The sequence below is a fragment of the Oncorhynchus mykiss genome, chromosome 7, assembly GCF_013265735.2.
Source record: "Oncorhynchus mykiss isolate Arlee chromosome 7, USDA_OmykA_1.1, whole genome shotgun sequence".
NCBI lineage: Eukaryota > Metazoa > Chordata > Actinopteri > Salmoniformes > Salmonidae > Oncorhynchus > Oncorhynchus mykiss.
The window spans coordinates 89,119,758-89,191,846 of NC_048571.1; positions in this window are offsets into that span (position 1 = coordinate 89,119,758).

Consider the following 72,089-nt stretch of genomic DNA (forward strand, 5'->3'; position numbering starts at 1 on the left):
TTACATTACCACATACACACAGCTACATTAATACATACACACAGCTACATTACTACATACACACAGCTACATTACTAGATTCACACAGCTACATTACATTACTACATACACACAGCTACATTACTAGATTCACACAGCTACATTACATTACCACATACACGCAGCTACATTACATTACCACATATGAACAGCTACATTACTACATACACACAGCTACATTACTACATACACACAGCTACATTACTACATACACACAGCTACATTACATTACTACATACACACAGATACATTACTACATACACACAGCTACATTACTACATACACACAGCTACATTACTACATACACACAGCTACATTACATTACTACATACACACAGCTACATTACTACATACACACAGCTACATTACTACATACACACAGCTACATTACTACATACACACAGCTACATTACTACATACACACAGCTACATTACATTACTACATACACACAGCTACATTACTACATACACACAGCTACATTACTACATACACACAGCTACATTACTACATACACACAGCTACATTACATTACTACATACACACAGATACATTACTACATACACACAGCTACATTACTACATACACACAGCTACATTACTACATACACACAGCTACATTACTACATACACACAGCTACATTACTACATACACACAGCTACATTACATTACTACATACACACAGCTACATTACTACATACACACAGCTACATTACTACATACACACAGCTACATTACTACATACACACAGCTACATTACTACATACACACAGCTACATTACTACATACACACAGCTACATTACTACATACACACAGCTAACTTATTATGATTGTGTTCAAGACAAGAGAGGACGCTTTGAGAAGAAAAAAAACCCCACAAAAATATTAAAAAACTAAGTTTCAAGGACCAATCTCTTGTTTTATGTTCTAATACCGGTTCCAGACGGTTCCAGATTATTTTAGTAGCACCTTGTGAAGGGTTCTCCGTGTCCGTAATGTAATTTATTCATTTTGTTCGCTATTTTATACTTGTACAATTCATAAGAGTTTTGTTTTTTGATATTTTGTCAGCCTGTGAATTAAATACCCCCTACTTAGCAAGTTAGTTCCACTGCGTTGTTTATGTCGTCACTGAGTTTTCAGGCACTGTGCCTTCAGTTAAATTGTGTTTTGTTTGTTTGTTTCATATTGTTTTCACAACTCACTCTGTCATCACGGTCGTCATCAGTCAAGACGTCACATATATGATTATAATTATTATGAATTATCATCCATGTTGAAAAACCATCATGCAATCGATTTGATATTGATATAAAACGTCATTATTAAAAACATTTTTCCGTAAGGTTTGTTCATGTACTGTTTAATAGCAGTGTATCAATGAGAACAACGGAACTCTTTCAGGTTTTATTTGTACATGAATACAGTACATGTATTGCTTTGTCGTGGTTTATTTTTGTATGTCCAACCTATTAAATGGATACACTGGTATACCTGTTGTACTGTCTGTCTACCCTCACAGAGTACATATTACACAATACACTACATACTGTAGTAATGTATCCTGTTGGGATGGTTCACCTCTATAGAACATACTGTAGTAATGTAGTAATGTATCCTGTTGGGGTGGTTCACCTCTATAGAACATACTGTAGTAATGTATCCTGTTGGGATGGTACACCTCTATAGAACATACTGTAGTAATGTAGTAATGTATCCTGTTGGGATGGTTCACCTCTATAGAACATATTGTAGTAATGTATCCTGTTGGGATGGTTCACCTCTATAGAACATACTGTAGTAATGTATCCTGTTGGGATGGTTCACCTCTATAGAACATACTGTAGTAATGTATCCTGTTGGGATGGTTCACCTCTATAGAACATACTGTAGTAATGTAGTAATGTATCCTGTTGGGATGGTTCACCTCTATAGAACATACTGTAGTAATGTAGTAATGTATCCTGTTGGGGTGGTTCACCTCTATAGAACATACTGTAGTAATGTATCCTGTTGGGATGGTACACCTCTATAGAACATACTGTAGTAATGTATCCTGTTGGGATGGAACACCTCTATAGAACATACTGTAGTAATGTAGTAATGTATCCTGTTGGGATGGTTCACCTCTATAGAACATATTGTAGTAATGTATCCTGTTGGGATGGTTCACCTCTATAGAACATACTGTAGTAATGTAGTAATGTATCCTGTTGGGATGGTTCACCTCTATAGAACATACTGTAGTAATGTATCCTGTTGGGATGGTACACCTCTATAGAACATACTGTAGTAATGTAGTAATGTATCCTGTTGGGATGGTTCACCTCTATAGAACATACTGTAGTAATGTAGTAATGTATCCTGTTGGGATGGTACACCTCTATAGAACATACTGTAGTAATGTATCCTGTTGGGATGGTTCACCTCTATAGAACATACTGTAGTAATGTATCCTGTTGGGATGGTACACCTCTATAGAACATACTGTAGTAATGTATCCTGTTGAGATGGTTCACCTCCATAGAACATACTGTAGTAATGTATCCTGTTGGGATGGTACACCTCTATAGAACATACTGTAGTAATTTATCCTGTTGGGATGGTTCACCTCTATAGAACATACTGTAGTAATGTAGTAATGTATCCTGTTGGGATGGTACACCTCTATAGAACATACTGTAGTAATGTATCCTGTTGGGATGGTTCACCTCTATAGAACATACTGTAGTAATGTAGTAATGTATCCTGTTGGGATGGTTCACCTCTATAGAACATACTGTAGTAATGTATCCTGTTGGGATGGTACACCTCTATAGAACATACTGTAGTAATGTATCCTGTTGGGATGGTTCACCTCTATAGAACATACTGTAGTAATGTAGTAATGTATCCTGTTGGGATGGTTCACCTCTATAGAACATACTGTAGTAATGTATCCTGTTGGGATGGTTCACCTCTATAGAACATACTGTAGTAATGTATCCTGTTGGGATGGTTCACCTCTATAGAACATACTGTAGTAATATATCCTGTTGGGATGGTTCACCTCTATAGAACATACTGTAGTAATGTATCCTGTTGGGATGGTTCACCTCTATAGAACATACTGTAGTAATGTAGTAATGTATCCTGTTGGGATGGTTCACCTCTATAGAACATACTGTAGTAATGTAGTAATGTATCCTGTTGGGGTGGTTCACCTCTATAGAACATACTGTAGTAATGTATCCTGTTGGGATGGTACACCTCTATAGAACATACTGTAGTAATGTATCCTGTTGGGATGGAACACCTCTATAGAACATACTGTAGTAATGTAGTAATGTATCCTGTTGGGATGGTTCACCTCTATAGAACATATTGTAGTAATGTATCCTGTTGGGATGGTTCACCTCTATAGAACATACTGTAGTAATGTAGTAATGTATCCTGTTGGGATGGTTCACCTCTATAGAACATACTGTAGTAATGTATCCTGTTGGGATGGTACACCTCTATAGAACATACTGTAGTAATGTAGTAATGTATCCTGTTGGGATGGTTCACCTCTATAGAACATACTGTAGTAATGTAGTAATGTATCCTGTTGGGATGGTACACCTCTATAGAACATACTGTAGTAATGTATCCTGTTGGGATGGTTCACCTCTATAGAACATACTGTAGTAATGTATCCTGTTGGGATGGTACACCTCTATAGAACATACTGTAGTAATGTATCCTGTTGAGATGGTTCACCTCCATAGAACATACTGTAGTAATGTATCCTGTTGGGATGGTACACCTCTATAGAACATACTGTAGTAATTTATCCTGTTGGGATGGTTCACCTCTATAGAACATACTGTAGTAATGTAGTAATGTATCCTGTTGGGATGGTACACCTCTATAGAACATACTGTAGTAATGTATCCTGTTGGGATGGTTCACCTCTATAGAACATACTGTAGTAATGTAGTAATGTATCCTGTTGGGATGGTTCACCTCTATAGAACATACTGTAGTAATGTAGTAATGTATCCTGTTGGGATGGTTCACCTCTATAGAACATACTGTAGTAATGTATCCTGTTGGGATGGTACACCTCTATAGAACATACTGTAGTAATGTATCCTGTTGGGATGGTTCACCTCTATAGAACATACTGTAGTAATGTAGTAATGTATCCTGTTGGGATGGTTCACCTCTATAGAACATACTGTAGTAATGTATCCTGTTGGGATGGTTCACCTCTATAGAACATACTGTAGTAATGTATCCTGTTGGGATGGTTCACCTCTATAGAACATACTGTAGTAATATATCCTGTTGGGATGGTTCACCTCTATAGAACATACTGTAGTAATGTATCCTGTTGGGATGGTTCACCTCTATAGAACATACTGTAGTAATGTAGTAATGTATCCTGTTGGGATGGTTCACCTCTATAGAACATACTGTAGTAATGTAGTAATGTATCCTGTTGGGGTGGTTCACCTCTATAGAACATACTGTAGTAATGTATCCTGTTGGGATGGTACACCTCTATAGAACATACTGTAGTAATGTATCCTGTTGAGATGGTTCACCTCTATAGAACATATTGTAGTAATGTATCCTGTTGGGATGGTTCACCTCTATAGAACATACTGTAGTAATGTAGTAATGTATCCTGTTGGGATGGTTCACCTCTATAGAACATACTGTAGTAATGTATCCTGTTGGGATGGTACACCTCTATAGAACATACTGTAGTAATGTAGTAATGTATCCTGTTGGGATGGTTCACCTCTATAGAACATACTGTAGTAATGTAGTAATGTATCCTGTTGGGATGGTACACCTCTATAGAACATACTGTAGTAATGTATCCTGTTGGGATGGTTCGCCTCTATAGAACATACTGTAGTAATGTATCCTGTTGGGATGGTACACCTCTATAGAACATACTGTAGTAATGTATCCTGTTGAGATGGTTCACCTCCATAGAACATACTGTAGTAATGTATCCTGTTGGGATGGTACACCTCTATAGAACATACTGTAGTAATTTATCCTGTTGGGATGGTTCACCTCTATAGAACATACTGTAGTAATGTATCCTGTTGGGATGGTTCACCTCTATAGAACATACTGTAGTAATGTAGTAATGTATCCTGTTGGGATGGTTCACCTCTATAGAACATACTGTAGTAATGTATCCTGTTGGGATGGTTCACCTCTATAGAACATACTGTAGTAATATATCCTGTTGGGATGGTTCACCTCTATAGAACATACTGTAGTAATGTATCCTGTTGGGATGGTTCACCTCTATAGAACATACTGTAGTAATGTAGTAATGTATCCTGTTGGGATGGTTCACCTCTATAGAACATACTGTAGTAATGTATCCTGTTGGGATGGTACACCTCTATAGAACATACTGTAGTAATTTATCCTGTTGGGATGGTTCACCTCTATAGAACATACTGTAGTAATGTAGTAATGTATCCTGTTGGGATGGTTCACCTCTATAGAACATACTGTAGTAATGTAGTAATGTATCCTGTTGGGATGGTTCACCTCTATAGAACATACTGTAGTAATATATCCTGTTGGGATGGTTCACCTCTATAGAACATACTGTAGTAATGTAGTAATGTATCCTGTTGGGATGGTTCACCTATATAGAACATACTGTAGTAATATATCCTGTTGGGATGGTTCACCTCTATAGAACATACTGTAGTAATGTAGTAATGTATCCTGTTGGGATGGTTCACCTCTATAGAACATACTGTAGTAATGTATCCTGTTGGGATGGTTCACCTCTATAGAACATACTGTAGTAATGTAGTAATGTATCCTGTTGGGATGGTTCACCTCTATAGAACATACTGTAGTAATGTATCCTGTTGGGATGGTACACCTCTATCGAACATACTGTAGTAATGTAATACTTTAGTCCCTTGTTGCAAACAGGATGCATGTTTTGGAATATGTCATGGTTCCTCCTGGAAGGGGGGGGTACTGTCATGGTTCCTCCTGGAAGGGGTGTACTGTCATGGTTCCTCCTGGAGGGGGGGTACTGTCATGGTTCCTCCTGGAGGGGGGGTACTGTCATGGTTCCTCCTGGAGGGGGGGTACTGTCATGGTTCCTCCTGGAAGGGGGGTACTGTCATGGTTCCTCCTGGAAGGGGGGGTACTGTCATGGTTCCTCCTGGAAGGGGGGGTACTGTCATGGTTCCTCCTGGAAGGGGGGGTACTGTCATGGTTCCTCCTGGAAGGGGGGGGTACTGTCATGGTTCCTCCTGGAAGGGGGGGGTACTGTCATGGTTCCTCCTGGAAGGGTACTGTCATGGTTCCTCCTGGAAGGGGGGGGTACTGTCATGGTTCCTCCTGGAAGGGGGGGGTACTGTCATGGTTCCTCCTGGAAGGGTACTGTCATGGTTCCTCCTGGAAGGGGGGGGTACTGTCATGGTTCCTCCTGAAAGGGGGGGTACTGTCATGGTTCCTCCTGGAAGGGGGGGGGTACTGTCATGGTTCCTCCTGGAAGGGTACTGTCATGGTTCCTCCTGGAAGGGGGGGGTACTGTCATGGTTCCTCCTGGAAGGGGGGGTACTTTCATGGTTTCTTCACCAGAGGGCGGCAGAGACTTTTATTGGGCCTGATTATTTCCGCTCACCTTCCTGAATTCTTCAACCTCCAGGGGGCCTTCACCCTTCCTCCTCATCGTCCTTATGACTGTGCCATAGAACTCCCTGGTGTCACACTTCCCCAGGGTCATCTGTACTCCCTCTCGACCCCTGAAGCAGCATTCATGGACAATTACATCCGGGAGTCGCTGGAGACGTGCTTCATTCACCCCTCTACATCCCCTGCTGGTGAAGGCTGGTTCTTCGTGGGTAAGAAGGATGGAGGCCTGCATCGACTACAGAGGGCTGAACCAGATTACAATCAAGAATAATTTCCCCCCTACCCCTGATGCCCTCTGAATTTCACCAAACTGGACCTCCACAATGCTTAAAATCTGGTGAGAATCGAGAGAGGGAGATGAGTGGAATACTGCCTTTAACACCCCTAGTGGCCATTATGAGTATTTAGTCATGCCTTACGGATTATCGAACTCACTGGCAGTCTTTCAAGCACTGGTCATTGACACTGAGGGAGATGTTGAATCGGTTCGTCTTTGTTACCTTGCTGACATCTTGGATCTTCCTGAACACATACGGCACATCCGCCAAGTGTGAGTTCCATGTATCCCAGGTCTCCTTCCTGGGTCACATTATCTATACCAAAGTGCATTCAAATGGACCACGTAAAGATTGAGGCGGTTGCCGACTGGCCCAGTCCCACCTCACTCAAGCATATCCAGCGGATCCTCATGTTTGTCCATTTTTACAGCCGTTTTATACGCTACTTGGGTGCGGTGGGTGCGGTGGCAGCGCCTCTCACTAACCCTCAAGTCCCAGACCTGTTTTTGTTGGACCCCGAGGCTGACAGGGCATTCATGGAGCCCATGGGACGTTTCACCTCTGGAACCATCTTCTTTCATCCTGATCCGACTTGTCCCTTTGTGGTGGAGGTGGACGCCTCGGACATTGGAGCAGGGGTGGTCCTTTCACAGCAGGACGAGGAGGACAAGAAACTGCACCCATGTGCCTTTCTCTCCAAGCGGTTCTTGACAGCGGAACACAACTGTGATGTAAGCAACCGGGAGCTCTTGGCAGTTAAGTGGGCCCTTGAGGGGTGTAGACACTGGTTGGAGGGGGCACCTCATCCTTTCGTGATCTGGATGGACCATAAGAACTTGGTCTCCATTCAAGAAGCCAAGAGGTTGAACGCTCGCCAGGCTCTGTTTTTTAACAGGATTGATTTCACAATTAGTCTATTGCCCGGGATCCAAGAATCAGAAAGCAGACGCCCTGTCTCGCCAACACGATGTCTCTAACGAGGAGAGGGACTCCGAGCCCATCATCCCCAGCTCACGCATTGTGGCCCCTTTGATATGGAGTATTGAAACCGCAGTCCGACAAGCTCAGACACAAGAACCTGACCCTGGAGGGGGACCCACTAACAGACTTTATGTTCTGCGATCAGCCCGGCCCCGAGGTCTTACAATGGGGACACTCCTCTAAATGAACTGGGCATCCAGGGGTTAATCGGACACTGGAGTTCCTGAGACGGAAATTCTGGTGGCCCAACATGATGGAGGATGTGAGATCCTTTTTTTGCGGCCTGTTCCATCTGTGCCCAAAGCAGGTCTTCGCGTCAGCGACTGGCCGGGTTGCTCCAACCTCTGCCCATCCCCAGCTGGCCTTGGTCTCATCTGTCTGTAGACTTTATCAAAGGGTTACATCCATCCCAAGGGCTTACCATTGTCCTGGTGGTCGTCGATCGGTTCTCCAAGGCAGCAAATTTCATTGCATTAACCAAGTTGCCTTCAGCGAAGGAGACCGCTAATCTCATGATTATCCATGTATTTCGACTACACAGACCTCCCAGGACATTGTCACAGATCATGGGCCCCAGTTCGTTGCACGGCATTGGAAGGCCTTCTGTTCCCTGTTGGGGGCATCGGTGAGTCTCCTTGGGGTTCCACCCTCAGTCAAATGGGCAAACTGAGCGGGTCAAGCAGGAGCTGGAGAAGTTCGTCATCTGGGCGGAGTATGGTCATAACACACTGCTAAACTTGTCCACTGGACTGTCACCGTTTGGGTGTCAGTTCGGGTTCGCCATCAGAGGCAGAACAAGAGGCAGAAGCAGCTGAGACGTTCATTCGATGATGTTGCCGCACCTGGATCAGAGCGTGATCCTCTTTGCTCCGCTCCTCTGCCCGACACCAACATCAGGCAAACCGGCACAGAAGACCTCTTCGGGTCTGCCGACCAGGTCAACGGTTGTGGCTGTCCACCCGTGATCTTCCCTGAAAGGTGGACTCGCGGAAGCTCGCTCCTTGCTACATAGGACCATTCAAGATCCTGAGTCGCATCAACCCGGTCACCTATCATCTCCAGCTACCCAGGTCCATGAGGGTCTGTCTGTCCTTTCATGTCTCCTGTCTCAAGCTGATAAGGACCAGTCCATTCCCTCCCCCCACACCTGCTCCTCCGCTCCCTCGACTTGTGGATGGCCACCCGGCCTACACGATCCGGCGTCTGTTGGAGTCTTGTAGGGTCCGAGGGACCCTGCAGTACCTGGTGGACTGGGAGGGCTACAGTCCCGAGTAGCATGTGTGGGTGCCTGCCCAGTACATCCTGGATTAGGGTCTTGTTATAGACTTCAAACAACTACGTGGTGGTCGTCATGGCTTCGCGGCTGGAGCCACTCCTGGAAGGGGGGGGGTTACTGTCATGGTTCCTCCTGGCACCAGAGGGCGGCAGAGACCGCCCTAGAGACTTTTATTGGACTCAGGTGCGTCTTATTATTTCATGATTGTGTCCCTGTTAAAAGAGGTGTGTTTTCTGTGGTCCTTTGCAGAAGCTTGAATTGTTAACCATGTGCGGTCGTTTCCTGAGTGAGTTTTCGAGACTTAGTGTTTGTTGTTTTTTCAAGTGTACTGTGATCCTGCGTTTCTCAGTTATATATTATGTTTATCCTAACCACTGATTCTTCCTCCGGTCTCTTCTCTACACTTGGGTCCAACCTTACCACATCACAGTGTGTGTGTGACCCGGGGCCAGAAGACATGGGAGGGACGTGACTACTGAAACAACCATTTTTAAAGAAAACAAGACAAATGTTGGACAAATGCATTCCCAAATTGTTCTGTTTGTTCTGGTTCTTTTTCGTTTCATCTTCCTGTTGGAAGATACTGTATACCGATTACTACAGTGGGGAGAACAAGTATTTGATACACTGCTGATTTTGCAGGTTTTCCTACTTACAAAGCATGTAGAGGTCTGTAATTTTTTATCATAGGTACACTTCAACTGTGAGAGATGGAATCTAAAACAAAAATCCAGAGAGAAAGAGTGGGTGTCCTTAATGTTTTGTACACCGTGTGTACTATGTCACAATGATTTTTATGCACCACTTTTGCCATATCTCTCATGCAGACTTCAACCTATAAACGGAATAGGATAAGGGCTAGAGGCATCACTACAGACCCTGGTTCGATCCCGGGCTGTATCACAACCGGCCATGATCGGAAGTCCTATAGGGCGGGTTAGGGCAAGGTTTGGCCTGGGTAGGCCGTCATTGTAAAATATGATTTTGTTCTTAACTGACTTGCCTAGTTAATAAAGGTTAAATCAAAAATACAATATAAAATATGTTGGAGACCTGATGTGCAGTAGCATGGGTCCACCACTAGGTGGTGATAACACCAGAGCCAGAGTCTCACCACAGTGTAGTGAGTGCTTTCAGAAAGTATTCATACTCGTTGACTTTTTCCCAATTTTGTGTCGCTGGCCTACACATAATAACCCATAATGTCAAAGTGGAATGATGTTTGTAGAAATGTTTACAAATGAATTAAAAATGAAAAGCTGAAATGTCTTGAGTCAATAAGTATTCAACCCCTTTGTTATGGCACGCCTGAATAAGTTCAGGAGTAAAAATGTGCTTAACAAGTCACTTAAAACTTGTTGACGCCAGGGGTCCTCGGGGAACGCCACCCCCCCCCCCCCCCCCCCCCCCCCCTTCAGCTCAAACCGTGGCGCATGGAACGCAAAAATATTCTTAGAAATATTTAACCTCCACACATTAACAAGTCCAATAGCTCAAATGAAAGATAAACACCTTGTTCATCTACCCAGCATGTCAGATTTTTTAAATGTTTTACGGCGAAAACACACCACATATTTATATTAGACCACCACCGAAACCAAGACAAGAGGCCGCCATTTTGTCCCAGAAAATATAAAATTATAAAAGCAGGATTAAAAAATAAATCATTCACTAACCTTTTGAAAATCTTCATCAGATGACAGTAATAGGACATGTTACACAGTACATTTTTTTTTTCAATAATATGCCATTTATATCCATAAATGTCCATTTACATTGAATTCATGTTCAGAAAATACTCAAAAATGTCCGCAGAAAATGTAGGTAGCACCGCAAGATAACGTAAATAGACATCATAAACTTTGGCTAAATATACATGTTCTACATATAGTTAGAAAGATACACTGCTTCTTTATGCAATCGCTGTGTTACATTTATTTTTAACGTTACAGAAATCGCACACTATTCAATATTCTGAGACGGCGCTCAGATATAAGCTACATTTCTCCGTAATGTTGGAGTCAACAGAAACACAGATTTCAGCATAAATATTCCCTTACCTTCGATGGTCTTTGTTCAGAATGTTCTGGAAAGGTTCATACTTACCCAATACATCGTTTGGTTTCAAGTCTTGTGTCTTTGTATTAGCTACTGCTAATAACATCAAGGAACAAGGAATGGCTGGGACCAATTTGCGCCCTAACGCACAGGTTTCTTCTCGCGGCACTTACTCAATTCACTCCCATAGGGCCAATTCTCGCGGGATTTGAACGATTAAACGCTCTACAGAATGAGGACATCTAGTGGAAGACATAGAAAGTGTCCCCAGATCCATAACTGGTTGGGAAGGGTGGGGGCGATGAAGTTGCTCCAACTTTCATGACCACAAAACTAGTTTGGAAGAATGCCTGCCCTGTGAGTTCTGCTATACTTACATACATAATTCCAACGGTTTTAGAAGCTTTAGAGTGTTTTCTATCCAATAATAATTATTATATGCATATATTAGCAATTTTTGGCAACATTTTTTTCAGTTTACTATGGGCACGCAATTGCTCCAAAGGGGGCAGTAGTCAGCCATATCTTTAACAGGATAAGTTGTATGGACTCACTCTGTGTGCAATAATAGTGTTTAACAGGATTTTTTTTTATGACTACCTCATCTCTGTACCCCACAATTATCTGTAAGGTCCCCCAGTCGAGAAGTGGATTTAAAACACAGATTCAACCACAAAGACCAGGGAGGTTTTTTCAATGCCTCTTAACTGTAAACAAAAAAAGAGGAGTTAATTATCCCTTTGAGCATGGTGCAGTTATTAATTACACTTTGGATGGTGTATCAATACACCCAGTCGCTACAAAGATAAGATTTCTCTCAGTTGCTGGAGAGGAAGGAAACCGCTCAGGGATTTCGCCATGAGCCCAATGGTGACTTTAAAACAGTTGCAGGGTTTAATGGAGAGCTGAGGATGGATCAAGTTATTGTAGCTGTATTATCATTATCATTATCATTATTATTATTATTATTATCATTATTATCATTATTATTATTATCATTATTATTATTATTATTATTATTATTATTATTATTATTATTATTGTGCTCCACAATACTAACATAAACAACAGAGTGAAAAGAAGGAAGCTTTTACAGAATAATAATAATAATAATAATATTGTTTACAATAAAAAGCACTAAAGTAAAACTGCTACAATTGTGGCAAAGAAACAAACTTCATGTCCTGAATACAAAGCGTTATGTTTGGGCCAATTCCTACACAACACATCCCTGAGTACCAGTCTTCAAATTGTCAAGCGTGGTGGTGGCTGCATCATGTTAAGGGTATGCTTGGAATCGTTAAGGACTGGGGAGTTTTTCAGGATAAAAAGAAACGGAATAGAGCTAAGCACAGGCAAAATCCTGGTTCAGTCTTTTTTCCAACAGACACTGGGAGACAAATCCACCTTTCAGCAGGACAATAACCTAAAACACAAGGCCAAATATACACTGGAGTTGCTTACCAAGACAATGTTGAATGTTCCTATTATCATTACTATTACCATTATAATTATTATTGTTATTAGTATTATCAGCATTAGTATCAGCATTATCATTATCGTCATTATTGTTATCATTATTATTATCATTATAGTCATTGTTATTGTTATCATCATCATTATTATTATAATTATTGTCATTATTATTATACTTATAGAAATTATTATTATTTTTCCTGATCCCTGAAATACAAATAAGATTGAAAATCATTAAATAAGTATTTGTTGAAATGGATGGTTTAATCCAAAGAATGTACACATTGGATTTCATAGTTGCTGTTCCAGTTAAAACACTATGATACCAAAAACAGATGAATAATAAGTTTAAAAAAAAGACAAACATGAGAACCTTATGACTGTAAGAATGGAATACATTAGGTCGGCCATTTCTGTTAATTTTTTTCTGATTCCACCGTTGTTCTGTGACTTGATCCCCATTTGACCAGATAATGAACATCCCAAATAATTTCACATTTAACAACAATATATCTGTATAAAACTGTATTTTTTTTGTGAAGAATCAACAACAAGTGGGACACAATCATGAAGTGGAACGACATTTATTGGATATTTCAAACTTTTTTAACAAATCAAAAACTGAAAAATTGGGCGTGCAAAATTATTCAGCCCCCTTAAGTTAATACTTTGTAGCGCCACCTTTTGCTGCGATTACAGCTGTAAGTCGCTTGGGGTATGTCTCTATCAGTTTTGCACATCGAGAGACTGACATTTTTTCCCATTCCTCCTTGCAAAACAGCTCGAGCTCAGTGAGGTTGGATGGAGAGCATTTGTGAACAGCAGTTTTCAGTTCTTTCCACATATTCTCGATTGGATTCAGGTCTGGACTTTGACTTGGCCATTCTAACACCTGGATATGTTTATTTTTGAACCATTTCATTGTAGATTTTGCTTTATGTTTTGGATCATTGTCTTGTTGGAAGACAAATCTCCGTCCCAGTCTCAGGTCTTTTGCAGACTCCATCAGGTTTTCTTCCAGAATGGTCCTGTATTTGGCTCCATCCATCTTCCCATCAATTTTAACCATCTTCCCTGTCCCTGCTGAAGAAAAGCAGGCCCAAACCATGATGCTGCCACCACCATGTTTTACAGTGGGGATGGTGTGTTCAGGGTGTTGCTTTTACGCCAAACATAACGTTTTGCGTTGTTGCCAAAAAGTTCAATTTTGGTTTCATCTGACCAGAGCACCTTCTTCCACATGTTTGGTGTGTCTCCCAGGTGGCTTGTGGCAAACTTTAAACAACACTTTTTATGGATATCTTTAAGAAATGGCTTTCTTCTTGCCACTCTTCCATAAAGGCCAGATTTGTGCAATATACGACTGATTGTTGTCCTATGGACAGAGTCTCCCACCTCAGCTGTAGATCTCTACAGTTCATGCAGAGTGATCATGGGCCTCTTGGCTGCATCTCTGATCAGTCTTCTCCTTGTATGAGCTGAAAGTTTAGAGGGACGGCCAGGTCTTGGTAGATTTGCAGTGGTCTGATACTCCTTCCATTTCAATATTATCGCTTGCACAGTGCTCCTTGGGATGTTTAAAGCTTGGGAAATCTTTTTGTATCCAAATCCGGCTTTAAACTTCTTCACAACAGTATCTCGGACCTGCCTGGTGTGTTCCTTGTTATTCATGAGGCTCTCTGCGCTTTTAACGGACCTCTGAGACTATCACAGTGCAGGTGCATTTATACGGAGACTTGATTACACACAGGTGGATTGTATTTATCATCATTAGTCATTTAGGTCAACATTGGATCATTCAGAGATCCTCACTGAACTTCTGGAGAGAGTTTGCTGCACTGAAAGTAAAGGGGCTGAATAATTTTGCACGCCCAATTTTTCAGTTTTTGATTTGTTAAAAAAGTTTGAAATATCCAATAAATGTCGTTCCACTTCATGATTGTGTCCCACTTGTTGTTGATTCTTCACAAAAAAATAAAGTTTTATATCTTTATGTTTGAAGCCTGAAATGTGGCAAAAGGTCGCAAAGTTCAAAGGGGCCGACTACTTTCGCAAGGCACTGTATTAACTATAGCTGTCTTTTACTATGTTCTTTACCTCATCCTCTCTTGCTCATGTGGAAAGCTACTGTACTTCCTGATATTTGATCGATGGAACAATCAAGCCAATGGTTTGGCGGCTGTGGTTTTGGTAGAGGGAGCTGATTGGTCAGGAGTAAAAGGTCCTGCCCCCCAGAGCGCAAATCAAGATTTTACTTGCAAATCTCTTCCTACAAATGTAGGAAGTGACAGAACTCAGAGCCAGCGCATATTCAAAATCTGTAAGTGTTTTTGATTCACAGCAGAATATTCATACTCGTAAATAGACTCTTAAAATCAATTAAGCTTGCAAATCTTATTGAATGTATTCAAATGTCAAGTTACAAGTTTGCGACTGTTGTTAAATCTTTCACACGTCACGATAAAGGCTTGCGAAATGAAATTACACATTTTGCGAATCGTCCTTGCAACTACGAATCTGAATGTGCGACCACGACATTCTAAATGCAAATTGACGTAGTTCTGTCATCATTATAATCCAATCAGAAGTACTTAGCTGTTTATTACTGATGTTTATCAGTGAGGCTTTTCCCCGAGAGGGATTTCACAAGAAGCCTATAGATCAGATGGGAGTTGTTTTAGCATGGCTCGTTTGCCTCCGCAGAACACTGTTTAATAAACATTGTTTTAGCACTTAGTTAAATGTCACAAATTATCCTCTGTTTTACTTAGGAAAATTGAGAATGATGGATCTGGAGGAGAAACAGGAAGCCTTCGGAGTGAGTAGGCATGGGAATGTATTGTGTTCTGTTGATCAGGTTTTGTGTTTCTTAATCAAGAGTGTATTATATATTTTTACTCAGTGGTTGTAAAAGCCGGTTTCCCTAAGAATGGAATAACACCAGCTCTAAGAGATCAAAACACCAGCTATAAGAGTTGAATAACACCAGCCCTAAGAGTTGAATAATAACACCAGCCCTAAGAGTTGAATAATAACACCAGCCCTAAGAGTTGAATAATAACACCAGCCCTAAGAGTTGAATAATAACACCAGCCCTAAGGAATAATAACACCAACCCTAAGAATGGAATAACACCAGCCCTAAGAGTTGAATAATAACACCAGCCCTAAGAGTTGAATAACACCAGCCCTAAGAGTTGAATAACACCAGCCCTAAGAGTTGAATAATAAGAACAGCCCTAAGGAATAATAAGACCAGCCCTAAGAGTTTAATAACACCAGCTCTAAGAGTTGAATAACACCAGCTCTAAGAGTTGAATAACACCAGCCCTAAGGAATAATAAGACCAGCCCTAAGGAATAATAAGACCAGCCCTAAGGAATAATAAGACCAGCCCTAAGAGTTGATTAACACCAGCCCTAAGAGTTGAATAACACCAGCTCTAAGAGTTGAATAACACCAGCCCTAAGAGTTGAATAATAACACCAGCCCTAAGGAATAATAACACCAGCCCTAAGAGTTGAATAATAACACCAGCCCTAAAAGTTGAATAATAACACGAGCTCTAAGGAATAATAACACCAACCCTAAGGAATAATAAGACCAGCCCTAAGGAATAATAAGACCAGCCCTAAGGAATAATAAGACCAGCCCTAAGGAATAATAACACCAGCCCTAAGGAATAATAAGACCAGCCCTAAGGAATAATAAGACCAGCCCTAAGAGTTGAATAACACCAGCTCTAAGAGTTGAATAACACCAGCCCTAAGAGTTGAATAATAACACCAGCCCTAAGGAATAATAACACCAGCCCTAAGAGTTGAATAATAACACCAGCCCTAAAAGTTGAATAATAACACGAGCTCTAAGGAATAATAACACCAACCCTAAGGAATAATAAGACCAGCCCTAAGGAATAATAAGACCAGCCCTAAGGAATAATAAGACCAGCCCTAAGGAATAATAACACTAGCCCTAAGGAATAATAAGACCAGCCCTAAGGAATAATAAGACCAGCCCTAAGAGTTGAATAACACCAGCTCTAAGAGTTGAATAACACCAGCCCTAAGAGTTGAATAATAACACCAGCCCTAAGGAATAATAACACCAGCCCTAAGAGTTGAATAATAACACCAGCCCTAAAAGTTGAATAATAACACGAGCTCTAAGGAATAATAACACCAACCCTAAGGAATAATAAGACCAGCCCTAAGGAATAATAAGACCAGCCCTAAGGAATAATAAGACCAGCCCTAAGGAATAATAACACCAGCCCTAAGGAATAATAAGACCAGCCCTAAGGAATAATAAGACCAGCCCTAAGAGTTGAATAACACCAGCTCTAAGAGTTGAATAACACCAGCCCTAAGAGTTGAATAATAACACCAGCCCTAAGGAATAATAACACCAGCCCCAAGGAATAATAACACCAGCCCTAAGAGTTGAATAATAACACCAGCCCTAAAAGTTGAATAATAACACCAGCTCTAAGGAATAATAACACCAACCCTAAGAATGGAATAACACCAGCCCTAAGAGTTGAATAATAACACCAGCCCTAAGGAATAATAACACCAGCCCAAAGGAATAATAACACCAGCCCTAAGGAATAATAAGACCAGCCCTAAGGAATAATAAGACCAGCCCTAAGGAATAATAAGACCAGCCCTAAGAGTTGAATAAGACCAGCCCTAAGAGTTGAATAACACCAGCCCTAAGAGTTGAATAACACCAGCTCTAAGAGTTGAATAACACCAGCCCTAAGAGTTGAATAATAACACCAGCCCTAAGGCTTGAATAACATCAGCTCTAAGGGTTGAATAACACCAGCTCTAAGGTTGAATAATACCAGCTCTAAGAGTTGAATAACACCAGCCCCAAGGTTGAATAATAACAGCTCTAAGAGTTGAATAATAACACCAGCCCCAAGGAATAATAACACCAGCTCTAAGGGTTGAATAACACCAGCCCTAAGAGTTGAATAACACCAGCCCTAAGAGTTGAATAACACCAGCCCTAAGGAATAATAACACCAGCCCTAAGGAATAATAACACCAGCCCTAAGAGTTGAATAACACCAGCCCTAAGAGTTGAATAACACCAGCCCTAAGGAATAATAACACCAGCCCTAAGGAATAATAACACCAGCTCTAAGAGTTGAATAACACCAGCCCTAAGGAATAATAACACCAGCCCTAAGAGTTGAATAACACCAGCCCTAAGGAATAATAACACCAGCCCTAAGAGTTGAATAACACCAGCCCTAAGGAATAATAACATCAGCCCTAAGAGTTGAATAACACCAGCCCTAAGGAATAATAACGCCAGCCCTAAGAGTTGAATAACACCAGCCCTAAGGAATAATAACATCAGCCCTAAGAGTTGAATAACACCAGCCCTAAGAGTTGAAAATCACCAACACTAAGATAATGCACTGACTATAACTGGTCCACCTAGCTATCTGAAGATGAATGTACTGACTATGACTGGTCCACCTAGCTATCTGAAGATGAATGTACTGACTATGACTGGTCCACCTAGCTATCTGGAGATGAATGTACTGACTATGACTGGTCCACCTAGCTATCTGAAGATGAATGTACTGACTGTGACTGGTCCACCTAGCTATCTGAAGATGAATGTACTGACTATGACTGAGATGTGTGATTGTCCCACCTAGCTATCTGAAGATGAATGTACTGACTATGACTGGTCCACCTAGCTATCTGAAGATGAATGTACTGACTGTGACTGGTCCACCTAGCTATCTGAAGATGAATGTACTGACTATGACTGAGATGTGTGATTGTCCCACCAAGCTATCTGAAGATGAATGTACTGACTATGAGTGGTCCACCTAGCTATCTGAAGATGAATGCACTGACTATGACTGGTCCACCTAGCTATCTGAAGATGAATGTACTGACTGTGACTGGTCCACCTAGCTATCTGAAGATGAATGTACTGACTGTGACTGGTCCACCTAGCTATCTGAAGATGAATGTAGTGACTGTGACTGGTCCACCTAGCTATCTGAAGATGAATGTACTGACTATGACTGAGATGTGTGATTGTCCCACCTAGCTATCTGAAGATGAATGTCCTGACTATGAATGGGCCACCTAGCTATCTGGAGATGAATGTACTGACTATGACTGGTCCACCTAGCTATCTGAAGATGAATGTACTGACTATGACTGGTGCACCTAGCTATCTGAAGATGAATGCACTGACTATGACTGGTCCACCTAGCTATCTGAAGATGAATGTACTGACTATGACTGGTCCACCTAGCTATCTGAAGATGAATGTACTGACTATGCCTGTGATATGTGGTTGTCCCACCTAGCTATCTGGAGATGAATGTACTGACTATGACAGGTCCACCTAGCTATCTGATGATGAATGTCCTGAATATGACAGGTCCACCTAGCTATCTGGAGATGTATGTACTGACTATGACTGGTCCACCTAGCTATCTGAAGATGAATGTACTGACTATAACTGGTCCATCTAGCTATCTGAAGATGAATGTCCTGACTATGACTGGGCCACCTAGCTATCTGGAGATGAATGTACTGACTATGACTGGTCCACCTAGCTATCTGAAGATGAATGTACTGACTATGACTGGTGCACCTAGCTATCTGAAGATGAATGCACTGACTATGACTGGTCCACCTAGCTATCTGAAGATGAATGTACTGACTATGACTGGTCCACCTAGCTATCTGAAGATGAATGTCCTGACTATGACTGGTCCACCTAGCTATCTGAAGATGAATGCACTGACTATGACTGGTCCACCTAGCTATCTGAAGATGAATGTACTGACTATGACTGGTCCACCTAGCTATCTGAAGATGAATGTCCTGACCATGACTGGTCCACCTAGCTATCTGAAGATGAATGTCCTGACTATGACTGGTCCACCTAGCTATCTGAATATGAATGTACTGACTATGCCTGTGATATGTGGTTGTCCCACCTAGCTATCTGGAGATGAATGTACTGACTATGACTGGTCCACCTAGCTATCTGAAGATGAATGTACTGACTATGACAGGTCCACCTAGCTATCTGAAGATGAATGTACTGACTATGACTGTGATATGTGGTTGTCCCACCTAGATATCAGGAGATGAATGTCCTGAGTATGACAGGTCCACCTAGCTATCTGATGATGAATGTCCTGACTATGACTGGTCCACCTAGCTATCAGAAGATGAATGTACTGACTATGACTGGTCCACCTAGCTATCTGAAGATGAATGTACTGACTATGACTGGTCCACCTAGCTATCTGGAGATGAATGCACTGACTGGAAGTAGCTCTGGATAAGAACGTGTGCTAAATTACTAAAATATAAAAGGGCAAATTTACAAGCTTAGTTCAGTAATGTTAACCAAATGTCATATTGTCAAAAATACATAATATAATATATTGGTATTGAGATGTATTGTCATTACGGTCTCCTCACTACCGTATCATCATTACAGTATCCTCATTACGGCATCCTCATTACAGGATACAGCCAGCTGGTTTCTTCACGCATCGCGCCAACAGAAACAAGCATCTTTCTGTTAAGAAGAGGGGCGGGGGTGTATGCCTTATGATTAACGAGACGTGGTGTGTTCACAACAACATACAGGAACTCAAGTCCTTCTGTTCACATGACTTAGAATTCCTCACAATCAAATGTCGACCGCATTATCTACCAAGAGAATTCTCTTCGATTATAATCACATCCGCATATATTCCACCCCAAGCAGACACATCGATGGCCCTGACTAACTTTATTTGACTCTATGTAAACTGGAAACCACATATCCCGAGGCTGCATTCATTGTAGTGGGGATTTTAACAAGGCTAATCTGAAAACAAGACTCCCTAAATTCTGTCAGCATATCGATTGTCCTACCAGGGCTGGTAAATCCCTGGATCATTGTTATTCTAACTTCTGCGATGCATATAAGCTGACACGGCCCGCTACAAAAACCTGCGGACTCTCCTTCACTGCAGCTGACGTGAGTAAAACATTTAAACGTGTTAACCCTCGCAAGGCTGCAGGCCCAGACGGCATCCCCAGCCACGTCCTCAGAGCATGCGCAGACCAGCTGGCTGGTGTGTTTACGGACATATTCAATCAATCCCTATCCCAGTCTGCTGTTCCCACATGCTTCAAGAGGGCCACCATTGTTCCTGTTGCCAAGAAAGCTAAGGTAACTGAGGTACCGCCCCGTAGCACTCACTTCCGTCATCATGAAGTGCTTTGAGAGACTAGTCAAGGACCATATCACCTCCACCCTACCTGACACCCTAGACCCGCTCCAATAGGTCCACAGACGACGCAATCTCAACCACACTGCACACTGCCCTAACCCATCTGGACAAGAGGAATACCTATTTGAGAATGCTGTTCATCGACTACAGCTCAGCATTTAACACCATTGTACCCTCCAAACTCGTCATCAAGCTCGAGACCCTGGGTCTCGACCCCGCCCTGTGCAACTAGGTACAGGACGTCCTGACGGGCCGCCCCCAGGTGGTGAGGGTAGGTAACAACATATCCACCCCGCTGGTCCTCAACACTGGGGCCCCACAAGGGTGCATTCTGAGCCCTCTCCTGTTCTCCCTGTTCACCCATGACTGCGTGGCCATGCACGCCTCCAACTCAATCATCAGGTTTGCAGATGACAATACAGTGGTAGGCTTGATTACCAGCAATGACGAGACGGCCCTCGGAGTGTGGTGTCAGAAAAATAACCTCACACTCAATGTCAACAAAACTAAGGAGAAGATTGTGGACTTCAGGAAACAGCAGAGGGAGCACCCCCCTGTCCACATCGATAGGACAGTAGTGGAGAGGGTAGTAAGTTTTAAGTTTCTCGGCGTACACATCACAGACAAACTGAATTGGTCCACTCACACAGACAGCATCGTGAAGAAGGCGCAGCAGCGCCTCTTCAACCTCAGGAGGCTGAAGAAATTTGGCTTGTCACCAAAAGCACTCACAAACTTCTACAGATGCACAATCGAGAGCATCCTGTCGGGCTGTATCACCGCCTGGTACGGCAACTGCTCCGCCCACAACCGTAAGGCTCTCCAGGGGGTAGTGAGGTCTGCACAACGCATCACCGGGGGCAAACTACCTGCCCTCCAGGACACCTACACCACCCGATGTCACAGGAAGGCCATAAAGATCATCAAGGACAACAACCACCCGAGCCACTGCCTGTTCACCCCGCTATCATCCAGAAGGCGAGGTCAGTACAGGTGCATCAAAGCAGGGACAGAGAGACTGAAAAACAGCTTCTATCTCAAGGCCATCAGACTGTTAAACAGCCACCACTAACATTGAGTGGCTGCTGCCAACACACTGACACAACTCCAGACACTTTAATAATGGGAATTGATGGGAAATGATGTAAATATATCACTAGCCACTTTAAACAATGCTACCTTATATAATGTTACTTACCCTACATGATTCATCTCATATGTATATGTATATACTGTACTCTATATCATCTACTGCATCTTTATGTAATACATGTATCACTAGCCACTTTAACTATGCCACTTTGTTTACATACTCACCTCATGTATATACTGTACTCGATACCATCTACTGTATCCTGCCTATGCTGCTCTGTACCATCACTCATTCATATATCCTTATGTACATATTCTTTATCCCCTTACACTGTGTATAAGACAGTAGTTTTGGAATTGTTAGTTAGATTACTTGTTGGTTATTACTGCATTGTCGGAACTAGAAGCACAAGCATTAACATCTGCTAACCATGTGTATGTGACAAATAAAATTTGATTTGATTTGGTTTGTGGTGGTAAGTAGACAGCTGAGGTATTCTAACTCGAGACTTCCTTGATATTAGAGATCATTCACCAACTGTTGTTGACAAAGAGATACTCCTCCCCCTACAGCCGACGCTGCTAGATGTATTTTATCCATGTCCTTGTCTAGTGAAACACAGGATATTACCGTTCTTTGGGTCCTGTTGATAGGATAGTCTCGAACGGAGCTCGTCCAGTTTATTCTCCAGTGACTGTATGTTTGCCAATAGAAAGGCAGAGGCGGTTTATGTACTTGCCGACGTAGTTTCGTCAGGATGCCCTCACGTCGGCCTCTCGCTTACATTGCCTTTTTCGGGTCTCTGGGATTAGGGCCTTGTCCAAGGTAAGCAGTACGTCCTGCGCCTCCGTCTCGTTGAAGTAGAAATCTTCATCCAAATGGAGGTTAGTGATCGCTGTTCGGAAGCTCTTTTCGTTCAAAGAAAATGATGGCGTAAACATTATGTACAAAACAAGTTACGATCTGCACAAAAAATAATAATATTAGAATTGGTCAGGAGCCTGTAAAACAGCTGCTATGTAATGCATCGTAATTTTCTGTTTTCATCCTAATGTTAGATTAAAACCCTAACTAGAACTTAATGTGAATAGTAGCTAACGTTCTGAGAATTTTACAATTTTGCTGACTGATTATTTTCTGTGATTAACAATCCCCATTTAAAAACCAGAAGATGATTCCTTTTTAGTGCCGTCATTTAGTTTGTTTCCTCAGCTCTATAATGTCTCCATTTCTCTTCTCTGTCAGTTGTTGTGGCTCCAAATATTGGTTCCCTTGAAAGGGCAAGTGGGATCACAATTTAACCATCACTGTTCTGAACACTGTGTCTGCTGAGTGTTAGACTTAAACGGCATTCATGGTCATTGTGTGTTGAATAGTGATTCCAGATGTGAGTGGCCAACAGCAGGCCTCTATGGCCGTGGCCCAAATGGAACACTATTCCCTACATAGTGCACTACTATTGACCTGAGCCCGCTGGGCACTGAATACTACCCTGTAGGGCCCCGGTCAAAAGTAGTGCACTACATAGGGAATGGCGTTGAATTTGGGAGGCGGTCCCTCGCAGTGATCTGTTGGCCCGCTGGTGCTCCTGGCTGGTCTCTGATCTGGAGGAGAGATATCTGACCTGTGTGGTTGACCTGCTCTGTGTGTGTGTGTGTGTGTGTGTGTGTGTGTGTGTGTGTGTGTGTGTGTGTGTGTGTGTGTGTGTGTGTGTGTGTGTGCTCTGACCTGCACTGCCTGTTATTTCTTCCATTCTACAGGTTCAAGGCTGATAGTACCGTCTGATTCCACTGAAGAGTGATTGGTAAAGAGTTAGTCCATTCACTTTTTAGTTACCCGTTTCTTTTGGTGACGAAAACATTCCCACTCAGTCTTGTGTTCCTACAGAGGATCAGGGCTTTTCTACTCTTTTCTCTTCTTTAAACTCTACCCCCTCTTTCCTTTCTTCCCTCTTTTTCTCCTCGGTCTCTTCCGCACAGATTAGGAACCCTGTCAGCCCGAATGAATTCAGTCAGCAGTAAGGAACCCTGTCAGCCCTAAGGAACCCTGTCAGCCCGAAGGAATCCAGTCAGCATTAAGGAACCCTGTCAGCCCGAAGGAACCCTGTCAGCCCGAAGGAACCCTGTCAGCCCGAAGGAACCCTGTCAGCCTGAAGGAAACTGTCAGCCCGAAGGAATCCAGTCAGCTTGAAGAACATGGTCAGCAAAATGGTAAAATTCTCAGAACGTTAGCTACTATTCACATTAAGTTCTAGTTAGGGTTTTAATCTAACATTAGGATGAAAACAGAAAATTACGATGCATTACATAGCAGCTGTTTTACAGGCTCCTGACCAATTCTAATATTATTATTTTTTGTGCAGATCGTAACTTGTTTTGTACATAATGTTTACGCCATCATTTTCTTTGAACGAAAAGAGCTTCCGAACAGCGATCACTAACCTCCATTTGGATGAAGATTTCTACTTCAACGAGACGAGACGGAGGCGCAGGACGTACTGCTTACCTTGGACAAGGCCCTAATCCCAGAGACCCGAAAAAGGCAATGTAAGCGAGAGGCCGACGTGAGGGCATCCTGACGAAACTACGTCGGCAAGTACATAAACCGCCTCTGCCGTTCTATTGGCAAACATACAATCACTGGAGAATAAACTGGACGAGCTCCGTTCGAGACTATCCTATCAACAGGACCCAAAGAACGGTAATATCCTGTGTTTCACTAGACAAGGACATGGATAAAATACATCTAGCAGCGTGGCTGTAGGGGGAGGAGTATCTCTTTGTCAACAACAGTTGGTGAATGATCTCTAATATTAAGGAAGTCTCGAGTTAGAATACCTCAGCTGTCTACTTACCACCCCAAACCAAATCAAATCAAATTTTATTTGTCACATACACATGGTTAGCAGATGTTAATGCTTGTGCTTCTAGTTCCGACAATGCAGTAATAACCAACAAGTAATCTAACTAACAATTCCAAAACTACTGTCTTATACACAGTGTAAGGGGATAAAGAATATGTACATAAGGATATATGAATGAGTGATGGTACAGAGCAGCATAGGCAGGATACAGTAGATGGTATCGAGTACAGTATATACATGAGGTGAGTATGTAAACAAAGTGGCATAGTTAAAGTGGCTAGTGATACATGTATTACATAAGGATACAGTCGATGATATAGAGTACAGTATATACGTATGCATATGAGATGAATAATGTAGGGTAAGTAACATTATATAAGGTAGCATTGTTTAAAGTGGCTAGTGATATATTTACATCAATTCCCATTATTAAAGTGTCTGGAGTTGAGTCAGTGTCAGTGTGTTGGCAGCAGCCACTCAATGTTAGTGGTGGCTGTTTAACAGTCTGATGGCCTTGAGATAGAAGCTGTTTTTCAGTCTCTCGGCCCCAGCTTTGATGCACCTGTACTGACCTCGCCTTCTGGATGATAGCGGGGTGAACAGGCAGTGGCTCGGGTGGTTGATGTCCTTGATGATCTTTATGGCCTTCCTGTAACATCGGGTGGTGTAGGTGTCCTGGAGGGCAGGTAGTTTGCCCCCGGTGATGCGTTGTGCAGACCTCACTACCCTCTGGAGAGCCTTACGGTTGTGGGCGGAGCAGTTGCCGTACCAGGCGTTGATACAGCCCGCCAGGATGCTCTCGATTGTGCATCTGTAGAAGTTTGTGAGTGCTTTTGGTGACAAACCGAATTTCTTCAGCCTCCTGAGGTTGAAGAGGCGCTGCTGCGCCTTCTTCACGATGCTGTCTGTGTGAGTGGACCAATTCAGTTTGTCTGTGATGTGTATGCCGAGGAACTTAAAACTTGCTACCCTCTCCACTACTGTTCCATCGATGTGGATAGGGGGGTGTTCCCTCTGCTATTTCCTGAAGTCCACAATCATCTCCTTAGTTTTGTTGACGTTGAGTGTGGGGTTATTTTCCTGACACCACACTCCGCGGGCCCTCACCTCCTCCCTGTAGGCCGTCTCGTCATTGTTGGTAATCAAGCCTACCACTGTTGTGTCGTCCGCAAACTTGATGATTGAGTTGGAGGCGTGCGTGGCCACGCAGTCGTGGGTGAACAGGGAGTACATGAGAGGGCTCAGAACGCACCCTTGTGGGGCCCCAGTTTTGAGGATCAGCGGGGTGGAGATGTTGTTGCCTACCCTCACCACCTGGGGGCGGCCCGTCAGGAAGTCCAGTACCCAGTTGCACAGGGCGGGGTCGAGACCCAGGGTCTCGAGCTTGATGACGAGCTTCGAGGGTACTATGGTGTTGAATGCCGAGCTGTAGTCGATGAACAGCATTCTCACATAGGTATTCCTCTTGTCCAGATGGGTTAGGGCAGTGTGCAGTGTGGTTGAGATTGCATCGTCTGTGGACCTATTTGGGCGGTAAGCAAATTGGAGTGGGTCTAGGGTGTCGGGTAGGGTGGAGGTGATATGGTCCTTGACTAGTCTCTCAAAGCACTTCATGATGACGGAAGTGAGTGCTACGGGGCCGTAGTCGTTTAGCTCAGTTACCTTAGCTTTCTTGGGAACAGGAACAATGGTGGCCCTCTTGAAGCATGTGGGAACAGCAGACTGGTATAGGGATTGATTGAATATGTCCGTAAACACACCGGCCAGCTGGTCTGCGCATGCTCTGAGGGCACGGCTGGGGATGCTGGCATTAAGACAGCACTCAACAAGCTGTATAAGACCACTCAACCAGCTGTACAAGGCCACTCAACCAGCTGTATAAGGCCACTCAACCAGCAGTATTCCGCTATAAGCAAACAGGAACATGCTCACCCAGAAGCGGTGCTCCTAGTGGCCGGGGGCTTTAATGCAGGGAAACTTAAATACATTTTCCCTCAGAGGAAAACAAACTCTAGACCACCTTTACTCCACACACAGAGATGCATACAAAGCTCACCCTCCAATTGGCAAATCTGACCATAATTCTAACCCCTGATTCCTGCTTACAAGCAAAACCTAAAGCAGGAAGTACCATACATTCGCTCAATACGGAAGTGGTCAGATGAAGCAGATGCTACACTACAGGACTGTTTTTCTAGCACAGACTGGAATGTGTTCCGGGATTCATTCAATGGCATTGAGGAGTATACCACCTCAGTCATCGGCTTCATCAATAAGTGCATTGACGACGTCGTCCCCACAGTGACTGTATGTACATATCCTAACCAGAAGCCATGGATTACAGGCAACATCTGCATCAAGCTAAAGGTTAGAGCTGCCGTTCAAGGAGCAGGACACTAATCAGGATGCTTATAAGAAATCCTGCTATGCCCTCAGAAGAACCATCAAACAGGCAAAGCATCAATACAGGACTAAGATTGAATCCTACTACACTGGCTCCGGCGCTCGTCGGATGTAGCAGGTCTTAAAAACTATTACGGACTACAAAGGGAAACCCACCAGCCAGTGACGCCTACCGGACGGGCTAAATACCTTTAGGTATATATATTGAAGCATGCATGAGATGACCAGTTGTTCCGGACGACTGTGCTCTCGGTAGCCGATGTGAGCAAGACCTTTAAACAGGTCAACATTCACAAAGCCGCGGGGGCCAGATGGATTACCAGGACGTGTACTCAAAGCATGCGCGGACCAACTGGCAAGTGTATTCACTGACATTTTCAACCTTTCTCTGGTCGAGTCTGTAATACCTACATGTTTCAAACAGACCACCATAGACCCTGTGCCCAAGGAAGCAAAGGTAACCTGCCTAAATGACTACCGACCTGTAGCACTCACGTTGGTAGCCATGAAGTGCTTTGAAAGGCTGGTCATGTGTCACATCCATCAACACCTTATTCCCAGAAACACTAGAATAACTTCAATGTGCATACCGCCCAAACAGATGATGCAATCTCAATCACACTCCACACTGCCCTTTCCCACCTGGACAAAAGGAACACCTATATGAGAATGCTGTTCATTGCCTGCAGCTCAGCGTTCAACACCATAGTGCCCTCAAAGCTCATCACTAAGCTAAGGACCCTGGGACTAAACACCTCCGTCTGCAACTGGATCCTGGACTTCCTGATGGGCTGCCCCCAGGTGGTGAAGGTAGGCAACAACACATCTGCCATGCTGATCATTACATCAGTCACCTGCTTCAGGGGTGCGTGCTCAGTCTCCTCCAGCACTCCCTGTTCACCCACGACTGAGGGGCCAAACACGACTCCAACACCATCATTAAGTTTGCTGACGACACAACAGTGGGAGGTTTGGTTACCGACAACAATGAAACAACCTTTAGGGAGGAGGTCAGAGACCTAGCCGTGTTGTGCCAGGTCAACAACCTCTCCCTCAATGCGAGCAAGACAAAGTAGCTGATTTGTGGACTACAGGAAAAGGCGGGCCGAACAGGCCCCCATCAACATCGACGGGGCTGTAGTGGAGCAGGTCAAGAGCTTCAAGTTCCTTGGTGTCCACATCCCCAACAAACTATCATGGTCCAAACACACCAAGACAGTTGTGAAGAGGGACAACACCTTTTCCCACCCAGAAAGATTTGGCATGGGTCCCCAGATCCCCCAAAAATGTCTACAGCTGCACCATCGAGAGCATCCTGACTGGTTGCATCACCGCCTGGTATGGCAACTGCTCGGGCATCTGACCGCAAGGCACTACAGAGGGTAGTGTGTACGGCCCAGTACATCACTGGGGCCAAGCTTCCTGCCATCCAGGACCTATTTACTAGGCGGTGTCAGAGGAAGGACCAAAAAAATGGTCAAAGACTCCAGTCACCCATTATCATAGACTGTTCTCTCTGCTACCCCACGGCAAACGGTACCGGAGCACCAAGTCTAGGACCAAAAGGCTCATTAACAGCTTCTACCCCCAAGCCATAAGACGGATAAATAACTAATCAAATGGCCACCCGGACTGTTTACATTGACCCCCCCCCCCTCCCTTTTTGTTTTTACACCTCTGCTACACACTGTCTACTATCTATGCACAGTCACTTTACCCCTACCTACATGTAGAAATGACCTTGACTAACCTGTACCCTCCACATTGACTCAGTACCAGTACCCCCTGTATATAGCCTCCACATTGACTCAGTACCAGTACCCCCTGTATATAGCCTCCACATTGACTCTGTACCAGTACCCCCTGTATATAGTCTCCACATTGACTCTGTACCGGTACCCCCTGTATATAGCCTCCACATTGACTCTGTACCAGTACCCCTGTACCCCTGTATATAGTCTCCACATTGACTCTGTACCGGTACCCCCTGTATATAGCCTCCACATTGACTCTGTACCGGTACCCCCTGTATATAGCCTCCACATTGACTCTGTACCGGTACCCCCTGTATATAGCCTCCATATTGACTCTGTACCGGTACCCCCTGTATATAGCCTCCACATTGACTCTGTACCGGTACCCCCTGTATATAGTCTCCACATTGACTCTGTACCGGTACCCCCTGTATATAGTCTCCACATTGACTCTGTACCCCTGTAGCCTCGTTGTTGTTATTTTGTGTTGTTTTATAATTTTTTTATTTTATTTAATAAATATTTTCTTATCTCTTTTTTGAACTGCATTGTTGTTCTAAGTGCTTCTAAGTAATGTACAGTACATCAATTGAATTTACTTCTGTTGAAACGGGACAAACAGGCAAAGTCTACAAAACATTTCTATAAACGCAACAGATGTTATATACTGTTAGATACTGATACCTGACAGATTGCAAGCTGAACTGGCTGTGGTAGCTATTAACTAACTAGCTAGTTCAATCACTGTAGACAGAACATCAGACTAGAGGGGATGAAACATGTAATGCATTAGCTAATGTTCCATGTCAGTTACACTACTAACTGAGCACTGGGAATAAAACCTTTTTTCTGTTAAGTCAAACAGCAGCTACCTTGTCAGACAAATAAAGATAAAAAAGTACAACACACAGACAACAGCTGCCTCTGTTTGCACTCTTTGTGGTGTTAAATACAGATGGTTTACCTCCAAACAGCCTTCCGCTCTGAGGCATCCACATGGTCCTAAAGCACACCAATACGGCTTTTTTTATCACAGTGCAATGCTAAAACTGGGGGGGGGCAAAAAAAAATGCAATTTCAGAATGCTGGTGTGTTATGTCTCACCCGTGCCCAGTGAAAGTTGAGCCCCTGACCACGAGTAACCACGGCAGCCCAGGTGCTCCTTATCCGGCGTCTTCACCTGCAGGATCATCTGAGACCCGCCACCCAGACAGCCGATGAAAATGTGGGTTTGCACAACCGAAGACTTTCTGCTCAAACTGTCAGAAACCGTCTCAGGGAAGCTCATCACCAGGGTCTTGACCTGACTGCAATTCGGGGTTGTAACCAACTTCAGTGGGCAAATTCTCACCTTCAATGGTCACTGGCATGCTGGAGAAGTGTGCTCTTCGCTAATGAATCCCGGTTTCCACCGCATATGACAGACAGCTTTTATGGCGTCGTGTGGGTGAGTGGTTTGCTGATGTCTACATTGTGAACCGAGTGCCCCATGGTGGGGTTATGGTATGGGCAGGCATAAGCTACGGACAACGAACACAATTGCATTTTATCGATGGCAATTTGAATGCATAGAGATACCATGACGAGATCCTGAGGCCCATTGTTGTGCCATTCATCCACCACCATAAAGTAATGTTTCAGCATGACAATACACGGCCCCATGTCGTAAGGATCTGTACACAATTCCTAGAAGCTGAAAATGTCCCAGTTCTTCCATGGCCTGCATACTCACCAGACATGTCACCCATTGAGCATGTTTGGGATGCTCTGGATCGACGTGTACGACAGTATGTTCCAGTTCCCGCCAATATCCAGCAACTTTGCACAGCTATTGAAGAGCACTGGGACAACATTCAACAGGCCACAATCAACGGCCTGATTAACTCTATGCGAAGGACATTTGTCACGCTGCATGAGACATGGTGGTCACATCAGATACTGGCTGGTTTTCTGATCCACACTAGATACTGGCTGGTTTTCTGATCCATACCAGATACTGGCTGGTTTTCTGATCCACACCAGATACTGGCTGGTTTTCTGATCCATACCAGATACTGGCTGGTTTTCTGATCCACACCAGATACTGACTGGTGTTCTGATCCACACCAGATACTGGCTGGTTTTCTGATCCACACCAGATACTGGCTGGTTTTCTGATCCACACCAGATACTGGCTGGTTTTCTGATCCACGCTCCTACATTTTTATAACTGTGACCATCAGATGCATATCTGTATTCCCAGTCATGTGAAATCAATAGATTAGGGCCTAAATAATGTATTTAAATTGACTGATTTCCTTATATGAAGAGTAAACATTTGAAATTCTTTCATATTGCGTTTATATTTTTTGTTCAGTGTATGAATGAATGAATGAAACGTTATTTTCATGTCAAATCGCCAATTGGCAACCCATCCCTTGGATTAATTGACACATAAACAAACATTACAATAATTCACTCTGGTAATTAAATGATAATTCTTCTTCCGGCGTTCTCTGCATTGCGCTTCACATAAAGAGTGAAAAATAATAATAAATAGCTAACACAATGTGCCATTGAAACACAGGAGTGATGATTGCTGATAATGGGCCTCTGTACTCCTATGTAGATATTCCATAAAATATCTGCCATTTCCAGCTACAATAGTCATTTACAACATTAACAATGTCTACACTGTATTCCTGATCAATTTTATGTTATTTTAATAGACAAAAAATTAGCTTTTTGTTCAAAAACAAGGACATTTCTAAGTGACCCCAAACTTTAAAACGGTAGTGTACATACATACATACTGTATATATACACATACATACATACTGTATATATACACATACATACATACTGTATATATACACATACATACACACTGTATATATACACACACATACATACACACTGCATATAAACACATACATACATACTGTATATATACACATACATACACACTGCATATATACACATACATACATACTGTATATATACACATACATGCATACTGTATATATACACATACATGCATACTGTATATATACACACACATACATACATACATACTGCATATAAACACATACTTACATACTGCATATAAACACATACATACACACTGCATATAAACACATACATACATACTGTATATATACACATACATACATACTGTATATATACACACACATACATACATACTGTATATATACACATACATACATACACACATACTGCATATAAACACATACATACATACTGTATATATACACATACATACACACTGCATATATACACATACATACATACTGTATATATACACATACATACATACTGCATATAAACACATACATACACACTGTATATATACACATACATACATACTGTATATATACACATACATACATACATACATACTGTATATATACACATACATACATACATACATACTGTATATATACACATACATACATACATACTACATATAAACACATACATACATACTGTATATATACACATACATACATACTGTATATATACTCATACATACATACATAGATACTGCATATAAACACATACATACTGTATATATACACATACAAACATGCATACATACTGTATATATACACATACATACATACACACCACATATAAACACATACATACATACATACATACTGCATATAAACACATACATACATACTGTATATATACACATACATACATACTGCATATATACACATACATACATACTGTATATATACACATACATACGTACATTCATACTGCATATAAACACATACATACGTACATACATACATATACATACATATACATATACATACACACTGCATATAAACACATACACACATACATACATACATACAGTGGGGCAAAAAAGTATTTAGTCAGCCACCAATTGTGCAAGTTCTCCCACTTACAAAGATGAGAGAGGCCTGTAATTTTCATCATAGGTACACTTCAACTATGAATTCCAGAAAATCACATTGTAGGATTTTTTATGATTTATTTGCAAATTATGGTGGAAAATAAGTATTTGGTCAATAACAAAAGTTTATCACAATACTTTGTTATATACCCTTTGTTGGCAATGACAGAGGTTTTCACACACTGTTGCTGGTATTTTGGCCCATTCCTCCATGCAGATCTCCTCTAGCAGTGATGTTTTGGGGCTGTTGCTGGGCAACACGGACTTTCAACTCCCTCCAAAGATGTTCTATGGGGTTGAGATCTGGAGACTGGCTAGGCCACTCCAGGACCTTGAAATGCTTCTTACGAAGCCACTCCTTCGTTGCCCGGGCGGTGTGTTTGGGATCATTGTCATGCTGAAAGACCCAGCCACGTTTCATCTTCAATGCCCTTGCTGATGGAAGGAGGTTTTCACTCAAAATCTCATGATACATGGCCCCATTCTTTCTTTCCTTTACATGGATCAGTCGTCCTGGTCCCTTTGCAGAAAAACAGCCCCAAAGCATGATGTTTCCACCCCCATGCTTCACAGGTATGCAAGAAAATGCAAATGAATTACTTATAAATCTTACAATGTGATTTTCTAGATTTTTGTTTAATATTCCGTCTCTCACAGTTGAAGTGTACCTATGATAAAAATTACAAACCTCTACATGCTTTGTAAGTAGGAAATCCTGCAAAATCGGCAGTGTATCAAATACTTGTTTTCCCCACTGTATATAGATATATAAATACAGATATATATAGATATGGCGCCAACAGAGATGGTTGCCTCACTTCACGTCCTTAGGAAACTGTAGCAGTAATTTGTTTTTTCAAACGTATTATTTCTTACATTGTTACCCCAGGAAATCTGAAGTCTTACTACATACGGCCGGGAAGAACTATTGAATATAAGAACGACGTCCACTTACCAACATTACGACCAGGAATAGGTCTTTCCCGTAGTGAACCCTTTGTTTGGACCTCCACCCTGGACATTGGTTCTAATCCCAGAGGCCGACCCAAAACAACACGGTCGCTGCAGGGAGAGGCAGACGGAGCAGCCTACTGGTCAGTTTTAGAAGGCGAGCACACCATACACCGCTTCCAAGCATATTACTTACCAATGTCCAATCTCTAGACAATAAGGTGGATGAAATCAGGGCACGGGTTGCCTTCCAGAGAGAGACATCAGAGATTGTAACATTCTCTGTTTCACGGAAACATGGCTCACTCTGGATATGTTGTCAGAGTCGGAACAGCCACCGGGTTTCTTCATGCATGGTAAAAAGAAGGTCGGGGGTGTATGCCTCATGATTAACAACTCATGGTGTAATCATAACAATATACAGGAACTCCTTTTGTTCACCTGACCTAGAATTCTTTACAATCAAATGGCAACCTCATTATCTTCCAAGAGAATATTCTTTGATCATAATCACAGCCGTGTATTTCCCCCCAAGCAGACACATTGACGGCCCTGAAAGAACTTAATTGGACTCTATGTAAACTGGAAACCACATATTGTGAGGCAGCATTTATTGTAGCTGGGGATTTTAACAAAGCTAATTTAAGAACAAGGCTACCTAAATTCTACCAGCACATTGATGGTTGTACTTGCTCGAGCAAAACACTGGACCACTGCTACTCTAACTTCCGCGATGCATACAAGGCCCTCCCCCGCCCTCCCTTTGGCAAATCTGACCATGACTCCATCTTGTTGCTCCCCTCATATAGGCAGAAACTGAAACAGATCACCCCTGTGCATAGGTCTATCCAACGCTGGTCTGACCAATCGGATTCCACGCTTCAAAATTGCTTCGATCACGTGCACTGGGATATGTTCCGGGTAGCCTCAGACAATAACATTGATGTATACACTGATCTGTTAGTGAGTTTATTAGGATGTGCATGGAGATGTTGTATCCGCAGCATTCATGCAAAAATGAAAGTGTGAACCACCGCATTTAATCATGGCAAGGCGACTGTAAACATGACCGAATACAAACAGTGCAGCTATTCCCTCCAGAAGGCAATCAAACAAGCAAAGCGTCAGTATAGAGGCAAAGTAGAGTCGCAATTCAACGGCTCAAACATCAGACGTATGTGGCAAGGCCTACAGACAATTTTGTTTATTTATTTTTATTTCACCTTTATTTAACCAGGTAGGCAAGTTGAGAACAAGTTCTCATTTTCAATTGCGACCTGGCCAAGACAAAGCAAAGAAGTTCGACACATACAACAACACAGAGTGGAGTAAAACAAACATACAGGTGAGACAAGGGAGGTAAAGGCAAAAAAGGCCATGGTGGCGAAGTAAATACAATATAGCAAGTAAAACACTGGAATGGTAGATTTGCAGTGGAAGAATGTGCAAAGTAGAGATAGAAATAATGGGGTGCAAAGGAGCAAAATAAATAAATACAGTAGGGGGAGAGGTAGTTGTTTGGGCTAAATTATAGATGGGCTATGTACAGGTGCAGTAATCTGTGAGCTGCTCTGACAGCTGGTGCTTAAAGCTAGTGAGGGAAAAAAGTGTTTCCAGTTTGAGATTTTTGTAGTTCGTTCCAGTCATTGGCAGCAGAGAACTGGAAGGAGAGGCGGCCAAAGGAAGAATTGGTTTTGGGGGTGACCAGAGAGATATACCTGCTGGAGCGCCTGCCACAGGTGGGTGCTGCTATGGTGACCACTGAGCTTAGATAAGGGGGGACTTTACCTACCAGGGCCATGTAGATGACCTGGAGCCAGTGGGTTTGGCGACAGGTATGAAGCGAGGGCCAGCCAACGAAAGCGTTCAGGTCGCAGTGATAGGTAGTATATGGGGCTTTGGTGACAAAACGGATGGCACTGTGATAGACTGCATCCAATTTATTGAGTAGGGTATTGGAGGCTATTTTGTAAATGACATCGCCAGCAGGTATATCAGTTTTACAAGGGTATGTTTGGCAATATGAGTGAAGGATGCTTTGTTGCGAAATAGGATGCCAATTCTAGATTTAACTTTGGATTGGAGATGTTTGAGGTGAGTCTGGAAGGAGAGTTTACAGTCTAACCAGACACCTAGGTATTTGTAGTTGTCCACATATTCTCAGAACCGTCCAGAGTTGTGATGTTGGACGGGGGGCGGGCAGGCAGGTGCAGGCAGCGATCGGTTGAAGAGCATGCATTTAGTTTTACTTGTCATGAAGAGCAATTGGAGGCCACGGAAGGAGAGTTGTATAGCATTGAAGCTTGTCTGGAGGGTTGTTAACACAGTGTCCAAAGAAGGGCCAGAAGTATACAGAATGGTGTCGTCTGCGTAGAGGTGGATCAGCGACTCACCAGCAGCAAGACCGACATCGTTGATGTTTACAGAGAAGAGAGTTGGTCCAAGACTTGAACCCTGAGGCACCCTCATAGAGACTGCCAGAGGCCCGGACAACAGGCCCTCCGATTTGACAGACTGAACTCTATCAGAGAAGTAGTTGGTGAACCAGGCGAGGCAATCATTTGAGAAAATAAGGGTATTGAGTCTGCCGATGAGGATGTGGTGATGACAGAGTCGAAAGCCTTGGCCAGGTTGATGAATACGGCTGCACAGTATTGTTTCTTATCGATGGTGGTTAAGATATCGTTTAGGACCTTGAGCGTGGCTGAGGTGCACCCATGACCAGCTCTGAAACCAGATTGCATAGCGGAGAATGTACGGTGGGATTCGAAATGGTCGGTAATCTGTTTGTTGACTTGGCTTTCGAAGACCTTAGAAAGGCAGGGTAGGATAGATATAGGCCTGTAGCAGTTTGGGTCAAGAGTGTCCCCCCCTTTGAAGAGGGGGATGACCGCAGCTGCTTTCCAATCTTTGGGAATCTCAGACGACACGAAAGAGAGGTTGAACAGGCTAGTAATAGGGGTTGCAACAATTTCGGCAGATCATTTTAGAAAGAAAGGGTCCAGATTGTCTAGCCCGGCTGATTTGTAGGGGTCCAGATTTTGCAGCTCTTTCAGAACATCAGCTGACTGGATTTGGGAGAAGGAGAAATGGGGAAGGCTTGGGCGAGTTGCTGTGGGGGGTGCAGTGCTGTTGACCGGGGTAGGGGTAGCCAGGTGGAAAGCATGGTCAGCCGTAGTGAAATGCTTATTGAAATTCTCAATTATAGGGGATTTATCGGTGGTGACAGTGTTTCCTATCCTCAGTGCAGCGGGCAGCTGGGAAGAGGTGTTCTTATTCTCCATGGACTTTACAGTGTCCCAGAACTTTTTTAAGTGTTTGTGTTGCAGGAAGCAAATTTCTGCTTGAAAAAGCTAGCCTTGGCTTTTCTAACTGCCTGTGTATATTGGTTCCTAGCTTCCCTGAAAAGTTGCATATCACGGGGGCTGTTCGATGCTAATGCATAATGCCATAGGATGTTTTTGTGTTGGTTAAGGGCAGTCAGGTCTGGAGAGAACCAATGGCTAGATTGCAACACCGCCCCTTTTGGCAGTTTTATCTTGTCGGAAGATTTTATAGTTAGGGATGGTATTTTCAGGGTTTTTGGGGGTCTTCCTGAGCCAGGATTCAGACACGGCTAGGACATCCGGGTTGGCAGAGTGTGCTAGGCCAGTGAATAAAACACATTTAGGGAGGAGGCTTCTAATGTTGACATAGCTGAAAACAAGGCTTTTATGGTTACAGAAGTCAGCAAATGATAGCCCCTGGGGAATGGGTGTGGAGCTAGGCACTGCAGTGCCTGGATTAACATCTACATCACCATAGGAACAGAGGAGGAGTAGGATAAGGGTACGGCTAAAGCTATGAGAATTGGTCAATCAAGGATTACAAAAAGAAAACCAGTCCCGTCGCGGACATCGATGTCTCACTCCCAGGCAAATTAAACAACTTCTTTGCGTGTTTTAAAGACAATACAGTGCCACCGACATGGCCCGTTACCAAAGACTGTGGGCTCTCCTTCAACGTGGCCGATGTGAGTAAAACATTTAAAGGTGTTAACCCTCGCAAGGCTGCTTGCCCTAGCCACGTCCTCAGAGAATGCACAGACCAGCGGGAGAGGCTGCTGCCAACATACAGAATCAAATCACTTTAATAAATGGATTTAATAATGGCGTCACTAGTCACTTTAAATAAAGCCACTTTACTAATGTTTGCATATCCTACCTCAAATGTATATAATGTATTTTATACCATCCATTGCATCGTGCCTATGCCGCACGGCAATCGCGTATCCATATATTTATATGTATATATTCTTAATCCATCCCCTTACATTGTGTGTATTAGGTAGTTGTTATTGAATTGTTAGATTACTTGTTAGATATTATTATATAAATTGTTAGGTAGGATATTACTGCACGGTCGGAACTAGAAGAACAAGCATTTTGCTACACTCGCAATAACATCTGCTAACCATGTGTATGTGACCAATACAATTGGATTTGATTTACACTGTAGAATAATAGTGAAGACATCAAAACGATGAAATAACGTATATGGAATCATGTAGCAACCAAAAAAGTGTTAAACAAATACATTTTGTATTTGACATTTTTCAAAGAAGCTACCCTTTGCCTTGATGACAGCTTTGCACATTCTTGGCATTCTCTCAACCAGCTTCATGAGGAATGCTTTTCCAACAATATTGAAGGAGTTCCCACATATAATAAGCACTTTCTGCCTGATTTTCCTTCACTCTGCATTCTAACTCATCCCAAAACATCTCAATTGGGTTGAGGTCGGATAATTGTGGGGGCCAGGTCATCTGATGCAGCACTCTCCTTCTTGGTCAAATAGGCCTTACACAGCCTGAAGGTGTGTTGGGTCATTGTCCTGTTGAAAAACAATTGATAGTCCCACTAAGTGCAAACCAGATGGGATGGCGTATCACTGCAGAATACTGTGGTAGCCATGCTGGTCAAGTGTGCCTTGAATTCTAAATAGATCAGTGTCACCAGCAAAGCACTCCCACACCATCACACATCCTCCTCCATGCTTCACGGTGGGAACCAGACTTGCGGAGATCATTCGTTCACCAAAAATCTCAAATTTGGACTCATCAGACCAAAGGACAGATTACCACTGGTCTAATGTCCATTGCTTGTGTTTCTTGGCTGAAGCAAGTCTCTTCTTCTTATTGGTGTCCTTTAGTAGTGGTTTCTTTACAGCAACTCGAACATGAAGGCCTGATTCATGCAGTCTCCTCTGAAAAGTTGATGTTGAGATGTGTCTGTTACGTGAAGCATTTATTTGGGAGAGCCAGTTTCATCATAGCGCTTGATGATTTTTGCAACTGAAATGTTTCGGAATGACTGACCGTCATGTCTTAAAGTAATGATGGACTGTTGTTTCTCTTTGCTTATTTGAGCAGTTCTTGACATAATGTGGACTTGGTATTTTGCCAAATAGGGCTGTCTTCTGTATGCCACCCCTACCTTGTCACAACACAACTGATTGGCTAAAAATGCATTAAGAAGAAAATAAATTCCAGAAATGTACTTTTAACAAGGCACACCTGTTAATTGAAATGCATTCCAGGTGACTACCTCATGAAGCTGGTTGAGAGAATGCCAAGAATGTGCAAAGCTGTCATCAAGGCAAAGTTGGCTACTTTGAAGAATCTCAAATATATTTGATTTGCTTTACAATTTTTTGGTTACTACATGATTCCATATGTGTTACTTCATAGTGTTGATGTCTTCACTATTATTCTACAATGTAGAAAATAGCAAAAATAAAGAAAACCCTTTGAATGAGTAGGTGTGTCCAAACTTTTGACTGGTACTGTACATGTGAGGTGTATAATTGTGTTCAGCTGGAGCTGGGAGTCTCCCAAGGACAATTACTCTGTTTACATGCTGTAGGAGGGGAGGGAGGTTGCTTTTGAAAGCTCTCTTTAAAGTCAGTGCTTTGTTTCCCAGTGTAAGCCCAATGTTTACCGGAGCATTTAAGGGAAATTCTACACCACACCATGCATCAACAAGTGTCTTAAACGGTGGGACAAAGGGATCATTTCTTATAAAACCAAAAGACCTGGAAAGAGAGACACACACTCGCTCTGTGTGCACGCACATACACCGTCCTCCAGACAGAATGAAGGATTTCAACTAGGTGAAGAACTTAAACACCAAATAAATATGAAAACAACCATCTGGACTAGATTATCTTTAAGATATTTAAGGCTCCCGAGTGGTGCGGTGGTCTAAGGCACCGCATCTCCATGTTAGAGGAGTCACTACAGACCCTGGTTCAGAGGTCTAAGGCACCGCATCTCCATGCTAGAGGAGTCACTACAGACCCTGGTTCAGAGGTCTAAGGCACCGCATCTCCATGCTAGAGGAGTCACTACAGACCCTGGTTCAGAGGTCTAAGGCACCGCATCTCCATGCTAGAGGAGTCACTACAGACCCTGGTTCAGAGGTCTAAGGCACCGCATCTCCATGCTAGAGGAGTCACTACAGACCCTGGTTCAGAGGTCTAAGGCACCGCATCTCCATGCTAGAGGAGTCACTACAGACCCTGGTTCAGAGGTCTAAGGCACCGCATCTCCATGCTAGAGGAGTCACTACAGACCCTGGTTCAGAGGTCTAAGGCACCGCATCTCCATGCTAGAGGAGTCACTACAGACCCTGGTTCAGTGGTCTAAGGCACCGCATCTCAGTGTTAGAGGAGTCACTACAGACCCTGGTTCAGAGGTCTCAGGCACCGCATCCCCATGCTAGAGGAGTCACTACAGACCCTGGTTCAGTGGTCTAAGGCACCGCATCTCAGTGTTAGAGGAGTCACTACAGACCCTGGTTAAGTGGTCTAAGGCACCACATCTCAGTGCTAGAGGAGTCACTACAGACCCTGGTTCAGAGGTCTAAGGCACCGCATCTCCATGCTAGAGGAGTCACTACAGACCCTGGTTCACAGGTCTAAGGCACCGCATCTCAGTGCTAGAGGAGTCACTACAGACCCTGGTTCAGAGGTCTAAGGCACCGCATCTCAGTGCTAGAGGAGTCACTACAGACCCTGGTTCAGAGGTCTAAGGCACCGCATCTCCATGCTAGAGGAGTCACTACAGACCCTGGTTCCATTCCAGGCTGTATCACAACCGGCTGTGATTGGGAGTCCCATAGGGCGGCGCACAATTGGCAGAGCGTCGTTAGGGTTTGGCTGGAGTAGGCGGTCATTATAAATAAGAATTTCTAGGTCTAGCATTGTCTTGCATTAGGAGGAACCCAGGGCCAACCGCACCAGCATATGGTCTCACAAGGGGTCTGAGGATCTCATCTCGGTACCTAATGGCAGTCAGGCTACCTCTGGCGAGCGCATGGAGGGCTGTGCGGCCCCCCAAAGAAATGCCACCCCACGCCATGACTGACCCACCTCCAAACCGGTCATGCTGGAGGATGTTGCAGGCAGCAGAACGTTCTCCATAGCCTCTCCAGACTCTGTCACGTCTGTCACATGTGCTCAGTGTGAACCTGCTTTCATCTGTGAAGAGCACAGGGCTCCAGTGGCGAATTTGCCAATCTTGGTGTTCTCTGGCAAATGCCAAACGTCCTGCACGGTGTTGGGCTGTAAGCACAATCCCTAGCTGTGGACGTCGGGCCCTGATACCACCCTCATGGAGTCTGTTTCTGACCGTATGAGCAGACGCATGCACATTTGTGGCCTGCTGGAGGTCATTTTGCAGGGCTCTGGCAGTGCTCCTCCTGCTCCTCTTTGCACAAAGGCGGAGGTAGTGGTCCTGCTGCTGGGTTGTTGCCCTCCTACGGCCTCCTCCACATCTCCTAATGTACTGGCCTGTCTCCTGGTAGCGCCTCCATGCTCTGGACACTACTCTGGACACCACCTGCAGAACCACTCCTTTGTTAGAGGTGTCTTGCTAATTGCCTATAATTTGACCTGTTGTCTATTCCATTTGCACAACAGCATGTGAAATGTATTGTCAATCAGTGTTGCTTCCTAAGTGAACAGTTTGATTTCACAGAAGTGTGATTGACTTGGAGTTACATTGTGTTGTTTAAGTTTTCCCTTTATTTTTTTGAGCAGTGTATATAAGATATGTATTTAGTGGACTACACTACAAAGACCTAGGTGTCTGGTTAGACTGTAAACTCTCCTTCCAGACTCACATTAAACATCTCCAATACGCTTTATCTTGGCCAGGTTGCAGTTGTAAATGAGTACTTGTTCTCAACTAGTCTACTTGGTTAAATAAAGGTTAAAAAAATACTAATTCTGCACAAAATGGATGAATTGAAAGTGTGGGTTCACAGCTCCAATCCAGATGTGTTGGTCATTACTGAGACGTGGTTAAGAAAGAATGTTGGGAACACTGATATGAACCTTTCTGGGAATAACCTTTTTTAGCTAGACAGATCTTCCAAAGGTGGTGGAGTGGCACTTTCAGTGCTTGTTTGTCTCCACCAAATCGGACCTCAAACAATTTGATTTGCTGGTTTTAAGCATTAAACTTTCAAATAGCTCTTTGTTGACTGTTGCTGGGTCCACTCTTATGGTCAGTCTAGCTGTATGGAAAGGTACTGCTCTGTTTCAGCTGGTATGGTCAGTCTAGCTGTATGGAGAAGGTACTGTTTCAGCTGTTATGGTCAGTCTAGCTGTATGGAGAAGGTACTGCTCTGTTTCAGCTGTTATGGTCAGTCTAGCAGTATAGATAAGGTACTGTTTCAGCTGTTATTGTCAGTCTAGCTGTATAGAGAATGTACTGCTCTGTTTCAGCTGTTATGGTCAGTCTAGCTGTATGGAGAATGTACTGTTTCAGCTGGTATGGTCAGTCTAGCTGTATGGAGAAGGTACTGCTCTGTTTCAGCTGTTATGGTCAGTCTAGCTGTATGGAGAATGTACTGTTTCAGCTGGTATGGTCAGTCTAGCTGTATAGAGAATGTACTGCTCTGTTTCAGCTGTTATGGTCAGTCTAGCTGTATGGAGAATGTACTGTTTCAGCTGGTATGGTCAGTCTAGCTGTATGGAGGAGGTACTGCTCTGTTTCAGCTGGTATGGTCAGTCTAGCTGTATGGAGGAGAAGGTACTGCTCTGTTTCAGCTGGTATGGTCAGTCTAGCTGTATGGAGGAGAAGGTACTGCTCTGTTTCAGCTGTTATGGTCAGTCTAGCTGTATGGAGGAGAAGGTACTGCTCTGTTTCAGCTGGTATGGTCAGTCTAGCTGTATGGAGGAGAAGGTACTGCTCTGTTTCAGCTGGTATGGTCAGTCTAGCTGTATGGAGGAGAAGGTACTGCTCTGTTTCAGCTGGTATGGTCAGTCTAGCTGTATGGAGAAGGTACTGCTCTGTTTCAGCTGTTATGGTCAGTCTAGCTGTATGGAGGAGGTACTGCTCTGTTTCAGCTGGTATGGTCAGTCTAGCTGTATGGAGGAGGTACTGCTCTGTTTCAGCTGGTATGGTCAGTCTAGCTGTATGGAGGAGAAGGTACTGCTCTGTTTCAGCTGTTATGGTCAGTCTAGCTGTATGGAGGAGGTACTGCTCTGTTTCAGCTGTTATGGTCAGTCTAGCTGTATGGAGGAGGTACTGCTCTGTTTCAGCTGGTACGGTCAGTCTAGCTGTATGGAGAAGGTACTGCTCTGTTTCAGCTGGTATGGTCAGTCTAGCTGTATGGAGGAGAAGGTACTTTTTGTTCTGTAAAGTGTTCTTATACCAATGACATTTGAAATGTTTGAGTCCGGTGTGTGTGTGTGTGTGTGTGTGTGTGTCCATTCTTACGTGCATTCCTGTGTGTACCAGCTGCCAGCTAAATCATTAGACCTCATTTAGGTCCATGTGGCAGCCCAGGCCTTAGCTCGCTGTGACCTCTAGGGTCACCAGGCAAAGCGCTCCTGACCTTCAGTACTTCCTGTCAGTATTCAGGGTGGTTATGTGGTCAAGGGCCTGGTATAGAGCATCGATTCATTTAGATAACAGCCAATCAGGAGGAGGACTGGAGCGATCACATCCTGATGGCTTACTGAGAGGGCAATGAACCACACAATGACAGTTTCCACAGGAAGGCTTCTGGTGGTAATGATGTGGTCTGCCTGCCTTTCTCTAACCATCCTGAGCTGCCTCCTTCTTTACAGGGCTCTGCGGCCTCAATGGCATCCTGTAAGCTCTGCAGTGCACTACTTTACCAGGGCCCGTAGGGAATAGGGTGCTATTTGACCAGGGCCCATAGGGAATAGGGTGCTATTTGACCAGGGCCCATAGGGAATAGGGTGCTATTTGACCAGGGCCCATAGGGAATAGGGTGCTATTTGACCTGGGCCCATAGGGAATAGGGTGCTATTTGACCAGGGCCCATAGGGAATAGGGTGCTATTTGACCAGGGCCCATAGGGAATAGGGTGCTATTTGGGACAGAACAATAGACATATTCTACCAGTCTGTTATAGAGATGAAAGGAATTAATTTTCATAAAGAATCTGCTTTGATGCAACACAGAGCAGGGTTATTCTGACCCCAGAGCAGGGTTATTTTGACCCCAGAGCAGGGTTATTCTGATCCCAGAGCAGGGTTATTCTGACCCCAGAGCAGGGTTATTCTGACCCTAATTTGTGTCAGTTAGAAGGAGAATATTTAAATGAGCCGTTGAATTCTGTTGCTGTTCCATTCCAAACCCGTGTCACTTCTCTTTCACACACACACACGCACACGCACGCACGCACACACTAACACACGCACACACACACACACACACACACACACACACACACACACACACACACACACACACACACACACACACACACACACACAGATCATCAATCTGGAGAAGATTACTGCTCATTTGTCTTGGTCTTGTTTTATAAAATGTTACTACTTGCATGAAATAATGAATAAATGTTATATTTTCTTTAAGGGTAGAACTTTTTTAGCCCCCAATCTTTGGTAGAAGACATAGCTGAGGAGGGGGAGGAGAGGGGAGAGAAGAGGGGGAGGAGAGACGAGGAGAGGGGGAGATGGGGAGGACAGAGGGGGGAGAAGTGGGGAAAGACCGCTTTAATCAAGGGTAGGAGAAGAGGGGAGAAGGGTAAGGAAAGACCGCTTTAGGCCGGGGTAGGAGAAGAGGGGAGAAGGGTAAGGAAAGACCACTTTAGGCCAGGGTAGGAGAAGGAGGTAGAAGGGTAAGGAAAGACCGCTTTAGGCCGGGGTAGGAGAAGAGGGGAGAAGGGTAAGGAAAGACCGCTTTAGGCCGGGGTAGGAGAAGGAGGTAGAAGGGGAAGGACCATCATCACCCATCGTGATATAATGGGTCAAATGCTTTGTGTGTACTGGTGCAGAACCTTTGTGTGTGATCATTTAGATGTTATCTCCAGAGAGGCCAGCATCTGAGAGATGAAACACCGATGATCCGTTCTGGTGGCCTGGAGTGGACAATCACTTGTTGGCAGAGCACATCCTACAGACTAGACACTTTCTGAGCCTCACTGTGCTGGTTATGGGAAAGATACTGCGACTTCACAAGGTGGTACTGACACTCCGTCATAGTGTTTCTGTCTTCTAGTGGAGTTGAGTTGACTCTCCTTCATAGTGTTTCTGTCTTCTAGTGGAGTTGAGTTGACTCTCCTTCATAGTGTTTCTGTCTTCTAGTGGAGTTGACTCTCCTTCATAGTGTTTCTGTCTTCTAGTGGAGTTGACTCTCCTTCATAGTGTTTCTGTCTTCTAGTGGAGTTGAGTTGACTCTCCTTCATAGTGTTTCTGTCTTCTAGTGGAGTTGACTCTCCTTCATAGTGTTTCTGTCTTCTAGTGGAGTTGACTCTCCTTCATAGTGTTTCTGTCTTCTAGTGGAGTTGACTCTCCTTCATAGTGTTTCTGTCTTCTAGTTGAGTTGACTCTCCTTCATAGTGTTTCTGTCTTCTAGTGGAGTTGACTCTCCTTCATAGTGTTTCTGTCTTCTAGTGGAGTTGAGTTGACTCTCCTTCATAGTGTTTCTGCCATCTAGTGGAGTTGACTGTCCTTCATAGTGTTTATGTCTTCTAGTGGAGTTGACTCTCCTTCATAGTGTTTCTGTCTTCTAGTGGAGTTGAGTTGACTCTCCATCATAGTGTTTCTGTCTTCTAGTGGAGTTGACTCTCCTTCATAGTGTTTCTCTTCTAGTGGAGTGGAGTTGACTCTCCTTCATAGTGTTTCTGTCTTCTAGTTGAGTTGAGTTGACTCTCCTTCATAGTGTTTCTGTCTTCTAGTGGAGTTGAGTTGACTCTCCTTCATAGTGTTTCTGTCTTCTAGTGGAGTTGAGTTGACTCTCCTTCATAGTGTTTCTGTCTTCTAGTGGAGTTGAGTTGACTCTCCTTCATAGTGTTTCTGTCTTCTAGTGGATTTGACTCTCCTTCATAGTGTTTCTGTCTTCTAGTGGAGTTGAGTTGACTCTCCTTCATAGTGTTTCTGTCTTCTAGTGGAGTTGACTCTCCTTCATAGTGTTTCTGTCTTCTAGTGGAGTTGACTCTCCTTCATAGTGTTTCTGTCTTGTAGTTGAGTTGACTCTCCTTCATAGTGTTTCTGTCTTCTAGTTGAGTTTACTCTCCTTCATAGTGTTTCTGTCTTCTAGTGGAGTTGAGTTGACTCTCCTTCATAGTGTTTCTGTATTCTAGTTGAGTTTACTCTCCTTCATAGTGTTTCTGTCTTCTAGTGGAGTTGAGTTGACTCTCATTCATAGTGTTTCTGTCTTGTAGTTGAGTTGACTCTCCTTCATAGTGTTTCTGTCTTCTAGTGGAGTTGAGTTGACTCTCCTTCATAGTGTTTCTGTATTCTAGTTGAGTTTACTCTCCTTCATAGTGTTTCTGTCTTCTAGTGGAGTTGAGTTGACTCTCATTCATAGTGTTTCTGTCTTGTAGTTGAGTTGACTCTCCTTCATAGTGTTTCTGTCTTCTAGTGGAGTTGAGTTGACTCTCCTTCATAGTGTTTCTGTATTCTAGTTGAGTTTACTCTCCTTCATAGTGTTTCTGTCTTCTAGTGGAGTTGAGTTGACTCTCATTCATAGTGTTTCTGTCTTGTAGTTGAGTTGACTCTCCTTCATAGTGTTTCTGTCTTCTAGTGGAGTTGAGTTGACTCTCCTTCATAGTGTTTCTGCCTTCTAGTGGAGTTGACTGTCCTTCATAGTGTTTATGTCTTCTAGTGGAGTTTACTCTCCTTCATAGTGTTTCTGTCTTCTAGTGGAGTTGAGTTGACTCTCCTTCATAGTGTTTCTGTCTTCTAGTGGAGTTGAGTTGACTCTCCTTCATAGTGTTTCTGCCTTCTAGTGGAGTTGACTCTCCTTCATAGTGTTTATGTCTTCTAGTTGAGTTGACTCTCCTTCATAGTGTTTCTGTCTTCTAGTTGAGTTGACTCTCCTTCATAGTGTTTATGTCTTCTAGTTGAGTTGACTCTCCTTCATAGTGTTTCTGTCTTCTAGTGGAGTTGAGTTGACTCTCCTTCATAGTGTTTCTGCCTTCTAGTGGAGTTGACTCTCCTTCATAGTGTTTCTCTTCTAGTTGAGTTGACTCTCCTTCATAGTGTTTCTGTCTTCTAGTGGAGTTGAGTTGACTCTCCTTCATAGTGTTTCTGTCTTCTAGTGGAGTTGACTCTCCTTCATAGTGTTTCTGTCTTCTAGTTGAGTTGACTCTCCTTCATAGTGTTTCTCTTCTAGTTGAGTTGACTCTCCTTCATAGTGTTTCTGTCTTCTAGTGGAGTTGAGTTGACTCTCCTTCATAGTGTTTCTGTCTTCTAGTTGAGTTGACTCTCCTTCATAGTATTTCTGTCTTCTAGTTGAGTTGACTCTCCTTCATAGTGTTTCTGTCTTCTAGTGGAGTTGAGTTCACTTTCCTTCATAGTGTTTCTGTCTTCTAGTGGAGTTGAGTTGACTCTCCTTCATAGTGTTTCTGTCTTCTAGTGGAGTTGAGTTGACTCTCCTTCATAGTGTTTCTGTCTTCTAGTGGAGTTGAGTTGACTCTCCTTCATAGTGTTTCTGTCTTCTAGTGGAGTTGAGTTGACTCTCCTTCATAGTGTTTCTGTCTTCTAGTTGAGTTGACTCTCCTTCATAGTGTTTCTGTCTTCTAGTTGAGTTGACTCTCCTTCATAGTGTTTCTGTATTCTAGTGGAGTTGAGTTGACTCTCCTTCATAGTGTTTCTGTCTTCTAGTGGAGTTGAGTTTACTCTCCTTCATAGTGTTTCTGTCTTCTAGTGGAGTTGAGTTGACTCTCCTTTATAGTGTTTCTGTCTTCTAGTTGAGTTGACTCTCCTTCATAGTGTTTCTGTATTCTAGTGGAGTTGAGTTGACTCTCCTTTATAGTGTTTATGTCTTCTAGTTGAGTTGACTCGCCTTCATAGTGTTTCTGTATTCTAGTGGAGTTGAGTTGACTCTCCTTCATAGTGTTTCTGTCTTCTAGTTGAGTTGACTCTCCTTCATAGTGTTTCTGTCTTCTAGTGGAGTTGAGTTGACTCTCCTTCATAGTGTTTCTGTCTTCTAGTGGAGTTGAGTTGACTCTCCTTCATAGGGTTTCTGTCTTCTAGTGGAGTTGACTCTCCTTCATAGTGTTTCTGTCTTCTAGTGGAGTTGAGTTGACTCTCCTTCATAGTGTTTCTGTCTTCTAGTGGAGTTGAGTTGACTCTCCTTCATAGGGTTTCTGTCTTCTAGTGTAGTTGACTCTCCTTCATAGTGTTTCTGTCTTCTAGTGGAGTTGAGTTGACTCTCCTTCATAGTGTTTCTGTCTTCTAGTGGAGTTGAGTTGACTCTTTTTCATAGTGTTTCTGTCTTCTAGTTGATTCGACACTCCTTCTTACTTAGTGTGGAACCCAAACCACTAATTAACCTTGTCTTAATCTTAAATGCCTTTATCCCATTAGAAAATAATAAGTTAATTGAGAGAAGTGTTTTTTGAGTCAATTACTATTCTTCATCATGTTCTTGCCTACTTGGCGATTCAGCAAATGGATGCCCAGCGCCCAGTCCCATGCTAAGCTAGGCCTGAATGGAAGTCAATTTACAGCTCCATTCTGTCATCCCTCATCCTGTACCCCTATAAATCTGTCATTCTTCATATAAACTTCCTCTGTCTGTCATCCCTCATCCTGTACCCCTATAAACCTCCTCTCTGTCTGTCATTCCTCATCCTGTCCCTGTATAAACCTCCTCTCTGTCTGTCATTCCTCATATAAACCTCCTCTCTGTCTGTCATTCCTCATCCTGTCCCTGTATAAACCTCCTCTCTGTCTGTCATTCCTCATATAAATCTCCTCTCTGTCTGTCATTCCTCATCCTGTACCCATATAAACCTCTTCTCTGTCTGTCATCCCTCATCCTGTACCCATATAAACCTCCTCTCTGTCTGTCATTCCTCATTTAAACCTCCTCTCTGTCTGTCATTCCTCATATAAACCTCCTCTCTGTCTGTCATTCCTCATCCTGTACCAATATAAACCTCCTCTCTGTCTGTCATTCCTCATCCTGTACCCATATAAACCTCCTCTCTGTCTGTCATTCCTCATATAAACCTCCTCTCTGTCTGTCATCCCTCATCCTGTACCCATATAAACCTCCTCTCTGTCTGTCATTCCTCATATAAACCTCTTCTCTATCTGTCTGTCATTCCTCATCCTGTACCCCTATAAACCTCCTCTGTCTGTCATTCCTCATCCTGTACCCATATAAACCTCATCTCTATCTGTCTGTCATTCCTCATCCTGTACCCCTATAAACCTCCTCTGTCTGTCATCCCTCATCCTGTACCCCTATAAACCTCCTCTCTCTCTGTCTGTCATTCCTCATCCCTGTATAAATCTCCTCTGTCTGTCATCCCTCATCCTGTACCCATATAAACCTCCTCTCTGTCTGTCATTCCTCATATAAACTTCCTCTGTCTTCATTCCTCATCCTGTACCCCTATAAACCTCCTCTCTCTCTGTCTGTCATTCCTCATATAAACCTCCTCTGTCTTCATTCCTCATCCTGTACCCCTATAAACCTCCTCTCTGTCTGTGAGGGCATAATCCTCATACTGCTCCTTTAGTCTTCCACTGTGGTCCACAAGGCACCCTCTTCCCTAGGTGGTGCACTACTTTGCACCCTATTCCCTAGATGGTGCACTACTTTGCACCCTATTCCCTAGATGGTGCACTTCTTAGCACCCTAGTCCCTATGTGGTGCACTACTTAGCACCCTATTCCCTAGGTGGTGCACTACTTAGCACCCTATTCCCTAGATGGTGCACTACTTTGCACCCTATTCCCTAGGTGGTGCATTTCTTAGCACCCTATTCCCTAGGTGGTGCACTACTTAGCACCCTATTCCCTAGATGGTGCACTACTTAGCACCCTATTCCCTAGATGGTGCACTACTTAGCACCCTATTCCCTAGGTGGTGCACTACTTTGCACCCTATTCCCTAGATGGTGCACTACTTAGAACTCTATTCCCTAGGTGGTGCACTACTTTGCACCCTATTCCCTAGATGGTGCACTTCTTAGCACCCTATTCCCTAGATGGTGCACTACTTAGCACCCTATTCCCTAGGTGGTGCACTTCTTTGCACTCTATTCCCTAGATGGTGCACTACTTAGCACCCTATTCCCTAGGTGGTGCACTATTTAGCACCCTCTTCCCTAGGTGGTGCACTACTTTTGAATAGGGCCCGTAGCCCTCCACAACCCTCAGTTCTATAAATAGGTTGCAGCAATCAAACTAAATAAATGAACTGTCGGAACGCAAGTATTTACAAGCATGGAGAAATGGAAGTCATTATAAGTAAATTTGTTGCATTTCTGAGTAAGTGGTAGCAGATAGAAGTCTGACAGGGAGGCAGTGGAGGGTGACTGGCTGGTTTAGAGGGGTACAACACACACGAACGGGTGATTAGAGTGGTATAGTTGCCTGGTTTCAACCTCTCACACAACCTCAGCTCTACTCTTCTCTGTGGGGTCTCTCAATAGAGAGGAACGCTAGGGACATCTGCAACAACAAAACACACACACACACAGACACACAGACACACACACACACACACGCACACGCACACAGGACTTCAAGGGACCTTCTGCTGATTGACATTTATACTAAAACTCTTTATTATTTCTAGCCTTGGTCCTGATTTAGACTTTTTTTTTTGTGATTTTTTTTTCCTCAGTAAAATGTTCCGTTTTAGTTGCATCCCAAATTGCTCCGTTTTCACTACATCGTGTGCTAGCTTTGTCTATGGTCAAAAGCACTGCACTATGTAGGACATAGAGTCCCATTTAAGACACCTACGTTGTGTAATTGAGCGGGTGGATTGTTTTGAGTTGTTTATGGAACTGTGGAACCCAAAATCACATGACAGAATAACACGAGGAACGGAATATTAAAGTTTCTGCTTTTCAACAACACTTGGAATACTTAATATTAAGATGCTACAACCAAAATGATTATATAGAGAGGGCCAATGTGCAGATAGTTAGTAAAACACATATAGTGATTTACAGAGAATGCAAATCTGTTTTAATTGTGATTGGTGTGGTGTATGTCACTCTATGCGGATATGTTTTCAGTGCCTTTGTCGATGACGACGTTAGATGAGCTTGTGTTGGGGAGACGGTGAGGAAACCAGCAATGAACCAACAACGACTGACTCTTATATTTAGTGTTTCCAACTTGAAGGCGATTCCAAGATGGCGTAGCAGTCGGACCTGTGTTTTTGTCTTGTCCCTTGTAAACATAGTTTTTCCTTGTGGTTTTTTTCCCGTATATATATATTTAAGATTTTAATCACTTTCTATGTACGGACTGAACATACTCTCCTGCAACCCGCCTCACCCAATGTGGTACGGATCTGCTATTTTTATACTTAAGAAATCATCAACTCATCAAAAGCTAACTGGCTACCAGCTTAACTACCAGCTAACTGGCTACTAGTTAGCCACGGCCCGCTAGCTGTCTAAAGTACATCGGACTGTTAGCTTAAGAGGCCCATCGGACAAATTCTTTGGCCACTATACCAACCATACGGAGCTGGTGCTGATCCGTCGTCTGAACCGTCGCCTGACCCGGAACCACAACAGCTGCTAGCCAGCTAACTAGCTACTAGCTAGTAGTCAGCTAGCCACTGCTAGCAGTCATCAGCCACCTCTAGCACAGACAACTCTTGCCAGTCTGCACAGCGTGACTAAAACCAGAGCAAATCAGACTTATTTTTCTCCATATCTCCGGATTCCTACCGCAAGCTCTGAACTTTATTTTTTTTTCACCTGGATTACCGCAGCTAAGCTAGCTGTTATTCAAATGTCACTGTCCCGAGCAATAACCAATTATCCTGGAGCTAGCCTAGCTAGGCTTATCTCCCAGCTAGCCAAAGAGGTCCATCAGCCACTACTTGGGCTACAATACCTATTTTTGCCACCTGGCTTGGACCCCCACCGACTCATCACAACTGGACCACCGACGTGATTCGCCTGATGGGGTTTTTCTCAACTGGCTCCGCCGTCGCTTCCTGACATCCCATCATGCAACGGCCTTCTAGCGGACCAGATCATATCGGAAAGTTAGCTTTCTTTGCTGATCCGTCTGCCGATGTAATAGCACGTGGGGGCCACAACAGACTTTCTTCCGTCGCGACGTCCCTGCAAGGCCCTTCTGTTAGCTTGCTTGCCCTGGCCCGCAAGCTGCCTGAAGCTACTCACTGGACACCTATGATCATTCGGCTACGCATGCCTCTCACTAACGTCAATATACCTTGTCCATTGCTGTTTTGGTTAGTATTTATTGCCTTATTTCACTGTAGAGCCTCTAGCCCTGCTCAAAAAGCCTTATTTAACACTTTAGCTCCACCTACCACACATGCGATGACATCACCTGGTTTAAAGGATACTTCTAGAGACAATATCTCTTTCATCATCACTCGATGCCTAGGTTTACCCCCACTGTATTCACATCCTACCATACCTTTGTCTGTACATTACGCCTTGAATCTACTCTACCGTGCCCAGAAATCTGCTCCTTTTACTATCTGTTCCGAAAGTAATAGGCGACCAGTTCTTTTAGCCGTACCCTTATCCTACTCCTCCTCTGTTCCTCTGGTGAGGTGGAGGTTAATGCAGTGCCTCGCTCCTCTCCCATTCCCCAGGCGCTATTATTTGTTGACTTCTGTGACCGTAAATGCCTTGGTTTCATGCATGTTAACATTAGAAGACTCCTCCCTAAGTTTGTTTTATTCACTGCCCTAGCACACTCTGCCAACCCAGATGTCCTAGCCGTGTCTGAATCCTGGCTCAGGAAGACCCCCAAAAACCCTGAAATGTCCAACCCTAACTATAACATTTTCCGACAAGATAGAACTGCCAAAGGGGGCGGAGTTGCAATCTACTGCAGAGATAGCCTGCAGAGTTCTGTCTTACTATCCAGGTCTGTACCCAAACAATTTGAGTTTCTACTTTTAAAAATCCACCTTTCCAGAAACAAGGCTCTCACCATTGCCGCTTGCTATAGACCACCCTCTGCCCCCAGCTGTGCCCTCAACACCATATATGAACTGATGGCCCCCGATGTATCTTCAGAGCTAGTGCTGCTAGGTGATCTAAACTGGGACATGCTTAACACCCCAGCCATCCTACAATCTAAGCTTGATGCCCTCAATCTCTCACAAATGATCAATGAACCCACCAGGTACAACCCCAAATCCGTAAACATGGGCACCCTCATAGATATCATCCTAACTAACTTGCCCTCCAAATACACCTCTGCTGTTTTAAACCAAGATCTCAGCGATCACTGCCTCATTGCCTGCATCCGTAACGGGTCTGAGGTCACCACCTCTCATCACTATCAAACGCTCCCTAAAACACTTCAGCGAGCTGGCCTTCCTAATCGACCTGACCCAGGTATCCTGGAAGGATATTGACCTCATCCTGTCAGTAGAGGATGCCTGGTCATTCTTTAAAAGTGCTTTCTTCACCATCTTAAATAAGCATGCCCCATTCAAAAAATGTAAAACCAGGAACAGATATAGCCCATTGTTCACTCCAGACCTGACTCCCCATGACCAGCACAAAAACATTCTGTGGTGTTCTGCATTTGCATCAAATAGCTCCCCAGTGATATGCAACTTTTCAGGGAAGTCAGGAACAAATATACACAGGCAGTTAGGAAAGCGAAGGCTAGCTTTTTCAAGCAGAAATTTGCATCCAGTAGCACAAACTCCAAAAGGTTCTGGGACACTGTAAATTCCATGGAGAATAAGAATACCTCCTCCCAGCTGCCCACTGCACTGAGGCTAGGAAACACTGTCACCACTGATAAATCCCCTATAATTGAACATTTCACTAAGCATTTTTCTACGGCTGGCCATGCTTTCCACCTGGCTACCCTGGTCAACAGCCCCACAGCAACTCGCCCAAGCCTCCACCATTTTTCCTTCACCCAAATCCAGATAGCCAATGTTCTTAAAGAACTGCAAAACCTGGATCCCAACCAATCTGAAATTTTTGCAACCCCTCTTTCTAAAATTATCAGCCGCATTGTTGCAACCCCTATCAATAGCCTGTTCAAACTCTTTCGTGTCATCTGAGATTCCCCAAAATTGGAAAGCTGCCGCGGTCATCCCCCTCTTCAAAGGGGGATACACTCTAGACCCAAATTGCTACAGACTTACATCTGTCCTACCCTGCCTTTCTAACGTCTTTGAAAGCCAAGTCAACAAACAGCCTACTGACCATTTCGAATCCCACCATACCTCCTCCGCCATGCAATCTGGTTTCAGAGCTGGTCATGGGTGCACCTCAGCCACGCTCAAGGTCCTAAACGATGTCATAACCGGCATCGATAAGAGACATTACTGTGCAGCCGTCTTCATCGACCTGGCCAAGGCTTTCGACTCTGTCAATCACCACATTCTTATCGGCAGACTCAACAGCCTTGGTTTCTCAAATGATTGCCTCGCCTGGTTCACCTACTTCTCTGATAGAGTTCAGTCTGTCAAATCGGAGGGCCTGTTGTCCGGGCCTCTGGCAGTCTCTATGGGGGTGCCACAGGGTTCAAACTCGGGCCGACTCTTTTCTCTGTATACATCAATGATGTCGCTCTTGCTGCTGGTGATTCTCTGATCCACCTCTACGCAGATGACACCATTCTGTATTCCTCTGGCCCTTCTTTGGACACTGTGTTAACTAACCTCCAAACAAGCTTCAATGCCATACAACTCTCCTTCCGTGGCCTCCAACTGCTCTTAAATGCTAGCAAAACTAATTGCATGCTCTTCCACTGATCACTGCCTGCACCTGCTCGCCCGTCCAGCATCACTACTCTGGACGGTTCTGACTTAGAATATGTGGACAACTACAAATACCTAGGTGTCTGGCTAGACTTTAAACTCTCCCTACGGCCTCCCGGGTGGCGCAGTGGTTAAGGGCGCTGTACTGCAGCGCCAGCTGTGCCATCAGAGTCCCTGGGTTCGCGCCCAGGCTCTGTCGTAACCGGCCACGACCGGGAGGTCCGTGGGGCGACGCACAATTGGCCTAGCATCGCCCGGGTTAGGGAGGGCTTGGTCGGTAGGGCACCAGCGACTCCTGTGGCGGGCTGGGCGCAGTGTACGCTAACCAAGGTGGCCAGGTGCACGGTGTTTCCTCCGGCGCATTGGTGCGGCTGGCTTCCGGGTTGGATGTGCGCTGTGTTAAAGAAGCAGCGGCTTGGTTGGTTGTGTATCGGAGGACGCATGACTTTCAACCTTCGTCTCTCCCAAGCCCGTACGGGAGTTGTAGCGATGAGACAAGATAGTAGCTACTACAACAATTGGATACTACGAAATTGGGGAGAAAAAGGGGTAAAACCAGCAGTGGAGATGGTGAGGAAACCAACAGTGGAGACAGTGAGGAAACCAACAGTGGAGATGGTGAAGAAACCAACAGTGGAGACAGTGAGGAAACCAACAGTGGAGAAGGTGAGGAAACCAGCAGTGGAGATGGTGAGGAAACCAGCAGTGGAGACGGTGAGGAAACCAACAGTGGAGACGGTGAGGAAACCAACAGTGGAGACGGTGAGGAAACCAACAGTGGAGATGGTGAGGAAACCAGCAGTGGAGACAGTGAGGAAACCAACAGTGGAGACGGTGAGGAAACCAACAGTGGAGACGGTGAGGAAACCAACAGTGGAGACGGTGAGGAAACCAACAGTGGAGACGGTGAGGAAACCAGCAGTGGAGACGGTGACGAAACCAGCAGTGGAGACGGTGAGGAAACCAACAGTGGAGACGGTGAGGAAACCAGCAGTGGAGACGGTGAGGAAACCAGCAGTGGAGACGGTGAGGAAACCAACAGTGGAGACGGTGAGGAAACCAGCAGTGGAGACGGTGAGGAAACCAACAGTGGAGACGGTGAGGAAACCAGCAGTGGAGACGGTGAGGAAACCAACAGTGGAGACAGTGAGGAAACCAGCAGTGGAGACGGTGAGGAAACCAACAGTGGAGACAGTGAGGAAACCAGCAGTGGAGACGGTGAGGAAACCAGCAGTGGAGACGGTGAGGAAACCAGCAGTGGAGACGGTGAGGAAACCAGCAGTGGAGACGGTGAGGAAACCAGCAGTGGAGACGGTGAGGAAACCAGCAGTGGAGACGGTGAGGAAACCAGCAGTGGAGACGGTGAGGAAACCAACAGTGGAGACGGTGAGGAAACCAACAGTGGAGACGGTGAGGAAACCAGCAGTGGAGACAGTGAGGAAACCAACAGTGGAGACGGTGAGGAAACCAACAGTGGAGACGGTGTGGAAACCAACAGGGTGTTGGGGAGATGGTGAAGAAACCAACAGTGGAGACAGTGAGGAAATCAACAGTGGAGACGGTGAGGAAACCAGCAGTGGAGACGGTGAGGAAACCAGCAGTGGAGACAGTGAGGAAACCAACAGTGGAGACGGTGAGGAAACCAGCAGTGGAAACGGTGAGGAAACCAACAGTGGAGACAGTGAGGAAACCAGCAGTGGAGACAGTGAGGAAACCAGCAGTGGAGACAGTGAGGAAACCAACAGTGGAGACAGTGAGGAAACCAACAGTGGAGACAGTGAGGAAACCAGCAGTGGAGACGGTGAGGAAACCAACAGTGGAGACGGTGAGGAAACCAGCAGTGGAGACAGTGAGGAAACCAACAGTGGAGACGGTGAGGAAACCAGCAGTGGAGACAGTGCGGAAACCAACAGTGGAGACGGTGAGGAAACCAACAGTGGAGACAGTGAGGAAACCAACAGTGGAGACGGTGAGGAAACCAACAGTGGAGACGGTGAGGAAACCAGCAGTGGAGACGGTGAGGAAACCAACAGTGGAGACAGTGAGGAAACCAACAGTGGAGACAGTGAGGAAACCAACAGTGGAGACGGTGAGGAAACCAACAGTGGAGACGGTGAGGAAACCAACAGGGTGTTGGGGAGATGGTGAAGAAACCAACAGTGGAGACGGTGAGGAAACCAGCAGTGGAGACGGTGAGGAAACCAGCAGTGGAGACGGTGAGGAAACCAACAGTGGAGACGGTGAGGAAACCAACAGTGGAGACGGTGAGGAAACCAACAGTGGAGACAGTGAGGAAACCAACAGTGGAGACGGTGAGGAAACCAACAGTGGAGACGGTGAGGAAACCAGCAGTGGAGACGGTGAGGAAACCAACAGTGGAGACGGTGAGGAAACCAGCAGTGGAGACGGTGAGGAAACCAACAGTGGAGACGGTGAGGAAACCAGCAGTGGAGACGGTGAGGAAACCAACAGTGGAGACAGTGAGGAAACCAACAGTGGAGACGGTGAGGAAACCAACAGTGGAGACGGTGAGGAAACCAACAGTGGAGACGGTGAGGAAACCAACAGTGGAGATGGTGAGGAAACCAACAGTGGAGATGGTGAGGAAACCAACAGTGGAGATGGTGAGGAAACCAACAGTGGAGACGGTGAGGAAACCAGCAGTGGAGACGGTGAGGAAACCAGCAGTGGAGACGGTGAGGAAACCAGCAGTGGAGACGGTGAGGAAACCAACAGTGGAGACGGTGAGGAAACCAACAGTGGAGACGGTGAGGAAACCAACAGTGGAGACGGTGAGGAAACCAACAGTGGAGACGGTGAGGAAACCAACAGTGGAGACGGTGAGGAAACCAACAGTGGAGACGGTGAGGAAACCAACAGTGGAGACGGTGAGGAAACCAACAGTGGAGATGGTGAGGAAACCAACAGTGGAGACGGTGAGGAAACCAGCAGTGGAGACGGTGAGGAAACCAACAGTGGAGACGGTGAGGAAACCAACAGTGGAGACGGTGAGGAAACCAGCAGTGGAGACGGTGAGGAAACCAACAGTGGAGACGGTGAGGAAACCAACAGTGGAGACAGTGAGGAAACCAACAGTGGAGACGGTGAGGAAACCAACAGTGGAGACGGTGAGGAAACCAGCAGTGGAGACGGTGAGGAAACCAACAGTGGAGACGGTGAGGAAACCAGCAGTGGAGACGGTGAGGAAACCAACAGTGGAGACGGTGAGGAAACCAGCAGTGGAGACGGTGAGGAAACCAGCAGTGGAGACGGTGAGGAAACCAGCAGTGGAGACGGTGAGGAAACCAGCAGTGGAGACGGTGAGGAAACCAGCAGTGGAGACGGTGAGGAAACCAGCAGTGGAGACGGTGAGGAAACCAGCAGTGGAGACGGTGAGGAAACCAGCAGTGGAGACGGTGAGGAAACCAACAGTGGAGACGGTGAGGAAACCAACAGTGGAGACGGTGAGGAAACCAACAGTGGAGACGGTGAGGAAACCAACAGTGGAGACGGTGAGGAAACCAGCAGTGGAGACGGTGAGGAAACCAGCAGTGGAGACGGTGAGGAAACCAACAGTGGAGACGGTGAGGAAACCAACAGTGGAGGCGGTGAGGAAACCAACAGTGGAGACGGTGAGGAAACCAACAGTGGAGACGGTGAGGAAACCAACAGTGGAGACAGTGAGGAAACCAACAGTGGAGACGGTGAGGAAACCAACAGTGGAGATGGTGAGGAAACCAACAGTGGAGACGGTGAGGAAACCAACAGTGGAGACGGTGAGGAAACCAACAGTGGAGACGGTGAGGAAACCAACAGTGGAGACGGTGAGGAAACCAACAGTGGAGACGGTGAGGAAACCAACAGTGGAGACGGTGAGGAAACCAACAGTGGAGACGGTGAGGAAACCAGCAGTGGAGACGGTGAGGAAACCAACAGTGGAGACGGTGAGGAAACCAACAGTGGAGACAGTGAGGAAACCAACAGTGGAGACGGTGAGGAAACCAACAGTGGAGACGGTGAGGAAACCAGCAGTGGAGACGGTGAGGAAACCAACAGTGGAGACGGTGAGGAAACCAGCAGTGGAGACAGTGAGGAAACCAACAGTGGAGACAGTGAGGAAACCAACAGTGGAGACAGTGAGGAAACCAGCAGTGGAGACGGTGAGGAAACCAACAGTGGAGATGGTGAAGAAACCAACAGTGGAGACGGTGAGGAAACCAGCAGTGGAGACGGTGAGGAAACCAACAGTGGAGACGGTGAGGAAACCAGCAGTGGAGAAGGTGAGGAAACCAACAGTGGAGACGGTGAGGAAACCAACAGTGGAGACGGTGAGGAAACCAGCAGTGGAGACGGTGAGGAAACCAACAGTGGAGACGGTGAGGAAACCAGCAGTGGAGACGGTGAGGAAACCAACAGTGGAGACGGTGAGGAAACCAACAGTGGAGATGGTGAGGAAACCAACAGTGGAGACGGTGAGGAAACCAACAGTGGAGACGGTGAGGAAACCAGCAGTGGAGACGGTGAGGAAACCAACAGTGGAGACGGTGAGGAAACCAGCAGTGGAGACGGTGAGGAAACCAGCAGTGGAGACGGTGAGGAAACCAACAGTGGAGACAGTGAGGAAACCAACAGTGGAGACGGTGAGGAAACCAGCAGTGGAGACGGTGAGAAAACCAACAGTGGAGAGGGTGAGGAAACCAACAGTGGAGACGGTGAGGAAACCAGCAGTGGAGACGGTGAGGAAACCAGCAGTGGAGACGGTGAGGAAACCAGCAGTGGAGACGGTGAGGAAACCAACAGTGGAGACGGTGAGGAAACCAACAGTGGAGACGGTGAGGAAACCAACAGTGGAGACGGTGAGGAAACCAACAGTGGAGACGGTGAGGAAACCAACAGTGGAGACGGTGAGGAAACCAGCAGTGGAGACGGTGAGGAAACCAACAGTGGAGACGGTGAGGAAACCAACAGTGGAGACGGTGAGGAAACCAACAGTGGAGACGGTGAGGAAACCAGCAGTGGAGACGGTGAGGAAACCAGCAGTGGAGACGGTGAGGAAACCAACAGTGGAGACGGTGAGGAAACCAACAGTGGAGACGGTGAGGAAACCAGCAGTGGAGACGGTGAGGAAACCAACAGTGGAGACGGTGAGGAAACCAACAGGGTGTTGGGGAGATGGTGAAGAAACCAACAGGGTGTTGGGGAGATGGTGAGGAAACCAACAGTGGAGACAGTGAGGAAACCAACAGTGGAGACGGTGAGGAAACCAACAGTGGAGACAGTGAGGAAACCAACAGTGGAGACGGTGAGGAAACCAACAGTGGAGACGGTGAGGAAACCAACAGTGGAGACGGTGAGGAAACCAACAGTGGAGACGGTGAGGAAACCAACAGTGGAGATGGTGAGGAAACCAACAGTGGAGACGGTGAGGAAACCAGCAGTGGAGACGGTGAGGAAACCAACAGTGGAGATGGTGAAGAAACCAACAGTGGAGACAGTGAGGAAACCAACAGTGGAGACGGTGAGGAAACCAACAGTGGAGACGGTGAGGAAACCAACAGTGGAGATGGTGAAGAAACCAACAGTGGAGACGGTGAGGAAACCAGCAGTGGAGACGGTGAGGAAACCAACAGTGGAGACGGTGAGGAAACCAACAGTGGAGACGGTGAGGAAACCAACAGTGGAGACGGTGAGGAAACCAGCAGTGGAGATGGTGAGGAAACCAGCAGTGGAGACAGTGCGGAAACCAACAGTGGAGACGGTGAGGAAACCAGCAGTGGAGACGGTGAGGAAACCAACAGTGGAGACGGTGAGGAAACCAGCAGTGGAGACGGTGAGGAAACCAGCAGTGGAGACGGTGAGGAAACCAACAGTGGAGACGGTGAGGAAACCAGCAGTGGAGACGGTGAGGAAACCAACAGTGGAGACGGTGAGGAAACCAGCAGTGGAGACGGTGAGGAAACCAACAGTGGAGACGGTGAGGAAACCAGCAGTGGAGACGGTGAGGAAACCAACAGTGGAGACGGTGAGGAAACCAACAGTGGAGACGGTGAGGAAACCAACAGTGGAGATGGTGAGGAAACCAACAGTGGAGACAGTGAGGAAACCAGCAGTGGAGACGGTGAGGAAACCAACAGTGGAGACAGTGAGGAAACCAGCAGTGGAGATGGTGAGGAAACCAACAGTGGAGACGGTGAGGAAACCAGCAGTGGAGACGGTGAGGAAACCAACAGTGGAGACGGTGAGGAAACCAACAGTGGAGACGGTGAGGAAACCAGCAGTGGAGACGGTGAGGAAACCAACAGTGGAGACGGTGAGGAAACCAACAGTGGAGACGGTGAGGAAACCAGCAGTGGAGACGGTGAGGAAACCAGCAGTGGAGACGGTGAGGAAACCAACAGTGGAGACGGTGAGGAAACCAACAGTGGAGACGGTGAGGAAACCAACAGTGGAGACGGTGAGGAAACCAACAGTGGAGACGGTGAGGAAACCAGCAGTGGAGACGGTGAGGAAACCAGCAGTGGAGACAGTGAGGAAACCAACAGTGGAGACGGTGAGGAAACCAACAGTGGAGACGGTGAGGAAACCAGCAGTGGAGACGGTGAGGAAACCAACAGTGGAGACGGTGAGGAAACCAACAGTGGAGACGGTGAGGAAACCAACAGTGGAGATGGTGAGGAAACCAGCAGTGGAGACAGTGAGGAAACCAGCAGTGGAGACAGTGAGGAAACCAACAGTGGAGACGGTGAGGAAACCAACAGTGGAGACGGTGAGGAAACCAGCAGTGGAGACAGTGAGGAAACCAACAGTGGAGACGGTGAGGAAACCAACAGTGGAGATGGTGAGGAAACCAACAGTGGAGACGGTGAGGAAACCAGCAGTGGAGACGGTGAGGAAACCAACAGTGGAGACAGTGAGGAAACCAACAGTGGAGACGGTGAGGAAACCAACAGTGGAGACAGTGAGGAAACCAGCAGTGGAGACAGTGAGGAAACCAGCAGGGTGTTGGGGAGATGGTGAAGAAACCAACAGGGTGTTGGGGAGATGGTGAAGAAACCAACAGGGTGTTGGGGGGATGGTGAAGAAATCAGCAGGGTGTTGGGGAGATGGTGAAGAAACCAGCAGGGTATTGGGGAGATGGTGAGGAAACCAACAGGGTATTGGGGAGATGGTGAGGAAACCAACAGGGTGTTGGGGAGATGGTGAAGAAACCAGCAGGGTATTGGGGAGATGGTGAGGAAACCAACAGGGTGTTGGGGAGATGGTGAAGAAACCAGCAGGGTGTTGGGGAGATGGTGAGGAAACCAGAAGTGGAGACGGTGAGGAAACCAGCAGTGTTTTGGGGAGACGGTGAGGAAACCAGCAGGTTGTTGAGTAGATGATGAGGAAACAAGCAGGGTGTTGAGTAGATGGTGAGGAAACCAGCACGGTGTTGAGTAGATGGTGAGGAAACAAGCAGGGTGTTGGGTAGATGGTGAGGAAACCAGCAGGGTGTTGGGTAGATGGTGAGGAAACCAGCACGGTGTTGAGTAGATGGTGAGGAAACCAGCAGTGTGTTGCGACAAAACTAGCAGGGAAGACGGTAAGGAAGCTGCAGGGTTTTGGGTAAGGAAACCATCAATTGAGACGATGAGGAAACCAGAAGGGGAGAAGGTTGAGGAAACCAGCAGTGGTGTGTGTGCTTGTGCGTGTGTGTGTGTGCGTGCATATCTTTGCTTGAATAAGTGTGTGTGTAGGAGGTAGACAGAGGGCAGTGTTTTCTTTTCGCTCTGTTTATGTTCTGTTTCTTTGGTTTCGCAGCGTGGGCAGCTGTCCGGGGGAAACCAGAATCATTCAAACTAAAGAACGCTGATTGAACACTGTTTTTCCAGCCTGTGGCACAAACATCTTAGCGCCGTCTCTTTATAGCAATGCTAACGACCTGTTGGGAATGTTTCCATCTAAATGATGTGTTACAGCAAACAAGCAGAACACAGAGTCTGCATCCCAAATGGCACCTTAATCCCTATGTAGTGGGCACTAGTTTAGATCCTATTGGTTAGGGTTAGCCCTATGGGCCCTGGTCTAAAGTAGTGTACGATATAGGGCATAGTGTTTCATTTGGGACACAGCCTGATGCTGTAGATATAATGGATGTAATGTTTGTATAATTTATTCTGAAGCCTTCAGGGTGCGTCACAATTTAACTTCCTAAAAGGTAAAAAAAATAATTGTTCCTTACTCCCAACCCATTTAAAGGCATTGGATTGACAGGAGTTTCCATTTCCTTTCAAATCAATGAAGGGAAGTGAACAAATACACACTTCAGCAGGAAGGAGAGATAATTGGGACGGAACCAGAGTCTGTCAATACCCAGACTAGGGTGAATAAAATCTGGATTCATCTTTCCCATTATAGCATTATGAAAAACAACAACAACAAATGTTGTGTACGTTACAAACCAAAGCAATGCAGGAAATGTAAAACTTGTAGTGGTTTAAAAAGGCTTCTGAAGTATCAACCCCTACACAAATGTCCATTAATTATAATCCACATAATAATTCAAATTCCTTATTCCTGCAGGATGATTTTACTGCTGCAGCAAACTGGCTCAAATTAAGACCCTACATCTGTACGAAATACATAGGAAATGGAAACATCTAGACATTTCTAAGAGTTTTACCCCAGGAAACCCCTTTGGGTGATTGAGGAGGGCGGAGCAGCGATGACACGGACTGCAGCCATCTTGAACAGATCTGGCCTCGCCACGGGTCTCCTTTCACTGGGCCGTCATTACTGCAGAGGTAAGCTCTCTAACGCACGCACACACACACGTGTGGGGCAAGGGATGAATGAGTGCAGTGAGGCCTGGACCTGATCAAACGCCTGGCGGCCAGTGGTTCGGGTGGGGGAGGGTGGAGTGGAGGAGGGTGGGGGTGGGGTGGAGGAGGGTGGGGGAGGGTGGTGGAGGTTGGAGGAGGGTGGAGTGGAGGAGGGTGGGGTGGTGGAGGGGTGGAGGAGGGTGGAGTGGAGGAGGGTGGGGGTGGGGTGGAGGAGGGTGGGGGAGGGGTGGTGGAGGTTGGAGGGGAGTGGAGGAGGGTGGGGTGGCGGAGGAGGGTGGTGGAGGTTGAGGGTGGGTGAGGGTGGGGTGGCGGAGGAGGGTGGTGGAGGTTGGAGGAGGGTGGGGTGGTGGAGGGTGATGGGTGGGGTGGTGGAGGGTGATGGGTGAGGTGGAGGAGGGTGGAGGGGGTGGGGTGGAGGAGGGGTATAGGAGGGTGTGGAGGGGTGGAGGAGGGTGGTGGAAGTTGGAGGAGGGTGGAGTGGAGGAGGGTGGGGGTGGGGTGGAGGAGGGTGGGGTGGTGGAGGAGGGTGGAGGAGGGTGAGGGGTGGGGTGGTGTAGGGTGGTATAAGTCAATCCTCTGATAGAACTATCAGAGCACATTAACCAGTCACACATCGTACTCCAGCCACCCGGTAGGAATAGGCTCTGCCCACGCACTCACGCACGCACTCACTCACACACGCACGGACACACACACTCACACTCACACAGAGAGCTGCTCCGTCCGTCCCTCTAGCAGTACACTGGTCCACTCACACAGAGAGCTGCTCCGTCCATCCCTCTAGCAGTACACTGGTCCACTGTCACAGAGAGCTGCTCCGTCCGTCCCTATAGCAGTACACTACCCCACTCTCAACGAGAGCTGCTCCGTTCCTCTAGCAGTACACTGGTCCACTCTCACACAGAGCTGCTCCGTCCCTCTAGCAGTACACTGGACCACTTTCACAGAGAGCTGCTCCGTCCGTCCCTCTAGCAATACACTGGTCCACTCTCACAGAGAGCTGCTCCGTCCGTCCCTCTAGCAGTACACTGGTCAACTCTCACAGAGAGCTGCTCCGTCCGTCCATCTAGCAGTACACTGGTCCACTCTCACAGAGAGCTGCTCCGTCCATCCCTCTAGCAATACACTGGTCCACTCTCACAGAGAGCTGCTCTCTCCCTCTAGCAGTACACTGGTCCACTCTCACAGAGAGCTGCTCCGTCCGTCCATCTAGCAGTACACTGGTCCACTCTCACAGAGAGCTGCTCCGTCCGTCCCTCTAGCAGTACACTGGTCCACTCTCACAGAGAGCTGCTTTCTCCCTGTAGCAGTACACTGGTCCACTGTCACAGAGAGCTGCTCCGTCCCTCTAGCAGTACACTGGTCCACTCTCACAAAGAGCTGCTCCGTCCGTCCATCTAGCAGTACACTGGTCCACTCTCACAGAGAGCTGCTCCGTCCGTCCCTCTAGCAGTACACTGGTCCACTCTCACAGAGAGCTGCTCCGTCCCTCTAGCAGTACACTGGTCCACTCTCACAGAGAGCTGCTTTCTCCCTCTAGCAGTACACTGGTCCACTCTCACAGAGAGCTGCTTTCTCCCTGTAGCAGTACACTGGTCAACTCTCACAGAGAGCCTCTCTGTCCGTCCCTCTAGCAATACACTGGTCCACTCTCACAGAGAGCTGCTCCGTCCATCCCTCTAGCAGTACACTGGTCCACTCTCACAGAGAGCTGCTCCGTCCCTCTAGCAGTACACTGGTCCACTCTCACAGAGAGCTGCTCCGTCCCTCTAGCAATACACTGGTCCACTCTCACAGAGAGCTGCTCCGTCCCTCTAGCAGTACACTGGTCCACTCTCACAGAGAGCTGCTCCGTCCCTCTAGCAGTACACTGGTCCACTCTCACAGAGAGCTGCTCCGTCCCTCTAGCAGTACACTGGTCCACTCTCACAGAGAGCTGCTCCGTCCCTCTAGCAGTACACTGGTCCACTCTCACAGAGAGCTGCTCCGTCCCTCTAGCAGTACACTGGTCCACTCTCACAGAGAGCTGCTCCGTCCCTCTAGCAGTACACTGGTCCACTCTTCACCGTCTCTTTACATAAATAGGATTTAGCCAAATTGGAAAAAGAGGCTAGTTTTCCTATTTCACAAATATTCTGAGTAACGAGGATAAATGACTGAAATGGATGTAAATCATCAGATGGTATTATGTATTGTAGCAGTCCCAGCCACAGCATGTGTATAGTGTGTCTGTGTTAATCATCAGATAGTCATGTAACTTAAGGTCTGAGCCAGGGCCATTAGAGCCAACGAGGTGTGGAGAGACGAGCTGTGCTCTAAATGGCACCTTGTATAGTAACCTGGGTCCTGGTGCACTATATAGGGAATAGGGTTCTGGTCTAAAGTAGTGCACTATATAGGGAATAGGGCTCTGGTCTAAAGTAGTGCACTATATAGGGAATAGGGCCCTGGTCTATAGTAGTGCACTACATAGGGAATAGGGTACTGGTCTAAAGTAGTGCACTACATAGGGAAGAGGGTCCTGGTCTAAAGTAGTGCACTATATAGGGACTAAGGCCCTGGTCTAAAGGAAGTGCACTATATAGGGAATAGGGCCCTGGTCTAAAGTAGTGCACTATATAGGGAATAGGGCCCTGGTCTATAGTAGTGCACAACATAGGCAATAGGGTCCTGGTCTAAAGTAGTGCACTCAATAGGGTCCTGGTCTAAAGTAGTGCACTATATAGGGAATAGGGTCCTGGTCTATAGTAGTGCACTATATAGGGAATAGGGCCCTGGTCTATAATAGTGCACTGAATAGGGAATAGGGTCCTGGTCTATAGTAGTGCACTATATAGGGAATTGTGCTCTGGTCTAAAGTAGTGCACTATATAGGGAATAAGGCCCTGGTCTAAAGTGGAGCACTATATAGGGAATAGGGTACTGGTCTATAGTAGTGCACTATATAGGGAATAGGGTCCTGGTCTATAGTAGTGCACTGTGTAGGGATTAGGGCTCTGATCTATAGTAGTGCACTATTCAGGGAATAGGGTCCTGGTCTATAGTAGTGCATTATGTAGGGAATAGGTTCCTGGTCTATAGTAGTGCACTATATAGGGAATAGGGCCCTGGTCTAAAGTAGTGCACTATATAGGGAATAGGGCCCTGGTCTAAAGTAGTGCACTATATAGGGAATAGGGCCCTAGTATAAAGTAGTGCACTATATAGGGAATAGGGCCCTGGCATAAAGTATTGTACTATATAGGGAATAGGGCCCTGGCATAAAGTATTGAACTATATAGGGAATAGGACTCTGGTCTAAAGTAGTGAACTATATAGGGAATAGGACTCTGGTCTAAAGTAGTGCACTATATAGGGAATAGGACTCTGGTCTAAAGTAGTGCACTATATAGGGAATAGGGCTCTGGTCTAAAGTAGTGCACTATATAGGGAATAGGGCCCTAGTATAAAGTAGTCCACTATATAGGGAATAGGGCCCTGGTATAAAGTAGTGCACTATATAGGGAATAGGGCCCTGGTATAAAGTATTGAACTATATAGGGAATAGGACTTTGGTCTAAAGGAGTGCACTAGGAAAAGGATGCCATTTAGGATTCAGGTACAGACTACCTCCCCATAGGAACTATAATGAACTAGCTGCAGGACCATCTGTAGAGTAGAACTGTAGAGGCTCTGAACTCCCCAGGAAACTCCAAACATCAACATTACTAATGGAAACAGGAAGTTAAAGCCATACTGACAAGCTTTCATCCAAAGGGACTTACAGCTATGCATGTAACTCTTAATGAATTTCAGTTTACAGTTTTTAATGTACTTAGCCAAAAACATTTTATGCTGTTATTTGCCTATAAAAATGTGCATAAGCATTACTTGCAGGTAGGGGTGTTGTTGGAGTTGTGTAGAGTAGAGTGGTAGAGTAGAGTTGTAGAGTAGTAGTGTGGTAGAGTGGTAGAGTGGTAGAGTGGTAGAGTGTAGTGTAGAGTGGCAGGGTAGTAGTGTGGTAGAGTGGTAGAGTGTAGAGTGTAGTGTAGAGTGGCAGGGTAGTAGTGTGGTAGAGTGGTAGAGTGGTAGAGTGGTAGAGTGTAGAGTAGAGTGTAGAGTAGTAGTGTGGTAGAGTGGTAGAGTGTAGAGTGTAGTGTAGAGTGGCAGGGTAGTAGTGTGGTAGAGTGTAGAGTAGAGTGTAGAGTAGTAGTGTGGTAGAGTGGTAGAGTAGTAGAGTAGAGTGGTAGAGTAGAGTGGTAGAGTGTAGAGTGGTAGAGTGTAGAGTAGTAGTGTGGTAGAGTGGTAGAGTGGTAGAGTAGAGTGGTAGAGTAGAGTGGTAGAGTGTAGAGTGTAGTGTAGAGTGGCAGGGTAGTAGTGTGGTAGAGTGTAGAGTAGAGTGGTAGAGTGGTAGAGTGGTAGAGTAGAGTGGTAGAGTAGAGTGGTAGAGTAGAGTGGTAGAGTAGAGTGGTAGAGTGTAGAGTGGTAGAGTGGTAGAGTAGAGTGGTAGAGTAGAGTGGTAGAGTGGTAGAGTGGTAGAGTAGAGTGGTAGAGTGGTAGAGTGGTAGAGTAGAGTGGTAGAGTAGAGTGGTAGAGTAGAGTGGTAGAGTGTAGAGTGGTAGTGTGGTAGAGTAGTAGTGTGGTAGAGTAGAGTGTAGAGTAGAGTGTAGAGTAGAGTGTAGTGTAGAGTGGCAGGGTAGTAGTGTGGTAGAGTAGAGTTGTAGAGTGGTAGAGTTTAGAGTGGTAGAGTTTAGAGTGGTAGAGTAGTAGTGTGGTAGAGTAGAGTGTAGAGTGGTAGAGTAGTAGTGTAGTAGAGTGTAGAGTGTAGAGAATTAGAGTAGTAGAGTTGTAGAGTTGTAGAGTGGTAGAGTGGTAGAGTGTAGAGTAGTAGAGTAGTAGAGTAGTAGAGTGTAGAGTAGTAGAGTAGTAGATCGGTAGAGTAGTAGAGTAGTAGAGTAGTAGATCGGTAGAGTGGTAGAGTGGTAGAGTAGTAGAGTAGTAGAGTAGTAGAGTGTAGAGTGGTAGAGTGTAGAGTGGTAGAGTGTAGAGTAGTAGAGTGTAGAGAATTAGAGTTGTAGAGTTGTAGAGTAGTAGAGTAGTAGAGGGTAGAGTAGTAGAGCGGTAGAGTAGTAGAGTGTAGAGTAGTAGAGTTGAGAGGTAGAGTGTAGAGTAGTAGCGCGGTAGAGTAGTAGAGTGTAGAGTAGTAGAGTTGAGAGGTAGAGTGTAGAGTACTAGAGTAGTAGTGTTGAGTTGTAGAGTAGTAGGAAATGGTGCCACACCAAACTGGAAGTCTTCCGACTAGCTTGGTATTGTGCAGTATTGAAGAGCCCTCACTGCTGCTCGATCATCCTATTTTTCCAACTTAATTGAGGAAAATAAGAACAATCCAAAACGTAGTTTTGATAATGTCGCAGTCAACTAAATAGCAACATTCCCCAAGAGAGGATGGCTTTCACTTCAGCAGAAAAAATTGAATGAACTTCTTTGAGGAAAAGATCATGATTATTAGAAAGCAAATTACGGACTCCTCTTTAAATCTGCGTATTCCTTCAAAGCTCAGTTGTCCTGAGTCTGCACAACTCTGCCAGGACCTAGGATCAAGAGAGACACTCGTGTTTTAGTATTATATCTCTTGACACAATGATGAAAATAATCATGGCCTCTAACCCTTCAAGCTGCATACTGGACCCTATTCCAACTAAACTACTGAAAGAGCTGCTTCCTGTGCTTGGCCTTCCTATGTTGAACATAATAAACGTCTCTCTATCCACCGGATGTGTACCAAACTCACAAAAAGTGGCAGTAATAAAGCCTCTCTTGAAAAAGCTAAACCTTGACCCAGAAAATATAAAAAACTATGGCCTATATCGAATCTTCCATTCCTCTCAAAATTTTTAGAAAAGGCTGTTGCGCAGCAACTCACTACCTTCCTGAAGACAAACAATGTATATGAAATGTTTCAGTCTGGTTTTAGACCCCATCATAGCACTGAGACTGCACTTGTGAAGGTGGTAAATGACCTTTTAATGGCATCAGACCGAGGCTCTGCATCTGTCCTCGTGCTCCTAGACCTTAGTGCTGCTTTTGATACCATCAATCACCACATTCTTTTGGAGAGATTGGAAACCCAAATTGGTCTACACGGACAAGTTCTGGCCTGGTTTAGATCTTATCTGTCGGAAAGATATCAGTTTGTTTCTGTGAATGGTTTGTCCTCTGACAAATCAACTGTAAATTTCGGTGTTCCTCAAGGTTCCGTTTTAGGACCACTATTGTTTTCACTATATATTTTACCTCTTGGGGATGTCATTCGAAAACATAATGTTAACTTTCACTGCTATGCGGATGACACACAGCTGTACATTTCAATGAAACAGGGTGAAGCCCCAAAATTGCCCTCGCTAGAAGCCTGTGTTTCAGACATAAGGAAGTGGATGCTGCAAACTTTCTACTTTTAAACTCGGACAAAACAGAGATGCTTGTTCTAGGTCCCAAGAAACAAAGAGATCTTCTGTTGAATCTGACAATTAATCTTAATGGTTGTACAGTCGTCTCAAATAAAACTGTGAAGGACCTCGGCGTTACTCTGGACCCTGATCTCTCTTCTCTCAGTCACTGGCTTTGCAGGGTAGCCTAGTGGTTAGAGCGTTGGACTAGTAACCGAAAGGTTGCAAGTTCGAATCCCCGAGCTGACAAGGTACAAACAAATCTGTCGTTCTGCCCCTGAACAGGCAGTTAACCCACTGTTCCCAGGCCGTCATTGAAAATAAGAATTTGTTCTTAACTGACTTGCCTGGTTAAATAAAAGATACAAAAATAATAAGAAAAGTGCATTGAGGACGTCGTCCCCACAGTGACTGTACATACATACATACCAGAAGCCATCACAGGCAACATTCACTGAGCTAAAGGGTAGAGCTGCCGCTTTCAAGGTGCGGGACTCTAAGCCGGAAGCTTAAAAGTACTCCTGCTATGCCCTGCGACAAACCATCAAACAGGAAAAGCGTAAATACAGGGCTAAGATTGAATCATACTACACCGGCTCTGACGCTCGTCGGATGTGGCAGGGCTTGCAAACCATTACAGACTACAAAGAGAAGCACAGCCGCGAGCTGCCCAGTGACATGAGCCTAAGTCACTTCTATGCTCGCTTCGAGGCAAGCAACACTGAGGCATGCATGAGAACATCAGTTGCTCCGGAAGACTTTTGTGATCAGATCAAATCAAATCAAATGTTATTTGTCACATACACATGGTTAGCAGATGTTAATGCGAGTGTAGAGAAATGCTTGTACTTCTAGTTCCGACAATGCAGTATACCCAACAAGTAATCTAGCTAACAATTCCAAAACTACTGTCTTGTACACAGTGTAAGGGGATAAAGAATATGTACATAAAGATACATGAATGAGTGATGTTACAGAGCGGCATAGGCAAGATACAGTAGATGGTATTGAGTGCAGTATATACATATGAGATGAAGCAAAGTGGCATAGTTAAAGTGGCTAGTGATACATGTATTACATAAAGATGCAGTAGATTATATAGAGTACAGTATATACGTATGCATATGAGATGAATAATGTAGGGTATGTAAACATTATATTAGGTAGCATTGTTTAAAGTGGCTAGTGATATATTTTATATCATTTCCCATCAATTCCCATTATTTAAGTGGCTGGAGTTGAGTCAGTGTGTTGGCAGCAGCCACTCAATGTTAGTGGTGGTTAACAGTCTGATGGCCTTGAGATAGAAGCTGTTTTTTCAGTCTCTCGGTCCCAGCTTTGATGCACCTGTACTGACCTCGCCTATTTCACTCCACACTGCCCTTTCCCACCTGGACAAAGGGAACACCTATGTGAGAATGCTATTCATTGACTACAGCTCAGCATTCAACACCATAGTTGCCCTTAAAGCTCATCACTAAGCTAAGGATCCTGGGCCTAAACACCTCCCTCTGCAACTGGATCCTGGACTTCCTGATGGGCTACCCCCTGGTGGT